At 39.3% G+C, this 71,798-nt stretch overlaps 6 protein-coding genes across 9 annotated transcripts in view; 5 read left to right on the forward strand and 1 right to left on the reverse strand.

Annotated features, from left to right (window-relative positions):
• The first annotated feature begins 23,884 nt into the window (after nt 1-23,884).
• On the forward strand, nt 23,885-25,139 carry LOC117417926 (gamma-crystallin S-1-like). The gene is made up of 3 exons (XM_034030340.3): nt 23,885-24,041; nt 24,462-24,704; nt 24,793-25,139. Exons 1-3 carry the CDS (start codon nt 24,033-24,035, stop codon nt 25,069-25,071), a joined length of 531 nt encoding a protein of 176 aa, XP_033886231.3. The 5' UTR covers nt 23,885-24,032; the 3' UTR covers nt 25,072-25,139.
• A 3,133-nt stretch (nt 25,140-28,272) lies between these two features.
• Nucleotides 28,273-29,497, forward strand: LOC117418400 (gamma-crystallin S-1-like). Its single transcript, XM_034926080.2, has 3 exons — nt 28,273-28,413; nt 28,835-29,077; nt 29,166-29,497. Exons 1-3 carry the CDS (start codon nt 28,405-28,407, stop codon nt 29,442-29,444), a joined length of 531 nt encoding a protein of 176 aa, XP_034781971.2. The 5' UTR covers nt 28,273-28,404; the 3' UTR covers nt 29,445-29,497.
• A 3,334-nt stretch (nt 29,498-32,831) lies between these two features.
• Nucleotides 32,832-33,917, forward strand: LOC117418399 (gamma-crystallin S-1-like). The gene is made up of 3 exons (XM_058985350.1): nt 32,832-32,904; nt 33,240-33,482; nt 33,571-33,917. The coding sequence occupies exons 1-3, from the start codon at nt 32,896-32,898 to the stop codon at nt 33,847-33,849; spliced, it is 531 nt and encodes a 176-aa protein (XP_058841333.1). The 5' UTR covers nt 32,832-32,895; the 3' UTR covers nt 33,850-33,917.
• Nucleotides 33,918-37,568: 3,651 nt separating this feature from the next.
• Nucleotides 37,569-38,926, forward strand: LOC131696688 (gamma-crystallin S-1-like). Its single transcript, XM_058985351.1, has 3 exons — nt 37,569-37,680; nt 38,288-38,530; nt 38,619-38,926. Exons 1-3 carry the CDS (start codon nt 37,672-37,674, stop codon nt 38,889-38,891), a joined length of 525 nt encoding a protein of 174 aa, XP_058841334.1. The 5' UTR covers nt 37,569-37,671; the 3' UTR covers nt 38,892-38,926.
• Nucleotides 38,927-39,458: 532 nt separating this feature from the next.
• On the reverse strand, nt 39,459-50,529 carry LOC117418283 (delta-1-pyrroline-5-carboxylate synthase). Of its 4 annotated transcripts, none has more exons than XM_034031177.3 (18): nt 50,172-50,529; nt 48,545-48,684; nt 47,428-47,651; nt 46,739-46,888; nt 45,905-46,009; nt 45,638-45,796; nt 44,506-44,596; nt 44,234-44,358; nt 43,926-44,070; nt 43,474-43,547; nt 43,101-43,200; nt 42,600-42,820; nt 42,194-42,331; nt 41,858-42,053; nt 41,420-41,541; nt 40,939-41,125; nt 40,540-40,635; nt 39,459-40,101 (listed from the first exon to the last, which is right to left on the reverse strand). In XM_034031177.3, exons 2-18 carry the CDS (start codon nt 48,645-48,647, stop codon nt 39,920-39,922), a joined length of 2,418 nt encoding a protein of 805 aa, XP_033887068.2. In that variant the 5' UTR covers nt 48,648-48,684; nt 50,172-50,529; the 3' UTR covers nt 39,459-39,919. The 4 variants fall into 4 exon arrangements, with proteins under 4 accessions (XP_033887068.2, XP_058841332.1, XP_058841331.1 ...); XM_058985349.1 differs by lacking the exon at nt 50,172-50,529 and adding an exon at nt 48,878-48,900 and having other exon boundaries at nt 47,428-47,579; XM_058985348.1 differs by lacking the exon at nt 50,172-50,529 and adding an exon at nt 48,878-48,900 and having other exon boundaries at nt 45,644-45,796.
• A 9,540-nt stretch (nt 50,530-60,069) lies between these two features.
• The window catches only part of LOC117417929 (ectonucleoside triphosphate diphosphohydrolase 1), a 21,593-nt gene continuing 9,864 nt past the window's right edge, over nt 60,070-71,798 (forward strand). The window contains exon 1 of the mRNA XM_034030346.3: nt 60,070-60,235. Coding sequence (XP_033886237.2) covers nt 60,220-60,235 — 16 coding nt within the window. The 5' untranslated portion in view covers nt 60,070-60,219. The remainder of the gene's footprint in view (nt 60,236-71,798) is intronic.

Raw genomic sequence — 71,798 nt, forward strand, 5'->3', positions numbered from 1 at the left:
ACAGATTTGAAAGTCAATATGGGAGTCAATTTTGAAGGAACTGGATGAGCCTGGTATGTATGATTTATTGCCATATATGTCGAAATAACGTCAGAGAAGACACTCATAATTTCCACATCATGTTGACGAATATGATCATAGTTTTGTCAATAACAATTTTTAATAGTTGTATAGATCTGGCAGTTTTCAAACCTATCGTATCACCTCTGTATCGCTTCTGGTGTGTATAGTCATGTCACTGTGAAAGTATCGCCCAATGAAAAATCGCATTGCGTCTGGTGTGTGGTGGCCTTAACCATTAACCTGTCCCCCTGCAACACTCTGCCATTAGTGTGTATGCAAAAAAAAACACCAGTCGGAAGGACTGTGCAGTGCTGATGTGGTATTTCTTTTGTGGTACATCTCCAAGGGGAGGGGGCTGGATGCTGCAGACAGTTAGATTAAGGGTTACACTGATGGAGCAGCTGCATGCAGAGTGTATATCACCAGGCTGTGATGACTGAAACACAAAGAGATTGTAAACAAGAAGGATATTTGAGTTAATTGTGATATTCCATACCGTACCATGCTGCCTGACAATTCAATTGTATTTCCCACTGTGATCACTTATGGAACAGCCTAAACGGCTGCTAACTGTACAGTGTAAATACAGCCGTTTACTGCATTTCTAAAATGTATGGAATCTGGAGCTTCTTGTAATATAAAGGGCGTTCAACGTTTATAGAATCCATCTAAGATTTTTCAGATCTACATTTAAAGAACTGCATGCTTTTAAAAAAGAGAATAAACAGAGCATTGTAGTCTGGATACTGTAAGTGGAAGGGATGCCAGATCTAGTGTAACTCCTTTGAGAAAGGTTACTACGGATTTACTCATGATAAATATCCCAGTTTATAATATCCTCATTTATAATAGATTACTTTGTCAAAAGACATAGTCCCCTTCATAGCACCTCTATCCTCTTACAACAACTAATTAACACTTCATGATATATGGATTCTTTACATATTTGCTGAGGTTATTGAGTTAGGCGCTGACTTTAATCCTTATACAATTTAAGTTATTGCATGGTCATTATTAAGCTCTAAACTGCCAACTGCTTGTGATATGTTGCTTTGGATTTACAAGGCATGAATTCAACATTTTCAGTATATCTGCCAGGTTTAAATTATTTTATACAATGTGCCAGTGTTACGTGATCGCATTCCACTGGAGGACCTCATTTATTCTAAGGAAACATGTTACCAGTTTCTAAATAGGATTTGTACAGCATGTAAAGAAAAATTACTTTGATTGAAATTGTGGATGCAGATGCATTTTCTTTATTTTCTTTACACGAGCATCATTAGAGGTTTTCGAGTGTCTCTTTTTAATAAATTAGCTCATTGCTGACAAGAATATCTGCAATGTTTTGTGCATTTCATATTTAGTTCTAATCTAGGTTGGCACAAATTATTAGTGGCTGTAAAAGCATTGGAGCCAAAGGAAAAACATATTGCCAAAGTCTGCTCTGAGATAGGCAGACAGGAGCGCTTAGAATCTGCATGAAAGCAAAAAGGAAATGAAAGCGCTTCCTAGCTTTTCATTGCCAATGTTTGTCTCAAGAAGCACTTTGCATTTATTATACATATTCCCTGAAAGGTCCAGTTGGTAACTCAGTTTCATTGTTTAGAACAATTCTTTATTAGTCTCGACAGGTGTTGCCCCCCTCCCACCCCCTCCTTTCCCTTATATTGTGTTCCATCCCAGATTCAAAACGTTTTTCCCATTAAAAGAAATACGTCTCTTTGCTGGTTTCTTTATAGTTGCCAGAAAGTGAATAACAAGATTGTTCTGAATAACACTAACTAACTAACTAACTAAAGAAATAAATAAATAAATCAGAATAATGCATTTACCATCTTGACTATCATGCACGTGATGAATTGATTGTGTCAAGACATTGCTGAGGTTTTGAGGAGCTACACCCGTACCAGAGTTATTCAAATACACAATGGGATTGTACTGCAGGGCCCACTTCTTCTTTTTTTGTGCCTGAGGCATTCGCACACCTGCAGGCGTCCTGATGCCTTGCCAAGTGGAATTGCTTCCTGGAAGGCTAATTATGAATACAGGAGGAACAAGACAAAAAAGCACACTTCTCATACAACAGCCAGTCACGTCTGGCACAGGCATAACCGTTTGGTAAAAAAAAAAAAAAAAAGCCTTGAGCTATCACCAGCATTCTCTTGGCATGCCCTATGGGCATGGCAGTGCTCATTATGATATGATTATTATGATAATACATTTTTTTAGTAAAGACAGACTCAAAGGACAATAAAGCTTTCGGAATTCTATTTTTAATACTGTACCGATAGAGGTAAAAACACCTTAAAGTAATGCCCTGTACAGTTTTTTACATGAAGACATTGCTTTTTAGAAGAAGAAGAAGAAGAAGAAGAAGAAGAATGAACAGGATGTGTTTTCTTCTGTTTTAACCTCTTGCTCTGTTGGTTTAAGGGGTTGTTTTGAAGTGTTGTCATACTGAAATTACTTACATTTTGGTGTTGATGTTTCATAAACGTCTGGCTTTCAGAAATCATCCGATGCTTTTCTTAAAGAGATGCCCTGAAGTCTAGCACTGTCTAGTACTGAAGTACTTTTCAGATCAAGTGCAGGTCTTGATGGATGAATTCTATTATTCAATACTTAGGGGCTTAACTTGCATCGAGCAGACTGGGCCTGGGCTGGGACTTGGTTTGTGTGCAAAACAATCTGCTAGAACAACTCCACTGTTCTGTGTTCCAGTTTCAATATATATATACTTTTTTTGCTCTAATAAATTAAATGTAAAAAATACATGCATAACATGATTTGAAAAAACAACATTCTTTGATATTCTGTATATTTATATTGGAACTTGAACTTAAATAGTTTTTTTTACATGCCTGGGTTTGCTTACATCAGATTAGCTTACAAAGAGTTAGAGTTAGAGATAGGGTAAGAGATAGACTTAGTTAGAGATAGAGTTAGGGTTAGTCAGAGATAGAGATAGGGTTAGGGTTAGAGTTGGAGATAGAGATAGGGTTCGGGTTAGGGTTAGAGATTTATAGGGTTAGTGGTAGGGCTGTGTCCAAAGGTTCCAAGGTTCGTTCGCTAGCCAGGGATTCGAAGATTGTTTTAAACCTTCGAAGGTTCATCAGACGGGTTTACGCACTGTATGAATTTTTTTTTTTTCTTCCTGTTAACAGAAACTGTTTGACAGTGTGTGAATACTATAAATCACACATTAAATGTCACTCACGTGTAAAATTCGATCTTTTGATTTGTATAATGCATATTACGTAAACAAAAGTTGTTATTAAAATCCACTATCAAATCGTTATACGTAGCAACTCTATATGGTGCCGCTGCCATGTATGGAGCAGGGTATATTATCCAAAACAATGGGCAGGTACCTCTAGTGGCTGTATTGCTTCAGCAAAATATGTGCTTAGTACCTAGCGTATAAGACAGTGTAAGAGCAGTGCTATGGTAGAACATGTTTGAAACATACAAAATATACGCTAATAATTTGAATTTTGAAAACTGAGCACCGTCCGCCCCCCCCCCTCCCCCCCAGCTTGTGTTATCCAGAGGCTAACTTTTATTATTATTATTATTATTATTATTATTATTATTATTATTTATTGAATAGGGGTATCCTTGGGTAATTGTTGCTTGGTAACTGGTTGTAAAATACTACCAAGCATTTTAGAGGATCTACCTGCAACTCCTTAGTAATAATGCAACAATAACACATAATAAGCAAGTGCAATGTAAACACAGGTATCAAGAATATTCTCTGACTTTATCTGCTTAATTGATGCCTTTGGGGACTTAGACCTTGTAAATGGAGACATTAGGCAGAACCATCCTTTTCAAAACCAGTGGCAGTTCTAATGCATTTTATAATACAGCTATGAACAGCTTCCAGGGATTGAACGTGGTAGCAGCTACTGTAGAGAGAAAGGGGACACAGAAGTGTACCTTGAACTCCGTACAGTATCTTGATTTGTGCACATCTATCATTACACAAATAAATACTGCAGGCAAGTGATTAATACTAATTCTCCAGGGACCTTACAAAACACTGTCCATTACATTCCTCTCAAATATACTCACGTAATTATTCTTGTCAGTGTTTAAATAAGGTCCAGGCTGCCTCTTGTTTATGTAAAAGAGTTCTCCTGCAGTTCTTATTTACCCATGCACTGGGGGAGATATGATCTTGGTATTTGCCCAGAGGCTGGCTGAGCAGTATCCATGATACCTCGAGAGGGGGTTTATCTGGCAGACAGATAATGTTTTCCAAGCCAGTCACTTATTATTAATAAAATGTATAGGAGTACCCCGGCAGCCAGGAGATATGATACTAAAACACATGATTTGCTTTTACACCCCCTGCAAATTATTTTGAAATGACAACTGTTTATGTTATATTTCTTTGGATAAAATCCGTACTTTGTTATTTAATACTGTTATATGATCACCAGTATAGTATTATTGTTATTTCAAATTTAGTAGAATTCGACATTATATCGCCTCCAAATATAGATATTTAATTACCACACATGCACATGTCTATCCGAGCTATCGATGTAGATCTTTTTTTTTTATTATATCACACCACTTGATTGTAATATACTTCCAAATGAGTAAGAGCATATAAAACAATTAGTTAATGCATGGGTTTGATACAGCATATGCATATGTAATAACATACATGGAACAGCTGTTTAGACTTTGATTATTTGAATCTGGATTAGTCTGATAGACATAAGGATGTGTTTTATGACAGTCGAAAACAAACATTAAATAAATAAATAAATAAATAAATGTTTACAATGTTACGCCGCTCCAGATTTTGTTACTTCTACAAATAAGAGTTATTTTTGAAACTTGAAGTCGGGATTAGATATGGAGAACGTAGGGTTAACTGTGGAAAGGTTAAGGTTAGAAATGGAAGGGTTGGGGTTCATTAAAGAAACAAACCACAAAGGAGGACTGGGGGTTGTGAATCCCTGCTCTGCCTCTATCTGCCCGCAGGGAAACAGTGAATTCCACATCTCAGCTGTTCTGGGAAAAGCCACCTCTCTGTGATTTAAAGATAGCAGACATGTTCATTTTCAAAGAGGCTTGTCTCTGGGCATGCTTGGGGATGAGGCGTTTCTATTGGGCCAACAAAGGCAACTGTCTTTTTACCCATTCAAATCCTTGATAAGCACCAAAGCATCTTCTCTTCAAAATAAGCTCTCTCATGGAACAGCGACTAACAGAGCACTGCTTGGGTCTTGGTAGATGGTGCTTTTTCGCCCAAAGCAGAATACGACCTTTTGACCTTGTGCATGCTGTGTCTAAGAACAGTGGGCTTGGTCGCTGGAATCGTATGAACGGTGGGGTCGGTCGCTGCTCTGTGATGGAATCGTATGAACGGTGGGGTCGGTCGCTGCTCTGTGATGGAGTCGTATGAACGGTGGGGTCGGTCGCTGTTCTGTGATGGAATCGTATGAACGGTGGGGTCGGTCGCTGTTCTGTGATGGAATCGTATGAACGGTGGGGTCGGTCGCTGCTCTGTGATGGAATCGTATGAACGGTGGGGTCGGTCGCTGTTCTGTGATGGAATCGTATGAACGGTGGGGTCGGTCGCTGCTCTGTGATGGAATCGTATGAACGGTGGGGTCGGTCGCTGCTCTGTGATGGAATCGTATGAACGGTGGGGTCGGTCGCTGCTCTGTGATGGAATCGTATGAACGATGGGGTCGGTCACTGTTCTGTGATGGAATCGTATGAACGGTGGGGTCGGTCGCTGCTCTGTGATGGAATCGTATGAACGGTGGGGTCGGTCGCTGCTCTGTGATGGAATCGTATGAACGGTGGGGTCGGTCGCTGCTCTGTGATGGAATCGTATGAACGGTGGGGTCGGTCGCTGCTCTGTGATGGAATCGTATGAACGGTGGGGTCGGTCGCTGCTCTGTGATGGAATCGTATGAACGGTGGGGTCGGTCGCTGCTCTGTGATGGAATCGTATGAACGGTGGTGTCGGTCGCTGTTCTGTGATGGAGTCGTATGAACGGTGGGGTCGGTCGCTGCTCTGTGATGGAATCGTATGAACGGTGGGGTCGGTCGCTGTTCTGTGATGGAATCGTATGAACGGTGGGGTCGGTCGCTGCTCTGTGATGGAATCGTATGAACGGTGGGGTCGGTCGCTGCTCTGTGATGGAATCGTTTGAACGGTGGGGTCGGTCACTGTTCTGTGATGGAATCGTATGAACGGTGGGGTCGGTCGCTGCTCTGTGATGGAATCGTATGAACGGTGGGGTCGGTCGCTGCTCTGTGATGGAATCGTATGAACGGTGGGGTCGGTCGCTGTTCTGTGATGGAATCGTATGAACGGTGGGGTCGGTCGCTGCTCTGTGATGGAATCGTATGAACGGTGGGGTCGGTCACTGTTCTGTGATGGAATCGTATGAACGGTGGGGTCGGTCGCTGCTCTGTGATGGAATCGTATGAACGGTGGGGTCGGTCGCTGCTCTGTGATGGAATCGTATGAACGGTGGGGTCGGTCGCTGCTCTGTGATGGAATCGTATGAACGGTGGGGTCGGTCGCTGCTCTGTGATGGAATCGTATGAACGGTGGGGTCGGTCGCTGCTCTGTGATGGAATCGTATGAACGGTGGGGTCGGTCGCTGCTCTGTGATGGAATCGTATGAACGGTGGGGTCGGTCGCTGCTCTGTGATGGAATCGTATGAACGGTGGGGTCGGTCGCTGCTCTGTGATGGAATCGTATGAACGGTGGGGTCGGTCGCTGTTCTGTGATGGAATCGTATGAACGGTGGGGTCGGTCGCTGCTCTGTGATGGAATCGTATGAACGGTGGGGTCGGTCGCTGCTCTGTGATGGTATTGAAATACTGTTCTAATTATCATACGGTAAGCTGATTTAAAAACTGCCAGTAAAAAAAAATCATTGAATCATCAGTCACTAAAATCTCGGTCAAATAAATAAATATTTACAAAGATGTACATGAAAAAAATAAGAAACACAGTCCTAATGTATCTTGTATCCATACAAGTTGCTGGTTTACAGATTTAAAAAAAAAAACATATTTGACGAGTCGCATATGAATAGTTTTGCAGCTCATACAGTGGAAAACACTATTCAGTTAATATTAGATTGTTTTCAATCCCCCCTACTCTAGGTCATAGCTACACCTATGGCCAACGACAGACATCTTAAATATGCAGTAACTGAATTAGTATTTATTCAATATAGATTACAACATTTCAGAAACCCACAACAGGGTTTTTTCTGCTTTTAAAAGCATCCAATTACAATGTTCTGTGGTATGAAGTTTTCATTTTTATTACATTATATATATCACAGCTGTTACTGGCTTGCAGCCAGCCTACTTAATTCTATATGTGTTCTGTGATGGAATCGTATGAACGGTGGGGTCGGTCGCTGCTCTGTGATGGAATCGTATGAACGGTGGGGTCGGTCACTGTTCTGTGATGGAATCGTATGAACGGTGGGGTCGGTCGCTGTTCTGTGATGGAATCGTATGAACGGTGGGGTCGGTCGCTGCTCTGTGATGGAATCGTATGAACGGTGGGGTCGGTCGCTGCTCTGTGATGGAATCGTATGAACGGTGGGGTCGGTCGCTGCTCTGTGATGGAATCGTATGAACGGTGGGGTCGGTCGCTGTTCTGTGATGGAATCGTATGAACGGTGGGGTCGGTCGCTGCTCTGTGATGGAATCGTATGAACGGTGGGGTCGGTCGCTGCTCTGTGATGGAGTCGTATGAACGGTGGGGTCGGTCGCTGCTCTGTGATGGAATCGTATGAACGGTGGGGTCGGTCGCTGCTCTGTGATGGAGTCGTATGAACGGTGGGGTCGGTCGCTGCTCTGTGATGGAATCGTATGAACGGTGGGGTCGGTCGCTGCTCTGTGATGGAATCGTATGAACGGTGGGGTCGGTCGCTGCTCTGTGATGGAATCGTATGAACGGTGGGGTCGGTCGCTGCTCTGTGATGGAATCGTATGAACGGTGGGGTCGGTCGCTGCTCTGTGATGGAATCGTATGAACGGTGGGGTCGGTCGCTGTTCTGTGATGGAATCGTATGAACGGTGGGGTCGGTCGCTGTTCTGTGATGGAATCGTATGAACGGTGGGGTCGGTCGCTGCTCTGTGATGGAATCGTATGAACGGTGGGGTCGGTCGCTGTTCTGTGATGGAATCGTATGAACGGTGGGGTCGGTCGCTGTTCTGTGATGGAATCGTATGAACGGTGGGGTCGGTCGCTGCTCTGTGATGGAATCGTATGAACGGTGGGGTCGGTCGCTGTTCTGTGATGGAATCGTATGAACGGTGGGGTCGGTCACTGTTCTGTGATGGAATCGTATGAACGGTGGGGTCGGTCGCTGTTCTGTGATGGAATCGTATGAACGGTGGGGTCGGTCGCTGCTCTGTGATGGAATCGTATGAACGGTGGGGTCGGTCGCTGTTCTGTGATGGAATCGTATGAACGGTGGGGTCGGTCGCTGTTCTGTGATGGAATCGTATGAACGGTGGGGTCGGTCGCTGTTCTGTGATGGAATCGTATGAACGGTGGGGTCGGTCGCTGCTCTGTGATGGAATCGTATGAACGGTGGGGTCGGTCGCTGCTCTGTGATGGAATCGTATGAACGGTGGGGTCGGTCGCTGCTCTGTGATGGAATCGTATGAACGGTGGGGTCGGTCGCTGCTCTGTGATGGAATCGTATGAACGGTGGGGTCGGTCGCTGTTCTGTGATGGAATCGTATGAACTGTGGGGTCGGTCGCTGCTCTGTGATGGTATTGAAATACTGTTCTAATTATCATACGGTAAGCTGATTTAAAAAGTGCCAGTAAAAAAAAATCATTGAATCATCAGTCACTAAAATCTCGGTCAAATAAATAAATATTTACAAAGATGTACATGAAAAAAATAAGAAACACAGTCCTAATGTATCTTGTATCCATACAAGTTGCTGGTTTACAGATTTAAAAAAAAAAACATATTTGACGAGTCGCATATGAATAGTTTTGCAGCTCATACAGTGGAAAACACTATTCAGTTAATATTAGATTGTTTTCAATCCCCCCTACTCTAGGTCATAGCTACACCTATGGCCAACGACAGACATCTTAAATATGCAGTAACTGAATTAGTATTTATTCAATATAGATTACAACATTTCAGAAACCCACAACAGGGTTTTTTCTGCTTTTAAAAGCATCCAATTACAATGTTCTGTGGTATGAAGTTTTCATTTTTATTACATTATATATATCACAGCTGTTACTGGCTTGCAGCCAGCCTACTTAATTCTATATGTGTTCTGTGATGGAATCGTATGAACGGTGGGGTCGGTCGCTGCTCTGTGATGGAATCGTATGAACGGTGGGGTCGGTCGCTGCTCTGTGATGGAATCGTATGAACGGTGGGGTCGGTCGCTGCTCTGTGATGGAATCGTATGAACGGTGGGGTCGGTCGCTGCTCTGTGATGGAATCGTATGAACGGTGGGGTCGGTCGCTGTTCTGTGATGGAATCGTATGAACGGTGGGGTCGGTCGCTGTTCTGTGATGGAATCGTATGAACGGTGGGGTCGGTCGCTGTTCTGTGATGGAATCGTATGAACGGTGGGGTCGGTCGCTGTTCTGTGATGGAGTCGTATGAACGGTGGGGTCGGTCGCTGTTCTGTGATGGAATCGTATGAACGGTGGGGTCGGTCGCTGTTCTGTGATGGAATCGTATGAACGGTGGGGTCGGTCGCTGTTCTGTGATGGAATCGTATGAACGGTGGGGTCGGTCGCTGCTCTGTGATGGAATCGTATGAACGGTGGGGTCGGTCGCTGCTCTGTGATGGAATCGTATGAACGGTGGGGTCGGTCGCTGTTCTGTGATGGAATCGTATGAACTGTGGGGTCGGTCGCTGCTCTGTGATGGTATTGAAATACTGTTCTAATTATCATACGGTAAGCTGATTTAAAAAGTGCCAGTAAAAAAAAATCATTGAATCATCAGTCACTAAAATCTCGGTCAAATAAATAAATATTTACAAAGATGTACATGAAAAAAATAAGAAACACAGTCCTAATGTATCTTGTATCCATACAAGTTGCTGGTTTACAGATTTAAAAAAAAAACATATTTGACGAGTCGCATATGAATAGTTTTGCAGCTCATACAGTGGAAAACACTATTCAGTTAATATTAGATTGTTTTCAATCCCCCCTACTCTAGGTCATAGCTACACCTATGGCCAACGACAGACATCTTAAATATGCAGTAACTGAATTAGTATTTATTCAATATAGATTACAACATTTCAGAAACCCACAACAGGGTTTTTTCTGCTTTTAAAAGCATCCAATTACAATGTTCTGTGGTATGAAGTTTTCATTTTTATTACATTATATATATCACAGCTGTTACTGGCTTGCAGCCAGCCTACTTAATTCTATTAAATACTTTAAAACAGCTAAGTGATAATCTACACCAGGTTTAAGGAACCAGCACTAAATATTTGGCAGCCAGCCCAGTACAGGCTTGATAGAATAGCAATTGAATGTAGGCAGCAAAAGTCATAGATCACTGTCAAACTCTGGCCAGAAATAACTTTTACATACTTTTACATTGATTCCAGTGTGGGAAAGTATTCTTTCAATGTATCACTCTAACATCTGTAAGTTATTGAAGAAAACTGCTCGGAGGGAAAACGTTTACCTAACAGAATAGTAATTCTTCCAGGACTTCTTGTCAGCACTGTGTAAATAATGAAGAATGTGTCATACACATGTGGTAAGAGTTTGCATTAGTAATTTAAATGTTATCTGGTAGTTCGGCATGGCTTGGCTGGGCCTGATGACCTATCTCACCTGATTTCTAACCAAAGTAACAATCTAAACAGGAAAATGATAGCTGTTGCCATGATATTTTTACTAAATGTCTTGGGAAACAGGGTAGTCTTGTGGTTAGAGATGAGGATTAGAAGCCTTGATTTTCTCATGCCTCAGTCCCATCGAGAGACATGCCAAACCATCCAAACGTGTGTGGTTAAGCGATTAACACTGATTTTCTCAAAATAAACTGTGTGTTGTGTCCAGCAGGTGGGCTCGGTGTATTGTACCTCTATAAACTGTAATTAAATGTGTATATTCTAATGCCTGTACTCATGTGGTTTGTGCAATTTAACTATAATTAATAACATTTAAAGTATAGTGAAATGCACAAACATTTAGTCTCATGCCTTCATAAATGCCATGCCAGGTTATTACATGGCAGACATGCTTCTGTTCACTTCAGTGGGCGTTGTGAATTCATTTACAACAGCTCTAAGGATTCAGGTGAGCATCTCTTCCACAGATTAACTGTGGTCGCTGTATTACAGTATGCACCACTATTACTCAGCTCTTCAGCTGATAGGTATTTATTACCAGTACATTCACAGAACAAAAACAAAATTGTAATTACTTTCTTTGTTTGTGTCTTTTGTTATTTTCTTCAGTAACACTTTACATTAAGAGTCTCTAATTACTGTGTATTTACATATACTTAGTAAATACATGTGTTCTTATGCATAATTACAATGTTATTATGCATAGTTACAATGCACTTAATGTGTAAATCTTTTTGCATGATATAACCCTAACCCTAACACTAGCCCTAACCATAACCCCCCTAACCCTAACCCTTTTCTGATATAATTGTGTATGTGCATATCATGCAAAAAGATTGAGTTTCCAGTTACATACTGTATATGTACTGTAAGTAAGTTCTGAAATTGAATGATTGATGGCAGCACCAGAGAACAAAAGCAAGTTCAAACACCCACTTGTCAAAGCAATCTGTATAAAATATGCAAATACCTGTACACTTTTGCATATTAAAGCAATCCCTCTTCCCCAACCCCAAAACAATTATAAATGTTAACTGTACCCATAAATAAATATAAAACTGTTTGAATATCTACAAAACATACTGTATACAGACATTTCTTATAGCAGAAATACATTTTTTTTTATTTAATGAGCAACATTATATGCATAGAATAAATAACTGCATTTCATTGGTGATGAAGGTGTGCAATTATTTCACAACAGAGCACCTTGCATATTGATTAGTTGATCATAAGTATAATATCATTGCTTTGTGCACATAGTAAAGTAGTAAAGGGGGAGAGCATGGTGTTAAAGCTGGTAATTAAAGGTAGATTTCCAAAAGTATGGGCCAGATCAACTGCTATTGACAGTGCAGAAGAGCATGGATGTGGGAGGAGTCACAAACCCAACCCAGTGGATGTGGGAGGAGTTAGGAACCAAACACAATGGTTGTGGGAGGAGTCAGGAACCAAACCAGATGAACCAAACAAAGTGGGTGTACTGCTATCAGCTTTATTATTCCAAACCATTGGTTGGTAAAATGTTTAATATTATAAAATTTGAATGGTCACGTCTGTCAGATGCTGTTCACAGCTCAGCTTTTCATTAGCCCTTCCTTGAATATATTTCATAACACATGTAGTAAATTAGTCCTTGCCTAATCCTAGGTTAATGCAGATCGATACTGTTTGCAATCATGAAAGCAAGCAATTGGTGTTTGAACTGAAGAAAATATAGCCTTGGTTATCAGTAGCTGAAGCACACCCGGTAGGTGGTGTGTCGATAACCATCTAATCAATATTCATAGGCTGAGGAGGATTTCAACTTGAAGGGAGCAGCAGAATTGCGTATGTTCTTTTGTATTGACAGTAGCATACTTCACATACAAAGTGAGATTAAACCATTAACTTGTGTTTTAATTTAACGTGGACTATGAACAGATTTCACCGACACAATCCTTCCCACAAGGCTTTGCTGAAGTAGATGCATTAGTTATTGTTTGTAAAGGATCCTAAAGTGAAAGTGTTACTTATTCAGCCCCTTTTGAAAAGCATGCTGCTCAGAAGTAAAGTGCAGAAGGTGAATCCCTTAGTATTCCTACCAGACTGATCTGTCTAGTTTTGCCGCTGCAATGTTCATCTATGGGACATGCATTGTGACTACAATGACAAATTTAAAAAAATGTTTAAAAATCATCATAAAGTAGTTTTGAAATGAAGTGCTCGTCTTTCAGACAATCTAGAGTCGCCAAAATGCACAGGAATTGAAACACAGACAAACTGTACATAATAGAAACTGTAGCGTAAATACTTAAATTATGAAAAAAATAAAAATAAACACAAAAAAATTATCTGTAATGACACCAGGCTACAGTCACTTTAGGAAGAGTTTCAAAGTGAAATGCAAAATTGGATGGTTGTTAAGTTGCTGCTAATTGGTACTAACTTAATGAATGTGCTTCTAGGAACAAATGCTCCATGGAATGTGGCAGATTTGTGTGGCTGTACAATTCCATCATTCTTGAACACATCAAGAAAACAGGAACATGTGGCAGGTCAAAAAATATGCAAAAGGGGAACCCCTCATTTAAAAAAAAAAAAAAAAACACAAACACAAGCACGAGAAAAAGAAAAAAATTAAACTCACAAAAGAGGCTTTTTTCTCTCTTTTGTTTTGACTTTCTTGCATCGCCAGCTCTAGTCTCCACTCTGCTACAGCTTGCAATTAACAAGCAGGCCTCTGGGACCTAATTAACCAATTCAATTAATTAAAAAAAAGCCCATACAAGTCACCCTGACATTTGTCAGCCGTTAGGAGGGATGTCAGGCTGGCAGTTTCTGTTGGCACATTAACAATGATTAGCTCATTTGCAGTTCACTTTTACCCCAGGTGTCCACAGAGAGACTGGGACAAAGGCTTGGTAAAGAGCATCTAGAGACATGATTATTTACAGCATAACTCCTGACCCTCTGAAGGGAGGGAGTGGAGGGAGTGGAGGGGGTGACCTTTCATCGAGCAGCAGATCAATAAGTGAAGTCTCAGCTGAGGGAGCGGCTGTCCCTTTAAGCCAGCTCCTAGAGCCTCTAACCTTCACAGGGACCTGAAGAAAGTGAGCCTAGGGAGTGATAGTGCTTCAGGGGGTAGGCCACACTGTTTTAACTCCTTGAGTGGTGGTGGTGATGTCTTCTTTTTTTTTTTGTCAGGTCCTGGCTTTCTTTTCAGTTTCTTCAGCCGTTTCGCAAACACGTCTCCCTTGGAGCAAATACATTCTTTGTTCTTTCGTGAGATTAAGTGATAAACTAAAGTCTCTTTGTTATTCATGAAGAAATGTGTTTTTTTTTTTTGTGTTACTATTTTTTGAATATTAAAATGATTCCACAAATGAAGTGTCTAATTATCCCTTTGCTAGAATGTAATTCCCACCTGGGTTAAGAGCACAAGACAACAGTCAATCATTGTTTGAAATGCTTTGAATAAATACAGAGCTGGAGGAAGTGGGTTAGCTCTCTTGCATTCGATGACAGCTTGTTTTTTTTTTTTCCAGAGTGTGTTATTTTTTGTTTTTAAAAAAAAACACAAAAAAACTGTAACCCCACAAAAGTAAAAATTAAAAAGTAGCTTACATTGTGAAAGGAATGCCTCTAATGTCCAAGTCCAGTCTAATTATAACCCGGAGTTTGTAAATTACTGTCTAAATAATAATAATAATAATAATAATATTAATAATAATAATAATAATAATAATAATAATAATAATAATAATAATAATAATACGTTTCGTGGTAAGATTTGTTTATCACATACCTTTTGGCCAGTGACAGTATTTTACTGCCAATTGCCTCCATACACTTCAAGACAATCTCTAAGTGGCACTGCAGCGCTACATGATATAGTATGGGGAATGGAACGCTGTCTGTGTTGATTACATACTTTACTTGATTTATTTATGTGTTTATTTTACTTGCCAGCAGTTATAGTTAACGCATCCTGAAAAGGCTTATAGATCAAATATAACTTTTTATTATCATTGTCACTCTAAAGCTTTGTGTCACTAAAATGCAGATATGCTTTTAAATACACAATGCTTAAATAATGCAGCTACTGTAACACACCGATTCCTGTGATGAAATGTTTGATACTGTCCGTTTCACATCAGGGAGAGGATACAACTATAAATACTGTATAATCTACACACACACACACACACATATATATTCATACATACATATACAGTAGGGCTCTACCATCTACCCATCCTACCGTAGTGGTGCTCTGCAGGTTTCAACCCAGCCCGTGAGATGGTATTGACTCTATAGAAATCAGTATAAAATAAAGCAAATCATTACAGACGAGCTTTGAATTAGCTCTGTAAACGTGCCGTCTGTGTGTGTTTCTTCAATGTGAGTTATAGGGGACACCCATTAGCAGTTCTTCGGGGTGTTTTCCTTTACAAAACTGCCGATAGAAAGGCTTGTCTGCTCTTCTTAAGCCCGTGCTTTAAGCATCAGTTCAATGTGGGGGTGTGACTGTGTCAAGACAAAAAGCACCCCAACCAAGCACCCTGGGCTTCTAAAACAAAAGAGCATCAGCAGCCAATAAAAACATGAAGGCTATATTACTATTCTTTATCATTATTACAAAAGGACCAAGGACTCTGTATTTTGATAGCTGGGCCAAGAAACCGATGCTAAAACATACTGATGAATGTAAATCAACACCAACAAATATTGTTAATGTGAAAAATAACAATAACAAAACTGCCACCACAACAGCATCATTTAGAAAACTTGCAAACTAGATTTTGTTAACAGTAATATTTAGAATATAACACCCCCCAGTGTATAACACGCACCTTGTCTAAAATAGGCATGATTTCTTATAGAACACAGAATTGTATACTAGCCTATAAAGAACAATACCATTAGAATATAAAGAACACATTCAATACCATTAGAATACCTCTGATATAGTGTACCATTTGTGTATAACACACAGAAATAGATCAACAAGTTGAAAAACGTGCATTATATTAAAAACATTAGGGTATATTAAAAAGCAAATTGCAGCTAATGCTTGAGTGGTTATTTTTCCCTCTAATTCCAGGTCTTGTGTATAAATAACACTAATACATGACATTCTAATGTCAAGGGTGGATACTGTTACAGAAGGGAGCCCAGTCATATATAACTCATGAGATATAATAATAGTCTTCACTTGAATTACCTGAAGAACTGTGTGTCTGTGGCCTCTCATCAAACCTGCAGTCAAACCTACCGCTGATGGACGCCCGCCAATGACCCCTCACAACGACCCCGAGCGGCGATTCATCACAAGCTGTCCAGAAGAGTGATCATTCATTTGGATAAAGCAAGAAAAAAAAATCCTTTCAGTGCTAAAACCCCTCACTGATACTGCACTTGGTCGGCAAGGCCAAGGCTGGCTTTGATAGGCATCAACAATATTTTTTGTTTCAGTTGTACTGTATTTTACTCATCATGAAACAGCAGCCTATTGGTCTGAATGAACTGTCAAATGTTAAACCTTTATCAAACAGAGCTGTGTGTTCTGTGAGAAGCTACTGGCAATAGCAAACTAACCTCTCACATTGAATTGAAACGGAGAGTTAAAGTTAAAGCAGGCTGCACTCAGTTCTATGCATTTTTGTTACCTTTAGTGACACATGCTGCCGGGTGGGTCGGTCACAAAGCGGATCCTTGCAACGACTGTGCTGCTTTTGTTACTCTGTACAGGTGCCTATGTTTATCAGGCCCAACATCGTGTATACCTTTACACAATCCCTTCATTTCTATGTGACCCTCTTATCAACCTAAAGGAAGATTTGAACCTGAACTGATCACTTCACAGCCACTTGGTAGCTTAATAATTTGTAGATAAAGTCGGTCAGGCTGTCACTATGGGACGTCCTTAGTTACACCCAGAACTAAATATACATACACCGGTGCCACCTGCTGGATAATAAATCAATTACAACACAGTGAAATCAATGAAAATTGCCCTGGCAGAGTGGTGTCTGATCCAAATTATTGGTAACAGGTGTATACCGTTACTCAAACAATAAGGATTTATTTCATTATCATCTAGTCATTTTCTAAATGTTCAGCAGCATATTAAACACACTCATTATCTTTGGCTAATTCACTTTCTGTTATATCTGGCACTGGGATTCAACAATTCTCAGGTATCACAGGTTGCTTCTATTGTAAATGTGCAGCTGCTGCTAATCATATTCCTGTTAAGAAAAAAAGAAATGTCATCATTGATGCTATCTGTTAACAATTTAAACAATAGAGTGGTAGGTTTATCTTAAAGCTTGGGCCACAAGCATAAACGCCCCTAATTTCACTGAACGTCTGATAGAGTTGAGTAATGTACAGTAGATTGAAGAGTTTAATGAGCCAGGGCAGTCTAACTATCTCACATTTCATCACACAGCTCTGTTTCTACCCACATTGGTAACTAGAGTGGCACTGAGGCACTAGTCTGGTCATCTGAAACACATCAAGATAATGGTCAAGCTGGAATTGTGGATTGCTAGATATGCCTCACGGTGCAAAACACTTCTATATTCTTTCATTTTATTTCTCTGATAACCTTAACCAAATCCAGACTACAGTGTATTATTGAGAAACAGACGCTATTCAGATCACTGCCTTATTAGTAACAGTCGTTTCTCTTTTTATTGTCCTTTTAAATGTAAGTGTGACCCAAATTTCCATCAAAATGCTAATATGTAAATGTGAACTTCGACCACTAGAGTAATGATTCTTTTAAAGTAACAATACAGAATGTAATTATTGAATTGAGGAAGTGGTTAGTTTTAATGTGTTGACGGCCATTAGGGTTCAGTGAGAGTATTGCATGTTTAGAAAATAAATAAATAAATAAATACATTCTCATGCTTGGAAATAAACTCTACAGCTTAAAACATGAAAGCACCAGCATAGCTCGTTGTGCTCATGCCTATAAGCATACCCTGTAGCCTCACAGCATCATGCCGTGTTCCCATCTTACACTCACCTGGGCGAATGCATTGGCTGCTGAGGCAGATAGCAGTCTAGAGCCAGTGAATAACACATCTTCAAGCGCCCTCTAGTGTTGAACAAAACTACTGACTATTGTATTTTGTATTTTGTATTTTGTATTTTATTTGTGCAGGAACTGAAAGAACTTTATTGCATACAGTAGTTTGCATCAGATTTATTTAGTCTAACACAGCTATTCTTTTTTTACTGTCTTATCTACAGTATGCGTACATGAAACAATATCTTGCTGCACGTGGAATCCACCAAAGAAAATAAATATTTGCTCCTCACAAATATTGTAATGTTTAAGATCCGGAGGGAGGTTTCTAGGTCGGGTTATTTATGTATTTATTTATTTTGAGTATTATATACTCAGATCGATAACTCAAGACAATTAAAGTGTAAATTATTAGTTGTGGAATAAGGCAATCAAATACCATTAAATGAAGCAGGGGTTTCCATTCAGTTGATCTGAACTGGTGTAAAAGACCTCTAAGGAACACTAAGTATTGACCTGCAGTTAGCATTCCTGAAGAAGGTCAGCAAGGCACTATGAGAGCTTGTACCAAGCCTGTCAGCTCACAAGGTCTGCAGATGCAATATCTTGGGTTGAGAATGAAGTAATGAATGAACCACAGCAATCGTGGGTTCAAGGATACCTCTGGTTAGAGCATCTTCATGTGAATGCATTGAGGGGAACAGATATCCTCTGATTAATATGGAAGCCTTTGAAGACTGTATTTCTGAACTGCTGTCTCCTTTCCCCCCACTAAAGTGTTAAATACTACTGTCATTTAAAGACACACACACACACACTTAGGATAACACACACACACACACTCAGATAATCTGCCTATTAAAAGACATTTTCCTTTGTCAGGTAATCCAAATACTACCCTGACATTTTTTAGATAGGTAAAGAGTCAGAGAAACGTCCACAATCCATCAGAAATTCCTAATTCTCCATAAAGACAAGCAATAACGTAAATGATGTGTTTTATTAAAAACAATATTACTGACAAAGTAAGTGAAGAAAGAAAAGAAAATGAAAAAAGTAACAAAGTTTAACAAGAGCTACATGGTGTATCATTTTCATTAACGGAACACAGCACCAAAATAAAGCAGCCTTTTACATCAGAGAAACAGCATTAAGCAAATAAAAAGAAATACAAATAACACAAATTTTTTTTTTAAATGCTTCCAAAATAGGTAAGAATATTGGCTGTCGATGGCGAAGGATTGGGTGGTGAGAAGTTGTATTAGTAGGTCAACTCAAATCAGATAGCCTAGCCTCACTGATCTAATTGGAGCATTCTGCAGTATTATAGTTTCTGACTTTCATACAGAAGCATTTTTAATAATGGAAAGCAATATATAAGACATGTTATATAAGGCAAGAAGGGGAGATATTGTTCTCTGCAGAGAGTATATTAACACTACTGCATCCAGTAAGATAAATATACTGTACTGTAAAATATCAATTAGCTCAACATAATGCATATTGGCCTGTGGTATTCCAAAAGGCTGCTGTAATGTTTTGATAGGTCAACACAAGCTGTATTGCATGTGTGCACAGCACAACTAAACAGATATTAAGCATGGGATGATAATGTCACAAACCAGCTCTTGAGTGGTTAACGTTTTAATGAATTTAATAACAAAAAACAAAACAAGTCTTATTTGGTATGTCCCTAGTCACCAGAAAAAATCAAACAAGCCTCAAAGCGATGATTATCCAGAGTGTCCCGGTCCAATGTTGTTACCTGCTGGGATATGAACACAGTCTCTAAATAAATTGCAAGTGGCCTTGGGCAAATAGAAGAGCCCGTCTTTGATCTTTTTACTGGGAATGAAGTGAAATGTTCAGTCAATCAATCAAACTCATAACTCCTCACAACAATGGGGCCAACCTTAGTCTATTATTTAGTTTTAAAATCATGTATTTCATTATCCCAGGCACCTGGTCTCTGGTTGGGGAATGCAATCAATTATTGATACAGCCTGCATATATAAGTGTGAGTTCTTCGACATGCTTGTCACTAACTGTTGTCTGAACGCATTTACTTTGATGACAGATTTGAAAATGTTGTATCAGATGTGATTATATATTTAAACATGGTAGGGGGATGCGTGAACAGCTTTTTTCCTGCTGAATTCCCAGCTTGCTTGACAGATGTATCTGATATTCTGTCTGCTCCTCGCACTGGCCTTGTTTTTAAACACTGAAGTAAAGGTGTCTTCGCTGGTAAAAGATTAAATACACCCGTGTGCAAGAACTTGTCATTGACGTGACTCTGAGATTAGAACAAAGCAGTGGCCCATTTCTATAGGGAGAGCAGCGAATGATTACATTTGCTTGAGGTGTTGTAGGGATTTGAGGAAACAGTCCTCTATTGCAATGAAGTCCAGAGAGCTACATGTTTGATCAAAATCATTTCTTATCGTTTCTTTGGTTTGTCGAATGGCCAGGGCAACTTTTAAATATATACTGAACACAGCAGCAACTTTTATATATATAGTGTACACACAGCAACTTTTAAATATATAGTGTACACAGCAACAACTTTTCATTTTAAACAACACATTTTTTTTTCAAGCATGCATGTCTGTGTATCTTTGCTTTTAATTATCTCTGAGCATGAGATTTAGTAGATCAGAAGCATGTATGTTCCAGCGAATACAACCCCTTCCTCTGGCAGTAATTCAGTGCTTTCGCTGGGGCCGTCTGGCAGCCCTGATAGAACAGCAGAGCTGGCAGGGACTGAGGAAGCAGCAGGCTTAGGGAAGAATAGGAGGAGGATCTTTAAATATATGGGTCTCTTCCCAACGTGGTAGTCTTGGCAGACCAAACCGTTTGCAGTGTGTTTCAATGGAAGATTAAAACATTCAGCAGCCCAGTGTCCAAATTCCCTATTGTGCTTAAGGCAGCTATAGTATTGTAGATTCATTTTGTCATCCTCAGCCTAAACATTATAAAGACAATTCTACTTTGCCTCCAACTTAGATAACTGTAAAACCCTGAAAGCTTTATAATATGTTGACTCAACTTTCTCTCCTGCTTAGGTATTCATTTATTTTGTTTGTAACCGTTGGGTGTTGTACAGGGGGCAGGTGCAGGGGCTTCTCCCTAGTTAACCAGTCTATCAATTAACCTCCCTATGGGCTGAACACTCATTCTCTGTCTGTTTTTCATTTTCCACCTTCTTCCCCTCCTCCTCCAAAGCACATGGCTACCTCTGCAACGGTCTCCCTCCGGGGCAAGTGACGTTCATTTCCAACTTTAGGCCCAGCCGAGCTGGCCTTGAACCCCGAGAGGAAGGTTCTTCGAGAGCCAGAGGGGACCCCCAGCCAAATCTATCTTATCAATCTCTATTATTCCAGGTTCCCCTGGGGGCAGCATACATGCCCCCCTGCCTTGGAGTTCGGTCTCATCTCCGACAGGGCAGTATCTCCCTGAGCCAGGGGGCAACCCTGCATTTTTCTCAAATCTTCATTTCCTATCACTTGTTCCCCCTGGGGCCAGCATACATGCTCTCCCTAAGCCAGAGGGAAACCCTGTATTCCTTACTAGCACCTTGCTTTCACCTATGCCAGTGTTCCTCTCTGGCCCCTTTTTCATTTAATTTTCTAATTTCACAATTCCTGTCGGACCGCTTCTCGGCAGTCGGCCGTGCCGATCTCCTGAAGCGTAGGCATGCTTTGTTAGTTTGAGCAACTTCTAGTCTTCTCAAATGTATCCTCTATCCTTGCTTCCCAGCCTTGGAGGCGGATTGGTTCAGTCTCACCTCCGTGAGGGCGGCTCTCCACGAGCCAAAAAGAAAGCATGTCACCTCCGTAAAGTCATAACCAAATAATTCCTATTTTCAAGTCCTAGGGCTTATTCCTCGCAGCCCTTGTTCCTGTTCCGTGATTTTTTTTTATAAAAATACATTTAATTTGTTTTCACTAAGAAGAGAGACTTTAGGAATATACAAAAATAATCCATGTTCCATTTCTATGTTTGCTTTGTTTATTGTGTGAATTTACATTTTCCCACAATTCTTTTTCCCCCAGCTAAGCGGTAATTGAATTGGGCCCTAATCAGGCATGAAAATGGAAATGAGTCCATGCTGTGCAGCCATCTATAGGCTTGGCGTGCTGCCTCAGATATACATTATTATACTGCTGCCAGTATTGTTGGAAGATTGACAGCACATTAGGAAACATATATAAACATATTGTTCGCATTACAGGTCTCATGAGGCTTTCATGATGCATCAAGTCATTCTCAAGGGGCAACGACTTGGCTTGCATGCACTGAGACTCTCCTCACTCATAACAAGTTTTATAAAATGACGGTTGAAAATATCAAATATACAGGGACGACTGCTATTTTGTAATAAATCTTTATTACCAAGATTAGTTTTAATCAGGCTGATTCTATAATAGTTTAAAATATGTCTATTTATCTATCTATTTATCTAGACCATTGTTACAGAAAAGCATCCATATGTGTACTTTTCTAATCCTGTTATTCAACTGCACCCTTCATGGTGTACCTTGTAAGACTGTGTATTACCACTAGAGGGAGCATGTGTTCAATTGCATGCCATATTTTGTTAAAGCTTTCCAACACAAATGAAAGTCCCAGAGGCTGGGAGAACACTGTCTAGTTTGTGGACCGAAAATAAATATGTCTTTACCTTTGTGCAAAAACACCTAGATCTCAATGTCATTACAAAAGGTGTAGTACAGAACTCATATACATATATAGCATATCATTTCAAATTCATGGCATACTTCTTTCGATAAAACGTTGTGTGCATTTATGGATTAGCCACAGCAGCAATTTGTTTTCAGCATGATGAGCGCTGAGACATTAAATTGCTTCCTACTGTGGGCCAATGAGAAAACTGTTTGCTCTTGAAATTTGGAGGTCAGAGAAAGGCCAAAATCTGAACAACTAAACACATTATCATTGTTTTGATTTACTGATAAGACTGACGCTGCTTTGACTTTGTGCTACCTCCAGACCCTCATCTCTCCCTACACCCCCACTCGACCTCTCCGCTCTGCCTGCACTAGAAGACTAGCTCTACCTCCACTACGCTCCCCTGCCTCCAGAGCCCACTCCTTCTCCACCCTTGCTCCGCAGTGGTGGAATGACCTTCCTACAGATGTCAGGACTGCCCAGTCCCTGACCAAAATTCCGGCGCCTCCTTAAGACTCACCTCTTCAAACAGCACCTGTAGAACTCCTCTGTTTGTATCTTGGGACACTATCACCCTTCATGTAAATGTGCTTTATTTTGCTCTTATCTGCCCCCTATTTTACTGCATTTAATCTTGTACTTCAGAATACTGTAATCTGCCAAGTGTTTAACCTGTAGTACTTTGTATTTAATCATATCCTGATGTAACTATCACTATTTAATCATATCCTGATGTAACTATCACTATTATCTGCTGTATTATTGAATTGTGGTTTGTCACACTTGTACTTTGCTTGAACAAAAGTTATTGTATTTCTTGCTCTTATTGTATTACTTGTATTGTAACACTTGAAATGTATTTGCTTACGATTGTAAGTCGCCCTGGATAAGGGCGTCTGCTAAGAAATAAATAATAATAATAATATTTGACGTGTTATACAGCTCATGCCACACATGTAACGTTCACGGCTCTATTCTGAAACAAGTGCAAAGGCAAAAAGGAATAGAACAAATTTTACTGGACCTTTAACCTGTGAGTGACCTGCAGCCATTCGATCTGAAACGTGTATGTTCTGCAGAGGCAGCATTTTCCAGCTGGTTGACAGTGCTAGATCAGCAGTGATATGAACTGGCACACAAAGTCTATTGTCCCGTGTTTTAAAAGAGTCCCACAAACTGCATGCGTGTAAGTTCTACATTGCATAAAGATGCATTTCAGTGACACAAAGATATAGGTGAAGCTGATAAAAAAAAACTGCGCTGGGACATAATGAAGCTAATGGCATTCAAGCTGTGGTATAAAAAGGGAAGCCACTGACGGGTGGAAGTTGCAGATAATTGTGGACTTTCAGTGCACCTCTTCAACCTTAAACATGGGAAAGGTAAGCCCTGATAGTATACTCTGGATCTATGCAAATCTGTTTAAAGAATAATACAGTGTAAACTGTAATAACAATAGTTTAGATTCTGACAAGCTGAAACAAATAGGGTTTAGCAGGTTCAAACTTTGTGCGCCCCAGAGTCTGCTATTGGAAAAAAATGTTCAGATTATTACCTCTGCGGTCTTTAGCCATCAGCGGCTTGAATTGTGTAACTGCCACACAAACATTCTGAATACAACCTGTTTGTTTAAGTAGGAGATGAAGGCATTCTACTAAGATTACATTTTTCAGTAAGGATTGTTTAACTTATGTACCTTTTAAGCCTAGCACCTTTTAAAATACTCCATAGTTATATATATGATGAACGCTACAGACAATTTATGCACACTTATGGAATTCATTTTGTTTTCAACTTTTCAGATCATCTTCTACGAAGACAGGAACTTCCAGGGCCGCCACTATGAGTGCAGCAGCGACTGTGCTGACCTGCACTCCTACTTCAGCCGCTGCAACTCCATCCGAGTGGACAGCGGATACTGGGTGCTCTATGAAAAGCCAAACTACATGGGCTACCAGTACACCCTGAACAGGGGGGAATATCCTGACTACCAGCGCTGGATGGGGTACAACGACTGCATTAGGTCTTGTCGTATGTTTCCACACGTAAGTTACAGTCTGATATCTGAGGTTATATATTAAAAATAGTATTGAAGCAAAACCTCGAATTATATATATTTTCTTTAAAATTTAGTACACAGGAAACTACAGAATGAGAATCTACGAGAGACCCGACTTTGGAGGCCAGATGATGGAATTCATTGACGACTGCCCTAATGTCTACGACCGCTTCCGATACCGTGACATCAACTCCTGCAACGTGATGGAAGGCTACTGGACCTTCTATGAACAGCCTAACTACAGGGGCAGACAGTACTTCATGAGGCCTGGAGACTACAGGAGATTCAGCGACTGGGGCGGCATGAACTCCACGATTGGCTCTTTCAGACGCATGAGGGAAAGTTATATGTAACTCTAAATTGTTCAAATTAAATTATGTATCACTGAAAGTTTAAAATAAAAATTTTAAAATTCACACAACTGCTTGAGCTTTTTTATTTTTTATCCTAACATTACACAGTTGCCATAGTAATTGGTTAATATTATATGTAACCTGCGCTCAGCCCATTAAAAAGGCTCCTAATTCAATGTTATCATAAGAACTGTGAAGCACTGGTTGATAGCAGTAGAATGCACAGCAAGCACCTCCTTCACAAGCCACGTTTGAACAGCTGTTGCATGACTTTTAGCCGACTGGGGCGGCATGAACTCCACGATTGGCTCTTTCAGACTTATGAGGGAAAGCTATTATTAGTATTGTATCATATGGAACAGTATAAAACGTTTAAAATAAAAATCAGAAAATTCTGAAATGATTCTTTGTCTTTGCTTTAAAAAATATTACACAATTTGCTTCTTGAAGAATTAAAGTTTTTAGCTGCGCTGATCACAGATAGTTATTATGATAAAACTTTAGGAAACGTTTCTATCTTCCATGATTTCTTGTAATTTTAAACTACTGTATTTTAACCCCATTGAATTGTGACCAAGAAAAGAGTTTGTAGTAGAGCATTGCTCGTATATTCTAGAACTTGTGTCCAGAAGTTAGGTGACTGACAAAACTCAGTATTATTTGCTGACAACACATACACATAGATTATTTAATTAATTTGCTGAAAATAGACTTGTGCTCTATATTAGCAACTCCATTTGAAATTATCAGAAGTACTGACAGACAAACATTTTGTTTTGTCAGTTTCACTTGGAACTGCATAAAAAATGATTGGGCTATATTTTTAAAATGTTTAGTCCAGGTTCTAATTAACTGCAAATACTGGGTGCTCTATAAAAATGCCAAACTACCAGTGTGTCTGCTGGATGGGGTACAACAACAGCGTTAGGTCTTGCCATATGTTTTCTAACTAATTTGTAGCCTAACACTTCCTAAAATATATTATATGTTTATTTGGAAATAGCTAATTAATATTATTTATTAAAACACATGTTTATAGAATGAGAAGCTATGAGAGACCTGACTTTGGAGGCCAAATGATGGAATTCATGGACCCACATCACAATTAATTGAAATCCTTAAATAACTAATAATAATATGAAATCTTGCACAATACGAATTTAAATCTTTGTTTAAGCATTAAAGCATTTTCTGGTCGCTTTATGAGTGAAAGTTAGTTCCAGAAATGCGTTTCCGTTTTAGCCCCGCCCACCTCCAGTGACAACTTCCTCGTACGATCTGAGGACAAATATGAAAAAAAGTACTGGCCCTGCTGCTTTTGATTGCTGTCATTCCAATACTCTCGTGAAAACAAGAGAATTGCAATGTGAAAACAAAACCTTAAATCAATACATACACAATCCGCTTGAAGTGCAGTGCAGACTGGAAACTGAGCATTGTGTATTCAGCAGAGCTACACTGTGCCCTCCCTGTTCATCCAAAGCATACTGTACATTCACTAGCACGGTATTAAATATGAACACAAGAGGATACAGTTACAGTGTGCTGTTCTAAAGGACAGGTACACTCATCAGCCAGTCCATAGGAAAGCTGCAAGCCTACAGTGTGGCCCAGTATTAGATCGATTTTTAATCATATATGTACTGTAGAATGCCTGACTTCCTAGCAGCCACAGCAGCACATGTGTTAAGTACAAGGCAGAGGCAGACAAAGTCTAGATATGCACAGAAGAGTTTGAAACTTTAAATAAATCACCATCAGAAAAAGGGTCACTTTGGTGTTTGTTTCCTCTCATTTTCAATCCTACCTACGCACACTCTTATCACATCCCTTGTGAAATGCTATTGTTCAAATATTTTCTGAGTGAAAAACTCATCATACGCTTTGCCATCTCCTTTGGGAAATGAAAAAAATAATTTCCACATTAGCATTGAAGCTGTTTAATAAAAGTACAGTACAATTAGCATTGAAGCTGTTTAATAAAAGTACAGTACAATTTAGATAAATAGTGTTTACGTGGTCTTACTGGAGCTAACTGATTGTGTCTGGTTTACGCACAGTTAACAGAAAACCAGTTTTTGTAACCCTAATTTAAACAAATAAAATCCAGTCCCTGCTGGTCGATCATGTAGTTCTATGGCACGTTTTTTCCATGTCATTATAACTTATGTTGATCGCAATGTGGACCAAAACATTTCTGATAGTCTTAATAGGAGAACCGCCCCAGGTATATTTATTTGAACCCTTGGCTTTAACTTCGATATTAAAGTTGGTGCTTGGGCTGCTGATGGTGATCTGTCTATTCCTGGTGTGTCAATTGCAGCAGGACATCAGTCACCCTGTTTTAAATATTTTCACATACCGTACCACCAGCATTCCTAAAAGTGTTACAGCTTTCATTTTTAGGGGTGTGTTTCTTTATTATTAGGGAATTCGCATGTTCATTGTTGACTGCATTGAGCCTGACACTGCTGGTATAATTGATGTCTGATTGAAGTATATTTCTTGCACAGTGTGTGTCTGGTTTTCATGAAGCTATGGCACTGGTGAAGGTTGAAGCTCATGGTAACTTCCTTTTTAATGGTGACGATGCTTGTAATAATGTGCTGAGATTTTTTTTATCTTTTCCCCTGCAATTAAAGTGACTATGGGTTTTAAGGATAGGCCTTAAATATACAAGTATTGCAATTTATCTAATTGGCATGAGAGTTTATACATTGAGCCGTATTTTATTGAAAGTGTATTTAAATACAATACTTTAAACCATGTAAGTTAACAATGACAGCTTTGTTCCCACGTGGAAACGACTGCCTAAAGAAAAACACAATTCTCCCTATTCAACTCTGCACTAGTGGTACCGTCGTACTATATTTTTGCCAGAAATGTCAAATGCACTACACCACAATAAGGTAATTTTTAAACAGACGCAATGTTTCTCATGAAACACTCATTGCTGACCCTGCTGAACCATCTTCTTTATACATGTGTCTTCTGTCTGGCGTTTGAAAAGCAGCCCCACAAACTGCTGCACTGCAGTTCTGCACTGTATAAAGAACCTCTTTAGGGTAACAAAGGTATGGTAAGAGCTGGAAAAATAGGGCTGATGTGTAATTTATGAAGAATTACAGTACTGACAATCTAGTCTTTTGTCTGGAAAAGCAGCTCTACAAACTGCATGCGTCGAGCTTTGCATTGTTTAAAGGAACACTTTAGTGGGTTGTAACAAAGGGACTGTACTGATTAACATAACAAAGCATGCGGCTTTCAGCCAAACATATAAAAGGGAAGTGACACACACCAGTTGTATTTCAGAGCAACACCTGAACCACCATCATGGGAAAGGTAAACTTGAGCTAATTACCGTGGATCCAAGAAGTGTTAAAAGAGGGATGTGAATCTGTAAAAAAATAAAAATAAAAATAAATAATAATTCAAAGTAGTCAGTTGCTAACCAGTAAGTTACTGTACATCTCTGGGTCTCAGGGTCTCATGGCCTGGTCTATACCATCCTTGGATGCTGTAATGGAAAACTGGTATCAATTTTCATGTTTCATCCCTGTTTACTGAAAAAGCCACCTTTCTAAATGCTTTACCCAAACAGGATGACATTTATTAAAGTTAGACAGAATTATAAGAGGTAATAGAACACATCTTTAAAGAAATGTACATTGATTGTGTTATCTGAAAGTGCAATGTACAATTACAACACATTTAATCAAATGAGGCAATTCTATCCTTATGTATTTTCTTTTCAACTTTTCAGATCATCTTCTACGAAGACAGGAACTTCCAGGGGCGCCACTATGAGTGCAGCAGCGACTGTGCTGACATGCACTCCTACTTCAGCCGCTGCAACTCCATCCGAGTGGACAGCGGATACTGGGTGCTCTATGAAAAGCCAAACTACATGGGCTACCAGTACACCCTGAACAGGGGGGAATATCCTGACTACCAGCGCTGGATGGGGTACAACGACTGCATTAGGTCTTGCCGTATGTTTCCACACGTAAGTTACAGTCTGACATCTGAAGTTATATATTAAAAATAGTATTGAAGCAAAACCTCTAATTATATATATTTTCTTTAAAATTTAGTACACAGGAAACTACAGAATGAGAATCTACGAGAGACCCGACTTTGGAGGCCAGATGATGGAATTCATGGACGACTGCCCTAATGTCTACGACCGCTTCCGATACCGTGACATCAACTCCTGCAACGTGATGGAGGGCTACTGGACCTTCTATGAACAGCCTAACTACAGGGGCAGACAGTACTTCATGAGGCCTGGAGAATACAGGAGATTCAGCGACTGGGGCGGCATGAACTCCACGATTGGCTCTTTCAGGCGCATGAGGGATAGCTATTATTAGTATGCATCCCATAAAACAGTATAAAATGTTTTAAATAAAAATGTTAAAATTCAGACATGATTCTTTGTCTTTACTTAGAAAATATTACACAATTTTCTGCTTGAAGAATGTTCTCAGCTGCACACATCAAAGAGTTTATACTGTATATCATCTATCTTCCTTGAGGAAGGCAGCAAAGCCGAAGCCAGGATGTTTTCACTCAACAATGGAGAGCATTTCTAGTATATTAAAGTAGTGTATTTACTTTAAACCCATCTAAGTATATACATAATCTGTGACCAAGAAATGAGTTAAGCATTAATGACAGACATGGAGGTCCTTACTTGGCAGATAATGACCTAAGAGGTCTTACTATAAAGCAGGGATGGGGACAATGTCAGCCTCCGAGTGCTTCTGACTGCTATCATTTTTGTCAAGATAACAGCAACTCATACAGAAATATTGACACTTTTATAAAAGCAGACCTATTTTACAATAGGAACACATTGTAAGTTTAGGTTGTAAGTTACTTTAAAATCAGATTTTAGCCTAGTGTTTTCAGTAAGAACATAAGAAAAGTTTTGTAACGATAGAAGGCCATTTGGCCCATCGAGGCTTGTCCCTTGTTAGCAACACCATTCTGGACTACTGGGGGGGGGGAGCTAATTTAAAATCAAATAATCTAGTCTTTTTAAAAATGTGCCCAGTGTTTTAAATCATACTAATTCATCTGGTAGGATATTCCATGCATTTGTCTCTGTGTAAAAAAATGTACTTTCCATTTATGCCCTCTTGTTCCTCTCTCTGTGCTAAATGTGAAGTAATATCTTGGGTTAACGATCTATACCATTTATGATTTTAAAGACTTCAATCAAGTCCCCTCTTTCCAATACATTTTAAATAAGGAGGCTGTGTGATCAGGTGGTTAAATAAAGGGGGCTTGTAACCTGGAGGTTCCCGGTTCAAATCCCAGCTTACTTACTGCGTGACCTTGAGCAAGTCACTTAACCTGCTTGCACTCTGTCTTTTCCGTGAGACGTTGTTGTACGTGATTCTTCAGCTGATGCATAGTTCACACACCCAAGTCTCTGTAAGTTGCTTTGAATAAAAGTGTCTGCTAAAATAATAATAATACAGATGCATGTATCATATTTATTATTATTAAAAGGAAGATGAAATTAATGAATTAAACTATGTTAACATTTGTTTCTTTTGGAAACACATGTATACTGAGCATCAAAAGAAACATATCAGTTATATTTAAGCATCAAAAGAAACTTATCACTTATATTTAGATAAAATTCACTAGATGTGATCGAAAAATGACAAACTCTGTTTTAGAGCAGGTGCAGTGACTTTTTATTGTGCTGATTAACAATTGACGTCACGAAGATGCTGCAAAATGATCTGTCGATCTTGGGCAGGTGTTGTGACTCTTGGTCTCCCAGTTGTCATTGACAACTGGTCTCCCAGGCCTGTCATTGACAGAGGGTGTCTGGTTATACCGTCTCACCAGGTTTGAAATTGCTGGCTGTGAGCACCCATGACGGCGAGCCACAGTACGCTGCCCTAGTCCAGCCTCCAACATGCCGATTGCACGAAGGCGCTGCTCTCTTGACAGATGTGGCATATTGTTTTTTTTCCGTGATTTTCTTTATTGCTTTTATTCAAGCTTGCAATTCAACAGCTGAAATCACTCCATATCCAGCGTCCAATCAACTGTCTCACTAATTAGGTGATTTTTCGAAAATAAATGCATTATAATAGTGATAAGTTTCTTTTGATGCTTGGTAAATATATTTGTATTGTTTTATGTAATTTAATTGCTGTACAAGGTGTATCATTGTGATAAATAACTCCTGGACTTTGCTAATAACTGATAAATTCCCTTTGGGAAATTACTCAAGAAACACATATTTGTGTAATCCCTGTAGAACTATACATATTCAATTCACTGCTCTGGATTTGGAATCGAGCTACTGTACTGCACTAGGAGTGGAGCTCTATTGACCAGGACATTGAAAGGGTTAGAATAATATATAGTGTGACATTGTCAAGTTCAAAAGAGCTTGTTGTACCTGTTAATACAGTATCCAGGGGTTCCTGTTCACAGAAACGAGCACACAGTTGGGTTCACAGAAACAAGCACACAGTTGGGTTCACAGAAACAAGCACATGGTTGGGTTCACAAAAACAAGCACACGGTTGCGTTCACGAACAAAAAAAAATCTTGTTTTATTCAGAAAAACCTAACAAACAAAAGTCTGACTCAAAGGCCTTAAAGCGTTCCGAATAAAAGTGACAGAAAGTCTATCACGTTGGGGAAAACCACTCCACAAACACTTCACACAGGCTTTCACTCCTCACCCCTCACTCCCATCCTCCCCACTCTCCGGTCCTCGATCCCCACTCCTCACTCTTCACTCTTGACTCTACACTCCTCACATCCCCTCCTCCACTCCTCCCTCCTCCCTCCTAGCTCCCCGCTCCTCTACTACACACATGCTCTCAAACACTCATTGTTCTGCCTTTCATTCCATGTGGCCAGGAGTTGATTGACAATTCATTATTCAATCAATCACCTCCTGACCACATTACACACTTTTCTCTCAATCATTTACCCAATGAAACAATTAAACAATCAGTCAATCACTCCCACATTTACACAATCAAGCAATGCTACGACCATGTGCTGTGCAAACAGTGGCCATCTTGGTTCCAGGCTGTCCCTTCTCAACTCCTAACCCCCTGACAGCCCCATGTGTTTGTGACGGAAGTTCACTTAGAGATTTAATGGAGTTTGCTATCATGTGACTATAAAATAAAAATCCTTTTGTTCTCACTTAATTTCAAAAAAGTATTTTAAACAGGTTTTTCAACAGTTTTTTTTTTTCTCCAAAAACTGCGCCTGTAATCATGAGTTTAACATTTTATCATGATTTTTACAAAAATGACAAGAACAAAATATCAGAGGTTGAATCTGTAGTTGAGTAATTGCAACATCAAACTGATTAATATGTTTAGATTAACAAGGCTGGACTGTATAAAATATCCAGTATTCTCCTATAGTCCCGCCTCATTGTAAAAGATGCACAGCAACAAGCAAAACTATGCAACGTTATTCTCAGCAGTCAGCCAATTTCAACAAGACACATTTTTTTAAATTAAACATTTCAAATTGTTGTTAATTGTTTTCTCTAAAAACCTGATGCACCATTTTCTTTAAAAAGTAGGACCAATTTCCTTTGTGTGATGTTTGCAGAGCGGCCCCACAAACTGCATTCATTGAGCTCTGCAGTGTGTAATGGAAAACTTCAATGCGTTGTAACAAAGGTACAGTAAAAGCTGAAACAATTGTGCTGACATGGAGACATAAGTCATTAACATAACAAAGCAATGGCTTTCACCCAGATGTATAAAAGGGTAGTTACAGACCCCAGTTGCACTGAAGAACAGCACTTGAACCATCATCATGGGAAAGGTAAACTTGAGTAGAATACTGTGTTCAGATTTGCTTAAACATGGATGTTTACAGTATGTGATGGGGCAGTCAGTTAGTTATGAAATGACCTGGCTAACACACTTTTTAAATGTAGTAAATGGATAACTGGTATACAAAGACTGATGTTTGAGGTGATTGACAGAGGCAATGGAAACACAACTTTAAGGGATTTTGTATGGTTTGGCACATTGCAATGCCTACAGATACTGTTCTAAATGTATACCTCATTTACATTTATAACATTTTTCATTCAGTAACACGATAAAAGGCCATGGAGCACACTAATAACATTGCTTTTCGTTTCAACTTTTCAGATCATCTTCTACGAAGACAGGAACTTCCAGGGGCGCCACTATGAGTGCAGCAGCGACTGTGCTGACATGCACTCCTACTTCAGCCGCTGCAACTCCATCCGAGTGGACAGCGGATACTGGGTGCTCTATGAAAAGCCAAACTACATGGGCTACCAGTACACCCTGAACAGGGGGGAATATCCTGACTACCAGCGCTGGATGGGGTACAACGACTGCATTAGGTCTTGCCGTATGTTTCCACACGTAAGTTACAGTCTGATATCTGAGGTTATATATTAAAAATAGTATTGAAGCAAAACCTCGAATTATATATATTTTCTTTAAAATTTAGTACACAGGAAACTACAGAATGAGAATCTACGAGAGACCCGACTTTGGAGGCCAGATGATGGAATTCATGGACGACTGCCCTAATGTCTACGACCGCTTCCGATACCGTGACATCAACTCCTGCAACGTGATGGAGGGCTACTGGACCTTCTATGAACAGCCTAACTACAGGGGCAGACAGTACTTCATGAGGCCTGGAGAATACAGGAGATTCAGCGACTGGGGCGGCATGAACTCCACGATTGGCTCTTTCAGGCGCATGAGGGAAAGTTATATGTAACTCTAAATTGTTCAAATTAAATTATGTATCACTGAAAGTTTAAAATAAAAATCTTAAAATTCACACAACTGCTTGAGCTTTTTTATTTTTTTATCCTAACATTACACAGTTGCCATAGTAATTGGTTAATATTATATGTAACCTGTGCTCAGCCCATTAAAAAGGCTCCTAATTCAATGTTATCATAAGAACTGTGAAGCTCTGGTTGATAGTAGTAGAATGCACAGCAAGCACCTCCTTCACATGCCACGTTTGAACAGCTGTTGCATGACTTTTAGCCATTTTTACCTTGTACTGTAAAAACTGTGCATTTACTTGCTCATTTCATATTGGGATTCACCCCACATGTTTTAATGCAAAATCACATTTCAGCCGCAGTTTGTATTGAATGTGTTAAACGCAGCCTGCTTGGTCAAAACCTCTCCACTGACACAAACCTGTACTGACACCAGCAATGGTGCTCTTACTTGATTCAAATATGAACATGAATTTGGATTCGGGGTTGACCCCGATGCTCACCATTCACCACTATAATGAATTACATAGTATAGGATAGCAGAGTAACTACACTGGGTGCAATTTGTGGTCACTTAGCCGAATCCAAGTAATTATAGCCACTACTCTTCTAAATGTTAGAGAACTTTAACAGTGCTGGAATTAAGTCATTTGAGCCCTCTATTACCCCCCAACAGAACAAGAAGAGCCCTGCTGTATGGCCTTGCCAATTCTCTATTCAGATAAAGGACATCAGTGTCTATTTTGACACATCGCAGTCCCGGTACACACTTGCCCTGTTGGCATTGTCCCTAGGAGAAGGGTTTCTCAAAAGCATGAATGGTCACGGCAGTTTACTATACTTTTAACAGCATTCCCTTAAAATCTGCTTTAACTGTTCAAAGTATATTATGGCTGTGGTTATTTCACAATCTATACTACAGTTTTACAGGCTGGTTCCATAGTGTTGATAGAAACATGGCAAATAGCAAAGTAACCCATATGCAATACACTGTACTTCTATTGCCCACTCTAACAAAGGTTTTCCATCTCACCTTCTCGACTGTTCAGTTTCCTCTATAATGGATACTGTGATGGGGTGAAAAACCCTCATTTGTAAACAGTGTTTGTTTTTGTGATTCATTTTGTGTTAATACTGTAACTTATGCTGTACCGGTACTTGTTTCATTCATTCCCATATTCTGCAGTACAAATGTGAAGAATTCCACCAGCTACATCCACAACCATACTGTCTCTATTGTCATATCGTTTTTGCTTTTGGTATAAATGTTTAACATTGTTTCAGTTAAATGTGTGTGTGGAACCCGGCAAAGGGTGAGGTTTGGACTTTGATTTAAAATCCTTACATTTCCATGTGAGAATGTGAACAGAATGCAGAAAACACTCTGCCATAATTGGAGACCCAATTAATGAATTCTTCAATTGGTTTTACCTGATGCAGGTGTGTAATAGGCAGCACCTGGCCTGCTTGCACAGTCCTGTAGAGGCTGGGGTTTAAGAAGCAGCTCCAATGGGTTGTTATTTGTTTAAAAATGATTGTTCTCACTTTATTTTTGTTAAATAAAAGTGCTTAAGGGTCTCCCGAGTGGCGCATCCGGTAAAGGCTCTCCGCGTGTAGTGCAGGATGCGCCCTATAGCCTGGAGGTCGCCGGTTCGAGTCCAGGCTATTCCACTGCCGACCGTGGACAGGAGCTCCCAGGGGGCTACACAATATGCTGCCCAGAACTGTGTTGTCCTCCGATGCTGTAGCTCTGGCTGCATGGTGGGCCTGCAGAGTGAAAAGAAGTGGTCGGCTGGCAGCACACGCTTCAGTGGACAGCGTGTGTTAGTCTTCTCCGCTCCTGAGTCAGCGCAGGGGAGGTAGCGGTGAGCTGAGCCTAAAAATACAATTGGGTATTTCAAATTGAGAGAAAAACAGGGTAAAATCAATTGCCGATTATTAAAATAAATAAATAAAAGTGCTTAGTAGCATTAACTATTTCAACAGCTGTCTGATTTCCTGTTTTTTTTGCCTAATCGCCATGGCTGGACCCTCACAGATACCCTGCCTAGTTTACACGAAGACCATCTGAAGAAAATGGAATAATACAAACATATAGAATAATATTTAAGTGTGCACCTTCACAGTCATATTTAAGTAATGTGAACTTAAAGCACTCATCGCTAATTTAAATACCAAACTAAGTCAAGAAGACCAAGCTTTTGTGGAGAAGTCTTTATAAATGTCTTCACACATGACTTGTATTTAGATATCTAAACACAAATTCACCAGAGATAAGTCATTCACTTAACAGTTGTTAAAAATGTGGCTCTCTAATTCATGTGTTCCTGGCAGCCAAGGAAAATGCTGACAACAGAAAGATCTTGTGATAAAATACAAAGAAAGTGTTGCAAATCTCAGAAATTCACCCAATTCAAATTGAAAATCAATGATTAAACTCTAGCTTCAAAAGCAGCAAGCGATGTTTTCTAAAGAACTATGAAGCTCGTTATATATAAAAAAAAATAATAATAATTGTCAGGTATCTACCCAAACATACATTCATCAAGGCACATGTTTTTTTGTGTTTTTTTTAGAAAACAGTAGTTATTTTCAGCAAAATAAATATGACCGCAAACAGTACTAAATAAGCACAGATGAAATGGGCAGCATTATTTTTTAACAAGTTTTAAATGATAACAGACTCTGGAACCATTAAGAACTTGTCTTCGAACCCTTGTTAACATTCCTAATAACAATAGAGTGGAAAACTGAAAAACCTGAATACTTTGCAGACATATCACATGGAAATATCACACCGCACAAAGCTATAGCATTAACTACAAGTGCATCAAATAGTTTCAATCTATTTATTTTACACCAAGGGGGTAGTGAAATAGAATACTCCCTATAACATTACGTTAGCAATAATACTGGTACCCTGGATACATTCAGTTTAAGTTCAAACTGTAGTATATATTGCTTTGCATTCTCATTTACACAGTTATATTATTATCATAATGTAAAAGAACATTACAAGCTTTTGCCAGAATTGTGACCAGTGCAGTGCAGTACAAACATTCCATTCAGAGATAGCTTGTTGTATTATAAGTATTGTTTTGTGAAGGCTTCCAGTAATGTGGAAGTCTGTGTCACTTCAGCTCACTTGTTTCATCAGTTTACTTTAGTTGTCAATCTGTCATGACTTCAGACACTCAACAAAGTAAACTGTACAACTCGTGGGAACTACATACAAGCATTAAACACACTAGCAGATTAAATATAAAGTCAAAATAGCCATGCTTTACTCAGGAAGATTTTGGTAGAAAACTAAAATAAAGAACACCAGACAAATCCATGTTTTACACAAATTTCACATTCAAATAGAGCATTTCAGATTAGTTACAAAAAAAAAATGGTCTGAATAATAATATCAGTGTTTCAAAAATTATGTTAAAACTAAAACAAAACAAAAAAAAAAACTCCACCAGGGCAATACGTAACTGGAACAATCCCAGTAAATACTGTGCCCCCACAAATCAACAAATGCATTACCTGTAGTACAGACATAGACAATACTGAGATCCACCTGACACACCAGTCTCTTTATGTACGGCACACTGTCTTTTGTCCTCTGTTTGAAAAGCTGGCACACAAACTGCATGCTTTGGCTTCTGCAATAAAGGTAAAAGCTGAAAAAAAAAAAAAAAAAACTGTGCTGACTCAGGCACCCTAAACAATTACAGAACGCATGGCATTCAGCCAAACATATAAAAGGCCCATTTGAAGCACTAGTTGAATTACAGAGAAACACTTGAACCTTCAACATGGGAAAGGTAGGCCTGGTCAGTTTACTGTGGATTTAAGGGATAATAACACACACTGACAAGCTCAGCTATTGATCCACACACAGAGATACAGGAATACGTGGCAACATGCTAAACATTTTGGAATTTGCTTTGGACCTAATTGAAAAAGCCTCAAATAGGTGTTTGTAGGTTAATGGACCACAAGGGTCATTGAATGCTTCCCCAAGAGCCTGTACAGCCATGGGCACTGGAGTGGTTTATCAAGAGCCTGTATAGCCATGGACACTGGAGTGATTTATCAAGTCTGTACAGCCATGGGCACTGGAGTGGTTTATCAAGAGTCTGTACAGCCATGGGCACTGGAGTGGTTTATCAAGAGCCTGCACAGCCATGGGCACTGGAGTGGTTTATCAAGCTGAGGACTGACACTGTAGAAGTGTTTCAAAGTGTTATAAAATAAGGCTTACAATAACATCACTTCCACAATACATATCCATTACTGGTTTGAATTCTCCCAATCATATCCGTGTTGCACAATTCTATATCAGGATCTTGGATAAATACAGTTATATTACTGTCAGTTTTATTTACTCAGATGGGTTTCATTTCCATAACCTTCTTTTCAACTTTTCAGATCATCTTCTACGAAGACAGGAACTTCCAGGGGCGCCACTATGAGTGCAGCAGCGACTGTGCTGACATGCACTCCTACTTCAGCCGCTGCAACTCCATCCGAGTGGACAGCGGATACTGGGTGCTCTATGAAAAGCCAAACTACATGGGCTACCAGTACACCCTGAACAGGGGGGAATATCCTGACTACCAGCGCTGGATGGGGTACAACGACTGCATTAGGTCTTGCCGTATGTTTCCACACGTAAGTTACAGTCTGATATCTGAGGTTATATATTAAAAATAGTATTGAAGCAAAACCTCTAATTATATATATTTCCTTTAAAATTTAGTACACAGGAAACTACAGAATGAGAATCTACGAGAGACCCGACTTTGGAGGCCAGATGATGGAATTCATGGACGACTGCCCTAATGTCTACGACCGCTTCCGATACCGTGACATCAACTCCTGCAACGTGATGGAGGGCTACTGGACCTTCTATGAACAGCCTAACTACAGGGGCAGACAGTACTTCATGAGGCCTGGAGAATACAGGAGATTCAGTGACTGGGGCGGCATGAACTCCACGATTGGCTCTTTCAGACGCATGAGAGATTTTTAAATAACTAACTTAATAAATGCTTTAAAAAAAAAAAAGTCCATTATTCTTTGTTTTTTTTAGACTCTAGTCTTACAATAATTTATACTTAGGGCTTATAGATATATGAATGAAATACCAATACATTTTCTTATTAAATATAATCAGTATTTCATTAAGTAATGCTTGACAAACCATTGGCAATGAACTTGGGAGTAAATTAATAAAACAGGGAAGGGTGTGCTGGCAGTTAAGCAACAAAGCGACACAGAGGAAGGACTGGAGTAAGCAGGGAGTTGCACTGCTGCTCAAAAAACAATAGGGCAGCATTTCAACAATAAAGATTGAGGTGGTTTGTCAATTATCTTGTCATTCTGATGGAATTAATAATACAAAAATCTAAATAACTCCAACTAAAACTAAATATTAACACAGTGTTCCCGTTATTTAGAACCACATATTTCATGTGGTCTTCCTTTAACATAACGATGGTGTTGCAGTAGAATTTCTGGCACTTGGGGCGATCTGTTTATGTCAGAGAACGTGGTCATTTCACTTTAGCTGTTAATATCCAGAAGAAAATTCACCTAATTCACCAAAGTTCAGCAAAACTTTATTCTGAAACAATCTCCTACAAAAACAATATTTCTTTCTCAGGATGTTTTACATACAAAATGACAAAGTTGGCATGTTACAATACCCTTTTTAAAAGCATATGTACTAACAAAGAATTGCTCTAACTTGCAAAATCTTTTCTTTTTTTTCCCCCACAATTCAAAAATAGAACAATACTTATTAAATGTACTTTTATTACATTAAATAAAGAATGAGGATACATATAACTTTGGCTTTTTGATTGTATTTTGTGTAGGCGCTACAAGGGCAACACATATGTAACTGAATGCCTTAATAATCCAAGCAATACCTACGTAAGAACTTGTTCTTTTCGATTTCCATCAAGACTCATGGCCAGTATGTAAGACTGCACATCAACACTGTAAACACCAACTCTGCTGTACTTTTCTGTATTCCTTTTCAGTTCTTTGAAATATTTAAGAGGATGTTCTGTGTGTCACAGCGATGTTCTCGTGAAGGTATTTCATGCTTCCTTGTTCTGAAAAATCAGCAACGATGTGTCCATCCCCACGCAGAACCCACTTCGTGGTTAGAAGCCCCTCGAGTCCCACTGGTCCACGTGCATGGATCCGAGCTGTACTGATGCCCACCTCCGCTCCTGAAGCAAGGGAAGCAGAACCATTCATTGTAACGCTGAGCAACATTTCAGGTCGGAAACTCTAAATACACCTTAAACCATCGCCCACGTCTAGCAGATATTGGACTAAGTTCCACATTGATGTCAACCTTCAAGCAGTGACAGCTATCAGTAGTATTCAAGCCATGTATGTTTTGCAGTATGTGCCATGCTTTCGAGTTTACCGCCTCCTCTCCAACCTCCACCTCATTTCCAGTTTCAGAAGGATATGTCCACCGCCATCCCCCCCCCCCCCCCCAAATATTTAATTTACACAGCAACTAAAACATGCCTTGTTGAGCGCTAGGAGAGAGAAAAGGAAGATCTCTTTGTACGCCTGATTCTGATGCCAAACAGAACTTTAAAAACAAACAATGAAAGTTTGAAATTTTTTGGCCTTTTTATTTTTTTGTGACAAACCTAAGCCAAAACGATATCCGTCCGAGAAACGTGAGCTTGAGTTCCAGAAAACACAGGCGCTGTCCAGATGCTGGAGAAAATACTCGGCTGTCTCCTCTGGGGGGAAAAAAAAAACCCCAACAACAATAAAACAAAACAATCAGATTTACCAAATAAAAAGGCTACAACACGCAGCTGCTCATAGACTAAGTGCATTATTATATCAGCAACATGTATACAATATGGAGACCAGCTAACAAGCAAGTACACAGTCAATACACAAAGCTTGTATGTTTTTTGTAAAAGTCGTCCATTAAAAAAGTAGCCTGAAATGTATTTTATACTGTTAACTTACACAGCTTACTACACAGTGCCATTATTTATTTGTCAAGTTCACATGTTTGGATTCCAGTTACTCACCATTCTCTGTAACAATGACGTCTGTGTGCGAGCTGCCGTACTTGTGAATGTGATCGATAGCGTCCTGCATGCTGTCCACTACTTCAATGCAACACTCCAGGTCACCGTACTCCGTGCGCAAGGACTTCACTTCAGAGGGACTAAATGTCAAGTACGAAGCAAACTTGGGTCCAGCGTGGATTTTCACCTTGGGAAAAAAAATATAAAGTAAGATAACTATAACTGGTGAAAAACACAGCTAGATTGCGTTTAATTCTTATTAACCCTCTGTTATTATTATATACTTTCAGAATTAACTTATTGAGTATACATGAGAATAGGACAAATTGTTTTTATTATTTTTACATGTACTTATACAGTACCTCAGACTGGGACCTAGGAGTACCGTGAGGTTCCAAGAGCTAAAATAAGGGATCTTGAGGTTAAAAAAAAGGGCAATGAATACACTAAACCCTCCAACCCCCTCTCTCCTGAAACTCACCTGTTCCACTCTGAGCATGTCAATTATCTGGTCAAAAAGAGGGCTTCTCAGCAGATCTCTGTGCACCAGCAGTGTTTCCATAGCATTGCAGGCAGCTGGGTACTCGCACTTGGAATCCCTTACTGTAAAATACAAATTTACTCAGTTTGAAATGATTTCTTTGAACATTCTGGAATAGAACTATAAGGCGGCTACTTTTGTCACATTTTAAGTAGATGGGATTTTTTTTTTTTTTTTTTAAACCTTGGAATAAAAACTATAAGAAACTAAGGTTGTATAAATTGAAGCATAAAAGCCATAGCAACAACTAGAAGAAGCACAACTCCTGAGAAATCTACACAATATGAATCGAACCCGATTTACTATACTACACCCAAACAAATCCTGCATCCGAATACATGGCGTGCCAGTACAACCTGGACTTGGCTGCATACTCACTGATCTTGATCACTTTTTCAATGCTGGCTTCTTGGTCGATGTACACGTGGCAGACTCCCTCACTGTGCCCCAGGACCGGGATTCCCTTTGCTGCTCTCTGGATGTCTCTCACAAGATGGGAGGAACCCCTTGGGATTATTAAATCAATCAGCTGATTCAAGCGGCAAAGATCTTCCACCTCTTCACGGGTGCTCACCTGTGATTTATTAACAGATCAATACAAGTAGCGTGAGCGAGTTCTCAGAACAAGCGCAAGGCAGCTCACGGACTTTACAGGATATGCAGGTAACAAACAGAGATAGGGCTGTATGTTGGTTGTTTGTAACATTCCCTTACTAGCTGTACAGCATCCTTGACTCCATGGATAGAAAGGGCTTCCTGTGTCAGTCGGTGCAAAATCTGGTTGGTGTTTGATGCTTCTTTTCCTCCTTTGAGCAGTAAGGCATTTCCACTGGCAATAGCCAATGCTGAGACCTACAAATTCAAACTTTATTTTAGTGCTATCCACAGCATCTATAGTTCCATCTCCCCACCCACCAAGCAAAAGAAGTGGAACCTCTAAACGTGTTCATTTTCTACACTGTATTATAACTTCATCCTTTAAGTCAGTGCTAAAACTGTAAAGAAAAATGCATTCTAAATACCAAATCAGTTTACCAGTACAGTGTGTTAACCCACTACACACCATCCACACTACAACCACCCATACAGACTAATGATCAATCTGTTCATTTGTGATTACCTGAGGGAGGCAGTCTGGACGGGACTCGAAGATCACCAGCAGAACCCCGATGGGGACCGTGATCTGTTCCAGCTCCAGATTATTAGCAATATGTGTGCGGCGTATCACTCTCCCCACGCTATCCTGAGAGGACACTGCAATCTGACGCAGCCCAATGGACAAGCTGTTTAACTTTGAAGGAGAGAGACTTAATCGTTTCAGCAAGGGTTGAGACAACCGACCTGAAATTTAGAAAGTATGAACAAATTAATACAATTCAGCATTTTAAAATGAAAGCAAACAAATAACAAATATTCTACTATAACATGTTTAGACACAGAAACCCTTAATACTAACCGCACAGTACTGTGATATAGAGAGGTTATAATATGTGTTTATTAGTAGGGTTCCCGTTTCACGGTTTCTCTCTGCCTCTTCTGTATTTATACTATAGATATTTTCTTGGTTCTTTTCAGTTTTGCTGTACTCGATTAGAAGGTCTAAGGAAAGGTAAATGATTACCTCCACTGATAGCAACCTCCAGGTCTTTCTTGTTAGCTGCAAGAATATCCTCCTTCTGTTCAGTCAAAAGATCAGCCAGGCGACAGATAATCTCAGCTCTCTACAGAGAAACAAAAACATTGTTTTTTTAACCCCCAGTTTTGCTAATGAAAGCTGAACAAAAACAAAAAAATGAATACTCTTGTATTTACTTTTTTTTTTTTTTTAATATATTAAAATAATATCCAGAACCTGACATTACAGTATAAAAATCATATAACACTTCATTAGGACCTATACTCCATGTTCTACAACCGAGCACAAATCAGTGGCACTAATTGTGTGTCAGTGCCCTGTGCATTGTTTTTAAAAAAAGGAAAAGCCATAAAATGACCTGCTGTGGCAGCAAAGAAGACAGAGTCCTTCCTCCGCTGCGAGCCATTTCAGCTTGCTGCTCCACAGTGGGTCCTGTAAAGCAACAGCAGCACCTTGTTATAAATATACAGAGTGATCTCATATCTATATCCACCGTGTAGGAGGTGCTTATATCCAAACATGCCATAAACAAAGTATATCAATACGAGCATCCCAACAACGGCATAAAGAACACTGATTATTTGCGAAGTGAACTCATGCTCTAGCTAAAAGACCGATCAGATTTATTACAAAACCACTCGGGCTGAGCCCAGAATGCAAAAACAATAATCTTTACACCCCAATTCCTTTCCCAGACCTGTGGTGGTTGTTGAGGTCCTATCGATCATGAACATTTCATGGTAAAATTCATCAGAAAGTACCCCAGCATGAGGTGTATCTCAGGAGTCTTCAGTAATCATATGAACTTACCGGCAGGTTTGACCTCTGAGAAGAAGGTTCCCACTTTCTTTCCCTCCACAATGTCGGTGATGACATGTCCAGTTACTTTAGGATCGGTTCCATTGGCAATAACGACAGAAGTGCCTCCCTGCAGAGCCCACAATGCAGACTTCACCTTTGGAAAGTCAGCAATGCTTTATTAGAAGGATCTCATTACATTTGTACAGCAGTGTCTCGTATTGACGACCCACCTTTATTATGGTACTCCTCTCTATTTTTTGTCTGTGGAAGTACTTCTACATAAACTTGTATTTCATTTGAGATATCTATTTTCCTACCTTAGCTTCCATTCCTCCAATCCCAACTCTGGACTTTGTCCCAAAAGTTATTGACTGCTGGTCACCCGGGTAAAAAATATCGATAAGTTTAGCGTCGTCTGATCCCGGTGGGAGGTCATAGAGACCTGAAGATGAAAAAGCAAAATTTAAATTAATAAAATCAATTCATGTTTTATTTTTCCTCAACTGAAATGAAAGACTAGTTTCCCTGAAAGACAGGGAGAACAGTATGACCACGTTTAATAAAATACAAAAAGAGACAAATTACACACCTTCAACATCCGATAACGCAATGAGAAGGTCTGCTTTCATCTCCACAGCTAAACGTGCAGCCAAACTGTCATTATCCTTAATGCTGATCACCTAAAAAAAATAACCAAGTTAAAAAGAAACCCACAGAACGCTGTAACTGGGCTCCCTAAACAAGAAAGTGTAATTTAGTGAGCTCTGTTGTAATTAGTGGACGGGCAGAAAACGTATTTGCTTTGCATGTTAGGATGCCGATGCTTACTGCATTGCACTGATGTAATGAGAGGCTAACTAACTCTAGAATAATGTAATATTTGACCAGCTGACCAGGCCATGCATCACCTTGTGGGAGAAAAATATTGCACTGAAAACAAAGACGGCTGTACTGTCACCAAGGTTGTTCAGATCTAAGCCTTCCCACAAACTGTTTTTTTACTGTAGTCTCTAATCTCCAGATGTCACACTCATGTACTGTGTATTGAATGCAGAGACAAGAATTACCGTATTCCTTAGAATTTAAGATGCACTTTAACCATTTTTTGCTTCTCAAAAATATCCTGCGTCTTAAAGAGCGCAGTATAGTGATGCGTGTATTAAAAATCACCAACAAAAGACGTGACTACCCGAGTACACAAGCAGCAACGTGACTGACTGCTTAGAAAAGACGAATAAAGACGTCACTTCCCGAATACACAAGCAGCAACGTGACTTTCTGCAGAGAAGATTAACTAAAACTAGCGTCAGCACGTGTGTTTTTTAAATCTGCGCGCCTGTGTGGCGTGTCAACACCCAATGCTCTGTGTCTACCTCAGTCTTGTTCAGTGATGGCCCACGTGTGTAACAAACCCCCCTTGTTACAAGCACATAACTGTAATGCTCTGTGTGATAGCAGGTGGCTGCAAACTGCCTCCATAGCATAATTGAGGTTGTATGTTTGTAAATGCATATTTATTGGAGGTTTTATTTTTTCCTCAAATTGAGGGTAGGAAATTTGGGCTGCATCTTAAATTCAAGGACGTCTTAAATGCGAAGGAATGTGGTAGTATTGCAGAAAGTTGTGTTGAAAAGCAGCACTATATGCAAGCTAACCTTCAAGCAGCAGCATGCATCTTGTCTGAAGCAAAACACCCGCCCACACCCTTATACTTCACCCACATTTACCCCCTGGAGATCACTATTAGGTTCTGGTGGGGGAACAACTGCATCGTTTGTGTTAACGATTGGGACAATGTTCATTCGCAGGAGCTCATGGAGAGTACTATTCAAGTTCCTCCGCTTCTGATCATCGTGGAAATCCAGGTTTGTAACAAGAATCTGAATAAATAAAAAATAAGAATAATTTCAGCCTTGCTCTTTTGGTAGATATAGTGTCAAATAGAAATAAAGTTTTTTTTATTTTTTTTGTTTTAAAGGACTGCTTACCTGTGCTGCACATATACTGTACTGTGTGAACATTGCTTCATAGAGGGCCATCAGTCCACTCTGTCCTGCTGCAGCACAGGCACGGGCCTCTAGCACAGGGACCGACTGCAAAAAATTAATACACACTTCATAAATTAGGAGATTTTTTTTTGTTAATATTTAGATTTTAATCGCTAAAGTTCAAGAAAGATTTGAGAAATATATTGCATTCAAGATACTTTACATTGGGAGTTAAAACAAGCATAAAAAAAACAAAATGATGTGATTTTGACTTCAAATAAATTCAATTATTGGGGTCCCTCTAGTGGCTCACCAGCCGCATGGTGTGCAGGGTGAGTCATACAGTCGGAGGAGCACAGGTTCGCGTCCTGGCTGTGCGAAGTCGCCGGTCTTTGTTGAGGATTTCCGGTGGAAGCATCGCATTGGCTCCCGTGGGTTAGAGAAGCAAAACTGGCAGGGACAGTTTCTCTTCATCGCGCTACAGCGGACCCTACCGGCCAGGCGCCTAGTGAGTTCAGGTGGACACCTACAGGGCTGGCCTTTCTCCAGAGGCTGGTAGCTTGCTGACATCTGCTCCTGCTTTCCTGGGTGTAAAAGAGAAAGTTGGCTTGGTCGTGGGATCAGAGGACACCCACTAAACCTTCAGTTCTCCTGAGCTGTGTGGGGATTTGCTGTGGTGAGGGAACATAATTGGCCATTCTAAATTGGGGAGAAAATCATGGTGTAAAATAATTGGGCACTCGAAATTAAAAAATAAAAAATAAAAAATTTAATTATTTCTGATATTTAAAAGTTCTGCTTATAGCAGACAATCATAAACACTTTTTCACTCACCATTTCTTTAAGCTGGTTTTGCCCAGAATGTAGGGCCTGTCTCACACTTTGTGAAAGCAGGATTTCATGTCTCAAACGCTGTTTACCAAAAGCAACAGCACCACTTGTGACTATCATCATCTCTCTTCCCTGGTTCTGTAGAACAGACACCTATAGAAAGGATTTGTTTCAAGTCATTTTTTAGTAACCATTTGGGAAATGCAAGAGCCTGGGTTACAAATACAATAAAAAGCTGGTCATAACATGGCAGATCGAATCCGCAGATGTATTGTATGCAATAGAAATACTGGATAGGCATATTCACAAGACACTATGCACACTGCTTTCACATAAACAGCTACAAATGCAATTACAATGTGTTGCTTTTCCCACCCACTTTCTATTTGAGCTTGCTAGAACTTAAAATCTTAGATTGGATTCCAGAAATGTCATATGAGACTGCATTTTTAATTATGGTACTGTTTCTGATTCTGCAGAAACAAAGGGAAAGCAACACAGATTAGTCAAAGCAACAGAGAGCCATTAATTACACATAAACATCATGAAAGCGTAGGGGAAACAGGTGGAAAAGTTACATTTGGAGATATTTATTCTTTTACATCCGGTTCATGTTTTTTTTTCAATTACTTAATCCAGATTAAGCAATATCTGAATCCATAATAAATACTAATCATAGTCCTTCTAATTACCTGCTCAACAATGGATGCCAGCCGTCCAAGTGCAAGCCCACACTCATCTCCGCGGGTCACCACAGCACTACCAAGCTTCACCACAATCCTCTTGGCATGTTTTAACTCACTGCGGTGAACAAACGACTTACCATGGGTCCGACTGAGGGGGACTGTAATAAAAGGAATGTTACTCCAGTGTCGTACAGCAGTGCTTTTGAATGATGAACAGATCACAGGTAAATCTAAAACAAGAGAAATGCAAAGAGCAGTGAACAGGAAAGAGCAAGATATGATCAGCTGAAGTGAGTTATGAAGAGGTTTGCAGTTAGATAACAGTGGTCATGCACAGCCAGTTTGAAATAGATATGTTGCATAGTTTGTATGCAGAAGTTGTTGTTAACCAGAGGAGCAAAGCTACTTAAAACATCCTGATTGGAAATAGTTTCTATCATGCAAACATGTGAGTTTATGACATTCATGCATGGGCATGGGGCACACTTTAACAGCACAGCTGCCTTTACTCTAGATCTGACAAACGAGATAAGCAAGCAAGAGAAAACAAGGGTAGGTTTGCTTGTGGTCCTAAAATTGCCATTTGCCTGCCCACAAAAATGGCTATCATTGTTGTCTAGTAGTTGTGCTTCACAGCAAAGCTCTTTTCAGGACAGCATGAAGCAATTCTAGCAATGTTTTATGTTGTAGTGCCACATCAGCAGACCCACACATTCTCAACAACAAAATGTGCATTCTAACCTACATAGAATAGAGGAGGGTTCAGCAAGGGCAAGAGATCGGTTTTGTGTGTTTTTTTAGTAAGTTTATTTTATTAAATACAATGTTCAGTAATGTCCAGGTGCCTCCCGCCACTCCTAGAATCCCGAAGTGGAAGAGTATCCGCACCAAAATAACGGTAACTTATTTGTGCAACATCAAGATTAAAAAGTGAACACAAGTCAAATCAACGTTTCGGTGCTGTGCACCTTTATCAGGACTTACAAGACAGAAGTCATGTGAGTGCGGATACCCTTGGCTGCATCATTCATTTATATATTATAATATATATATATATATATATATATATATATATATATATATATATATATATATATATATATATTCTAGCTACTGTACTTACATTTAGTTTGCGATGCAGCTCTGGTGAAACGTGGACAGAATCTTGACTGCAAGCTCCCCACGGCTGCCTTCAACTTGCAACTCAGAGCAAAACTGTATAACATGATCTTACTGAAAGAAGGACCCTGGGAGTCAGGGGAGCTGAAACATAAAACATATAGACCACTAAGAACTGGGCACTAGATTCAGTACGAAAACACAAATGCTTTGAAAACAAGTTCATGCACAGCCAAAAAAAAAAAGATGAACTGTAATAACATAAACAATTGCATGTTGAACCATTTTCATCACTTTGAAAATGTTTTAAAAGATAAAGCTTCAATACTGTACCCACAGTGCTAAGATGGTTTCCCTGCTCATTCCAAGTAAACTCCATTCATTATAAATTCCTAGCAAGCAAGATCACCCAGTCAGAGACTGGCATGGGCGGTCGCTTCTACAGGTTTTATTACCCTGTCTGAAGATGATGAAACCCGGATTTGCTGTTGCAGCAGGAATACAATACAGCCACCACTAAATGGAAAGTGGTCGGTTTGCACTCTCCCTGCCTTTAGGCATGGATGAAAACAGCATGCAGAAAGTCTGAACTTACACTTCTTTCAGAATAACTCGAACACAAAATCCACAGCAAGATCGCACTAGTATAATTACTGTAGAACGCGGTATCAGTTCAGTGAATGATTAATAGATGTAGGACAATTCACACAAGCTAAGCAAAAACAAGTATTTAGCACACATACTTCATTTAAATATTTCTATACTCTCAAATCAAGTGCACTACTGTAGCACATTTCATAACGGAAGCTCTGTTTTCCATGTTAAGTTACAGTAACGATCAGTTTGATCTTCAAAGAGAAACGTAAACAAATTGTATTTTAGCTTAGCTTAAGTGCAAGCTGGCAAAGGAGGTTTACGTTATCAATATTATGATTTTATAATGGTGACCGATCTTTTGAAGCTTGCTATGTTAAATAAAGGGTCCGAGAAATGCTCTACACCACACTGCAGTTTTTCTTGGTGACAAAATGATTTTCCTTTCACACAAATTCTCCTTAAATTAAAACCGGGTTTGTGATGTCAACATAGCTATATTTTAATAAAGGCTATTTATAAAACCATTGCTATAATTTAGATTTAATACAGGCTTCTATTTTCTTATAATTATTAACACACATGAGAGAGACAGATATAGATATATAATTAGTCGAAACATTTGATTAAGTCAAACCTTGTGCAATTCGCTTTCCTGTGAAATTGCTGATTTGTACAAAAACGTGGTGTCTGATTAAGCATAAGGGCTTGATAACATTCTTATTGTTTTTATTAGCTTCTGGAAGTATGTCCACTGACTGATTAGATCGATAGATAGATAGATCAAAACATTACACTGCTATCATGTGACTAATTCACTTTGCTGAGTAAGCTAACCGCATCAAAAACACGTGTTGCTGTTTCAGTTTTATTAATCATCATAACTTCGGCTTAGTGTGTCAACAATCACAAACTTCCAGAAAACAAACAAACAAACAAACAAACACCCCAAATGCATTAGCACAATACCGACGAGTGACATGAACTTTGCCCCTTCCTCCCTCGTAAGCATATTGATTTGTGATGTCCAAACATACCTGTAAACAGTGCTTCAATGTAACACAGACGATTCCGATACAGTAAGTTACCGTGTCTCTCCTCTTCTCTGTATCACTTCACCCGGCCTTCCAATCCACGTCTCAGCTCAACGCTTTATTCCACAACATTAGTTACGTAAGGCATCAGACCCACGTCTCACGTTAACAAACTCTCTTTAAGCTTCCTACGTATCTTCCCTTGCGTTGCGTTTTCCGTAACGCTTTTGACTTACATCTCAAAACGCAGCATTTTGCATTATACGTAAATAGCGCAAAATTGTGTATGTGCAGTTGATTAAATGTAGAAAAAAGTCGTTGCAGAATTGCTCAAGAGCCACCCTCAGCGTAGCGTACACAGGGTAGTTCTGCGTGCGCAACTCATAATTGTAGCGCTTCATTGACCCTCAACACCCTGACCACGTGACCATAATACCCCACTCACCTTAGGTTTTGGGTTAGGTTATTGTTATTTTCTTAGCAGACGCCATTATCCAGGGCGACTTACAATTGTTACAAGATATCAAGACAATTGTTACAAGATATCACATTATTTTTTTTACGTACAACGACATATTTTTTACACATTATTTTTACATACAATTACCCATTTATATAGTTGGGTTTTTTACTGGAGCAATCTAGGTAAAGTACCTTGCTCAAGGGGACAGCAGCAGTGTCCCCCACCTGGGATTGAACCCACGACCCTCCGGTCAAGAGTCCAGAGCCCTAACCACTATTCCACACTGCTGTGTCGTTTAGTACCTACATTTATCACCCTTATCATGTGATCGGCCTGTAGCCTATGCAGCACAGGAATATCCACTACGAAGTGTGCTGAGGGGATCAGATGATTTTTAATGGTTTTTAATGGTTTCACTCGCACTTGAATTACCATTATGAACAGTTCCATAGATTACCTTATTGTGTTCATGTTTTACTCACATAGATTTTTATGGCAAATTTCAAATAAAACAGAAATTATGGCCAGTTAAATTAAAATAATATAGATATATAAGAAATAAAATGAGATCATGTACAATATAGAAGAATAAAGGAAAATAAATGGATAGATAGACTCAGTAGCATGAGGCACAATAGTATATAATTACATCATTAACTATGCAGTAAATGACATCAGACTACCATTAAGATTAATAGATTTAAACAGAAATAACTGCATGTAGAAGACTGTAAGTTATTATTATTATTATTTATTTCTTAGCAGACACCCTTATCCAGGGCGACTTACAATTGTTACAAGATATCACATTATACAGTTATCATATTATTTTACATACAATTACCCATTTATAAAGTTGGGTTTTTACTGGAGCAATCTAGGTAAAGTACCTTGCTCAAGGGTACAGCAGCAGTGTCCCCCACTGGGGATTGAACCCACAACCCTCTGGTCAAGAGTCCAGAGCCCTAACCACTACCCCACACTGCTGCCCTAAGTATCTCCACTGTTTGTTTTCAAACTCACTTTCCCTTGACAAAGGTCTGTTACACAAACGCAATGTTGGGAAGTTAGCTCTTTTGAGTAAAAACGTCTTTTTTTTCAGACCAGGTATTCTAGCTTATAGGAACTGATTGAGAAAGATGAGATGCTAATGATGAGTATTTTGGAAGCAGAAGAAAGATGCTCCCTGCTGTATCTGGAGGCTCAGAAAGAAACACTGGAATCTGGGGTACAGGAGATGGACTCGCTTCTGAAGAGCAGCAGGTGACTCATGCATGAGCAAAGCCCTTGACATTCCTACAGGTACACACTGCAATCCCAGCTATCGTTTATTATTTATTGTACATTTTACTGATGTGCCACATGTTCCTCATTAGAATTTACTGCTTTATTTATTTCATTTATATAATTATAATGGAGGTGACTTTGGACTTGGGTCTGGGAGGCTGACGGCATCTGCTTTTACTATGAAGCTCTGCTTTCCAGAAATGCGTTTTCAGCCACTGGCCATGAGAGGGCACCAGCATTGTATCTGTAAGCTATACAGTCAGATTCTCTATTGAATTAACACAACATTTTTGGTACAGTACATTTAAACTCTCCCAGTGTAATCTACATTGTTAACAATACCCCTAATGGTAACTTTAACCAGCGTTTTATTTGGCTGCCAAAACATGGCCTGATAAGTGAACCTAATTAGTCATTGCATAGGCCCAAGTTTAATTTTTAATGAGCTAAAATGTCTCTGATTTACAGTTAATGTGTATGGTCTGTACTGTATATATGTAACAGTTATTAATGTCTGACATGTTTTTTTTTGTGTTGTTTTTCTGGAAGTGTGCTATTGTTCACATCGTTGTACTATTTTATTGCCATATAGCTTAAGTTTAACAAGAATGCACTTGGTAATACTGAACTAATAAAGTTGAAATAGTGCTTATTATATTACTTTATATTAAACACAAGATCATTGCGTCCATAATATAAACACAAACCAAACAAACAGGCATTTATCCTTTTGTGGCTCCTTTGTTAAAACATCTCCACTCCATGAAAATACACTGGAACAAGCTATTCAAATACATGTGCAGAGCAGATGTATCCTCATTTATATATATATATATATAAACCTTCTTCCTGCAGGTCACAAAAAATGGGAAATCCTTGTCTTCAACTCTGCAAGGCATTTCTACCAGGGAGCATTTATTAGAATGTTGCTAATAACACATACTGTACACCAGATGTGCACGCAGCATTGCAATTCCCATTTACAATGTTCCCTGATTTCGTTTCTTCATTTCACAGATATGCACACAATCTCTTTAAACCCTGACACAGCTCACCCAAAGCTAGAGGTATCTGATGACAAGCTGGAGGGCCGCTGAAGCAAACATGCTTCCGCACATTCGGAAAACCCAGAGCTCTTTCATTCCTAATACAGTGTCCTGGGGGATGAAAAACTGTCCTGTGGGCAGCATTACTGGGAGGTAATAGTCCGGGACAAACCCTACTGGCTGATTGGAGATGCATATGGCTCGATCCCAAGAAAGGAGGGAAGGGTCTTAATTGTCCGGATTTAGGAATGAACAAAGTTTCCTGGTGCCTGTATCACAGCAATGGAACACACTCAGCTTGCCACGATTCCCAGGAAACAGCTCTAATTGGCCAGAAGAAGGTCTTGAAACTGGGGGTGTTTGTTGACTTTAGAGGACAGAGCCTCTTGTTTTACGATGCAGACTCACTGACGTTTCTCCATTCCTTTTCCGTTCAGTATTTAGAAGGAGTTTATCCAGCTATCAACCCCTGCATAAACATCGACGACTAAAATCACCAGCCTCTCGTTCTGTTTCACATCAGAAACACAGAACAGCGTGTCGTGAAGTGGGAATTGACGGCTTGCAATGTGAGCTGCGTTTAGGGGATTTCGCTGGGGTCCCACTTCTTGTTGATTCACGCCTTCTGTCTAAAAGATAAATAACCAGGGGGTTCAGGGTTCAAATCCCATCTCAGCCACTCCAGTACAATTTAGAAGGTTTGAACTCATAAATCTACAGTATGTCGGTGATTATTAATGTAAAAGCTGAACCTTTAAGTTATTAAGTACAGTTTTTCGACTGGTGGCTGTAGGGTATGGTGGGTTTGATTCTGCCACTCTGTAGCAATATGAGGAACTTACCAGCAAGGTCTGCTTCCTTACAAAGGAAGTGTAATGCAACTTTAATATGAAACAGGTGAAGTTAAAGGGTCACAATATACTGTGAAACACATGGGAATCACACAGGCCTGCAAGCAAAACGGCAGCCAGTTAGATTTGTTTTCTGTTTTAGAGTAACATAACCATTTAGAATGTCTGACATCCTGAAAAGGGGAAGGGGAGGGAAACACATACTTATTTTGGGATTTGTAGCTATATGTACTTTTTTTTTTTTCAAATACACCCTACTCCACATTTTAATATGGAGCAAAATATTTATCTTCATTTTGTTGTCTTGCTAGGATAGCAACAGTGTTTGCTTTAGGAACAGAAACTTGCAAACACAACCTGAAACATTTCCCTAATTTATTTTTCGCATTGTGTCTGGCCAACACAGTGTATGCTTTCAGTATTATTGCAGTGTGTTTGTACAGTAACTTGGTAACACTTAGCAGAAAACATTCAGTAATCTTAGAGAACATGCATTAATATTACGTTGTTTATAGGGTTAACCAAAACACCTGGCATAAACAGCCAAGCATTTTCCAAAGCATGTTTCCAGAGGCTCATGTGGTTAACATTACAGTGTTATCATTGCATGTGTCACTAAATCACACTCTTGACATGAGGGTAATTCAAACCTAAACAGATTAAACGTCAATTATTTTGACTATTACTGTACTTCGACCTTGGTCAGTCTGTTCCCTGATTATTTCTTACATTTCCGCAATCCCTTTAAGGAATGTACTGGATGCTTCACAAATGAATACTAGGTGGACTTTGGGTTGTGTTGTAACAGCTCTAACTGAGGAGATGGGATGGTTTTGTATTACAAGGTAGAAAAAAAAAACATGACTAATAATGAAAGAAGCACTGAATAAACGGAAGAGTGTGGTTGGAGCTCATTTAATGTCTGTGCGAGTGGGGGCTGCGTGAATGTGAGAGGTGCAAATAGAAATGTTAAAGGTTTTGGTGGGCTACTGAGCTCACACACGAAACAGTGACTGGAATCTGGTTTGACTTTACCGTTACTGAGGTTCAATGACCATGCCATGTCACCTTCACATGAAACTTTCAATAAAATGCTGTTTGTACCTTGGAAACATATCTGCAAAATATTTTAACAATAGCTCCAGAAAGATGATGGTACTAACTCCATTCCTAACACAACAGTGTTTTTACACCATATAGATAAACTCTGCGCACACTTGGTTGGGATCCATGGGACAGCTGCATTTGTACTCTTTTGCTTGTGATATAAATACAGGCTTGGTTCTCCTCATTCTGCACCACAGTGACTCAGATGGAGACCAGTCAAGCTGAACTGTTGCCAGCAAGGTTCAGAAGCTTCACAACATCCACTGCTTAGATCCATAGCATATATGCTTATCACAAACTGAGGTCTCACAACGATCTTTAGGACGTGGGTTGGTAAGGTGGCGTACAAATTGGGCTATTCAGACTGGGGAGAAAACAATTCAAATTCACCCTGTGATGCCCATTTCTGTATCACATCTGATACCATGCTTAGACACCCCACTGTTATTATTGTTTTTTAAAATCTAGCCTCACAAGCCATCATTTTAATATGCAGTATGTGTTGCCAGGACAGGAAAATAAAAAAATAATAATAATTTGTACAAGAAACGGAATACAGTCACATAAATAAATTAGCTTTTATCATTTCAAAAATGCTTGGGCATTACAGTGTTGAAGGGTCCTCTAAATTGAAACCGCTTTATATATATTATGAACTAGGCTTTCATTGCCCAATTCCCTTTGTACCCATGGAGAGCGATCCTGAGATACAGTAATAACATTTCTTGGTTTCGTACATTAAGTGTGTGAATCATTTGTTTGACTCAGATTAATTAAACCACATGTGGTACAAACCTTCCTGGCACTTTTAAGCTGCCACGATGAATTCAAAGTGCCTGTGATTTCCTTCAGGTGTAGTAACAATAGTAAACATCTGGCCCAGGTGCCACTCAGTCAGTCTCTCCAAGGCAAGTGATTCGATGCAAATGTATGTTCCTACTGCTTGTTGCAGGGCCCAGATGTTGGACTCCTCTCTCCTTGCTTACCCAGCAGTAATAATAATATGTTGCTGATGCAACACTTCATCACATGTTTTATCTTCCTCATGACAAAGGATATTCTGTCTCTTCTTATGACCTGCCTTCCTGGTTTCACATTAGTCATTCTAATTGTGGCTTATAAGAACAAACATGACAGCTAAAGCAATTCCTTATTTGGTAAAATGACATTGTGAAAGGAATACCCCGACTTTGCTAGCTGTGATATAACATAGTGATCTGAAGAACTCTAGTTAGAGGAAAATGGGTCAGGTAAAATCACGGCGTCTGTTCTTCTTCTCACAGCAGAGGACTGTAACCTGGATAGCAGATTTATAAAAACCTTTTCTACAGGACAGTTTTTGTTGTGTGTTTCTGCAAGACACTTGTTCCCCAAATAATGAACAGAATCCTTTGTTTGTTTTTATTTCCATGTTACCTTCTGCTGTTCAGGTTTCAGCTCTGTCATCTGCAAAGCCTCGTGAATGTTGCCCATAATAAAAGCATATCAACGTGTAATAAAGCACACTGTACTGTACCTGCATTTAGGCTCTGTTTCACCATGTGAAAAGGAGCAAAGTTAAGCTGTGTTCTACTTATACTGTCTGAAAACCTAGAAGTACATAACTGTTCAAACCTTTATTGAGTTGTTGCCTTGTTTTCTGAATGAACCACTTCATGCTTACGAGCACTGCAATTCAACAATAAAGGATATCTGTTGCTATGACAACATATGTTTGAGTGTTAAATAAAAGGATGTTTTGCACAATACAGACGTGAAAAGGAAGTCACTGTGTCAACCAGGACCCGGGTTGCTGAGTAGTTTTGGGAAGAGGATGCAAAGGCCTTTTCATTTACATTTATTACGGCCCATGTATTTACAGCCTTCAATGCGTTTATTGTAATAGATAGGCAAGATTTTTTAGTCTTCGTGGAAAAAGTGTATCCTTCAAATACACTTGAGGGAGCTTGAAAAATCAAACAATAGCCTATTGTCTGAAGCATGGTAGATGTCTTATCCCTTTTCTAAATTGCCTTGGTCTACATTTATAACTCAATATAGATTAAAGCTTTAAAAAGCAGCTACTTCACAAGGCAAATTAGTTTTACATCCCATTATTAACTGGATAAGTTTTCCATTATTATGGCAGTTTTTTAAAGCATACCTTAATCTGCAAAGCAGATGGTATTCCAGACCCAGGGTGCCCTGCAATGGTTTCTGACATCAAAGCAGATGGGATTCCGGACCCAGGGTGCCCTGCAATGGTTTCTGACATCAAAGCAGATGGGATTCCGGACGCAGGGTGCCCTGCAATGGTTTCTGACATCAAAGCAGATGGGATTCCGGACCCAGGGTGCCCTGCAATGGTTTCTGACATCAAAGCAGATGGGATTCCGGACCCAGGGTGCCCTGCAATGGTTTCTGACATCAAAGCAGATGGTATTCCGGACGCAGGGTGCCCTGCAATGGTTTCTGACATCAAAGCAGATGGGATTCCGGACGCAGGGTGCCCTGCAATGGCTTCTGACATCAAAGCAGACGGGATTCCGGACGCAGGGTGCCCTGCAATGGTTTCTGACATCAAAGCAGATGGGATTCCGGACCCAGGGTGCCCTGCAATGGTTTCTGACATCAAAGCAGATGGGATTCTGGACGCAGGGTGCCCTGCAATGGTTTCTGACATCAAAGCAGATGGGATTCCGGACGCAGGGTGCCCTGCAATGGTTTCTGACATCAAAGCAGATGGGATTCCGGACCCAGGGTGCCCTGCAATGGTTTTTGACATCAAAGCAGATGGGATTCCGGACCCAGGGTGCCCTGCAATGGTTTCTGACATCAAAGCAGATGGTATTCCGGACCCAGGGTGCCCTGCAATGGTTTCTGACATCAAAGCAGATGAGATTTGGCCTATCTTGCTTGTTTGGTTGTTAGTAGCTTATTCATCCCAGAATCTCATCAAGCAGCTTCTTGAAGGATCCCAGGGTGTCGACTTTAACAACATTACTGGGGAGTTGGTTCCAGACCCTCACAATTCTCTGTGTAAAAAAGTGCCTCCTATTTTCTGTTCTGAATGCCCCTTTGTCTAATCTCCATTTGTGACCCCTGGTCCTTGTTTCTTTTTTCAGGTCGAAAAAGTCCCCTGGGTCGACATTGTCAATACCTTTTAATACCTTTTATTGTATTTATATATATAGATAGATATATAAATTGGCTATATATAGCCGATAACAATTTATAAGTGTCATTTAGGGATTCCTATTAAATCCATACAGTCAAGTGACTACCCATTTCACAGTTATTCATATCTATTGTTTTTCTGTTCTAGTTAACAATCCTTACAATCAGAGCCAGTGATTTGTTGTATCAACATTTGCCCTTGTTTTTACTAGACAGGAAAGAGAGCAACAGCTACAGGAAATGTCTGTGTCTGACATTTTAGAAATATGAATTGAGGAAATGAGAAAAAAGGTACATGCTAAGATGGTCTGCTGTCATAGAGGCTGTGGGTGAGCCAGTGGTGGAGGAAGAGGCAGCTGGGCCTCACTGCGGGACCTTATTGTGGGCCCCCCTCCCCAAATGTTAATTTAACCATTATTTATAAAGATCAAACATACCAAATCAAGTGTTCAATATTGAACTATATTTAATTGTCAGAATGTTAGTATGTATGAAACAGTGCGCAATAAGAACATTTTCTACTCACCTACTTCATTTTATTCTGTGTACCTCTTTACATCCAACACTACACTATTTTTTAATCATAAACGAACAGGTTTAATCACTAACCCTACCAGGATTCCCCAACTCTGCGATCACAGAAATGATTACAGAATTCACAATTCTGCACATTTGCAGAAATTGTCTCACATAGGAAACCGTTTTTTTATTATTATTATTTTTAAATCAGAAATGCAGGCATGTTGATTTGCTGTAGTTTATTTTGGTGCCCGCAGCAGCACCCAACAGCTTCCGTCTAAACTACAGGATGAATCGTGCACGCAGAATATAACTGCAAATGCCTGTGCTTAACCCCAAAACCTTCCATGAAGACGTGCCTCGTACCAGCCTCCGTGGGAAAAAAGTTAGGATAATTAAGACAATAGCGATACCTGTTGAAATGAGGGAGGATGCAATCTGAATTACTGGCACTGCACACCGGCAGCTACAGTTCTACAAATGTGTAACATCTGCAAATATAAATGAGAAGGATGTTATCATTATTAATAAATAAATAAAAACTTTCGAACCCCTCCGGGGCCTTCGGAGTGCATGGACCCATGTGCAGTTGCAACTGCTGCACCTGCTATTGCTCCGCCACTGGGGTGAGCATGCATTCTGCTGTCATAGAGGCTGTGGGTGAGCATGCATTCTGCTGTCATAGAGGCTGTGGGTGAGCATGCCTAGGGCAGCAGTGTGGAGTAGTGGTTAGGGCTCTGGACTCTTGACCAGAGGGTCGTGGGTTCAATCCCTGGTGGGGACATTGCTGCTGTATCCTTGAGCAAGGTACTTTACCTAGATTGCTCCAGTAAAAGCCCAACTGTATAAATGGGTAATTGTATGTACAAATAATTTGGTATCTTGTAACTATTGTAAGTCGCCCTGGATAAGGGCGTCAGCTAAGATAATAATAATGCATTCTGCTTTTGTTTACACATCCAGACTGATTTTCAAATGATTTTCAAACTGTAGGACACATCTTAGATGTCTTTAAGAGGTAAATGAACCTAAACAAAAATAACAAAACCACGTTAGGCAAGGCAACACTAGAACGTGCAAAAATGAATGACCTATTACAAATATGGTATCAGTGTATTACAAGGCACCCATAGATGTTCCAAGAAAACATGTGTGTTTTACATTGATAAGCGATTGCAGACTGCACACGTGAGTGACACTCTGGTTGTGTGTCTAGATTTCCCTTTATTTTGTTGTCGCTGTGAGCAATGTAAAAAAAAAAAAAAAAAAAAAAAAAAAAATGCAAAACAGTATTTTAACCATAACCATTTTGCATGAAACATTTTAGTTAAAAGTCGACTAAAAAAAAAAAAGAATCCCACTAAGCTGCAAGAAATAACTGAAAGGAGAGGGCTGGACGAGGAGGAGCTGCAGAAAGATATGCCCCTCCCACTGCTGTTATAAAGGGGCTGTGGGGATGGATAAGTCCTGTTGAGAAACGCCATAAAGCTTGTTAACAGTCAGAGAGAGAGGGAGAGAGAGAGAGCGAGCGAGAGAGACAGAGAGTGAGCGAGAGAGAGAGAGAGAGAGAGAGAGAGAGAGAGAGAGAGAGAGAGAGAGAGAGAATCTGACTGTGGGAAGTGATGGACACCAAGAGAGGTAGGAATAAAACAGTCTGTCTCATACTCAAACACCAGAGTTTAGAGTAACAAAGGAATTAGAAATTATGTACAAACTGATGCTTTTTTTTTCTTCTCAGCAGCAGTTAACTACTTTTATTTTAAGGTTAGAGATGAAATGGAGATTTTACTCTGGAGGAAACAAAGTAAAAGCCTTTCAATTTAAAGGTTAACATTGTGTTACGTTTGATAGCCATTTAAGTTGACTGATTGTTCAAACAAAAGTGGGAGTGCTGTGTGTTGCATGAAAACTTTACAATTCAGCAGCATTCATAGCTGCCTTATACTGCAGAGAGCTTGTCCAGTTGCAGTTGTGTTTTTCATTCACTTTTGGGAATAGCTGCACAGGTTCACTTTTTCTTCTTTCTCCTTCCTTATCCTGATAAATGCAAGTTTCTTTTATACGAGTAACATCCATATGTGTGTCAGGCCTGCTCGAATGTTAAACTGTGAAAACAGTCAATTAGGAGCACATGCTTGCTCCTGAGCCTGCTCTCCGATACAGCCTCCTGTTTTTTTCACAGTCAGTGCTATCTGCTCCTCGCACTGTGCTGTTACAGTGTGTGCCTCCAGGGAATGTTACCTACAGATCAGTGGCATTGCTATTGACATCCCCAACTGTTCACCCGCTAACTCGTAGCAACACCCAGCAACACAGTGGTTCTCTTTCAATTTACAACTGTGACAAAACTGACTCTGAATCAGCCAGTCTGCTTTGTAAACACATGCACGGCAAACGGGTAGAAGGGTTTTTTTTTCTTTTAGTTAAGGTTACAGTTAACGGTATCTATCAAACTGTTTGAGGCTTTTGTGTTCTGTTTCTATTGATTAGTATTGACTCAAAGGATTTATATTACCAGTTTTTGCAGTTTAATTCCTACTTATCAGTGCATTTCAAAGAGGTTAACAGGCAGATTGCCTCATGTAATTTTTCTTTGAATTAACATTGTTGGGGAATTGGGGGTTTAAACGTTTACCCTCAATGGGAAAGGATAGTGATGGAGTGTATTGGGAGAGTGGAGGGAGATTGTGTGAGTGCAATATATGACCAGACAGAAAGAATTGTAACATAAGAGCATTCAACCTCCACCTACCAAGCTCAAAAAAGAAGTTGAAAGATTAATGACATCGAGAGTTCTTATCAGAATGTAAGAAACAATTGCCTTTGTATGTGGAGTGGTTTCAGTTAGGCTGCATTGTATTGCAGCAATTCAATCATGTTGAGTATTTTTTCAAGGTAGAGAACAATGCTGGGAAGTGGATAAAGCCACGGAGAAAAGACCTTCAGTCCAAGCTGTGGTAATAACTGGAGCTGTATAGGAGAATACAGTCCGTAATCTGAGCTCTGAGGTCAAACTGAAAGACACTAAGTCAAACAAATACAAAAAAAACAAAACCACGACTAGCAAAAATAGTTTGAAAGAGGAACCGTGTGATGTTCTGAGTCATTGCCACGGCAACCACAATCCTTGCCATGTAATAAAGATTCTAAGCTGTATTAGAATTGATGAATTGAACACAGTGTTTGTTATCTGAAATGTTTATTAAGCTTATATTGGTGTTAGTCTTTTACATTGTCATTAGTATTTTTTGCAATACCAAGGAAACAGAACTTCCTGCATAACTCTTACATATAGTTGTTGCCAGTGCAGTTTGTAGCATCAGGAGGAAACAGCTCCTGTTTTAGTGGTTTCCAAGTGAGTGGAGGTGAATGAGGAATATGTGATTTTTCACCTAAACCTAAAATCTAATGTGACAGTAACATGAGGTTCTACCTAAAATCTATTGTGAGAGTAACATGAGGTTCTACCTGAAATCTAATGTGACAGTAACATGAGGTTCTTAATGTAAAAAGCAAAGGCTCTCACCCAACCTGTTAGTAGCACAACAAGAAAGAAGAACCACTCTTATTTGTAATGAATTATTTACACCAGAAGGTTTTCTGGGTAGCACTTTATATGAAGTGTCTCTAATTACTGTGTATTTACATTGTAGTTACTTAGTAAATATATACTTACTTACACATAATGTGTAAATCTTTTTATGATCCAACCCTAACCCCTTTCTTATATAATTGTGTGCTTACATATAGCATGCAAAAAGATTTACAGATGAAGTACATTGTAACTATGTATAATAACATTGTAATTATGTGTAAGTACACATGTATTAAGTAATGAACTACTATGTAAATACACAGTCATTGGAGACACTGCGTGTAAAGTGTAACCGTTTTCTGTAATACTTACTGTACAATTGTTGGTTCTCAAAGGGAATCCAGTCTTCTGACAGGCTGCATACTCTCGAAATGCAAACATTCCAGCAGTTCTAGAGTGCTGAGGTTACTGGTGGCCCTGGAATGTCTGCAGCTGTGCTGGGCAATCCCATCTAGAGACCCTGTGGACTGTGCTTGCATTGAACAGTGTGTGGGTTGATGTGAGACACAGAAGGAAATGAATTAATATATGAAGATGCATTTCAGAGATAAAATACTGTTGTATTTACAATCTGACCAATTTAAAAATAAACAAACAAAGAACAAAACAAATAAAGTACTAGTTGTGGAAAAATAACATCCCATTTGGACATTGTCTTTATTTTTTAATGAGAGAGAAATTTGTGTTTGTTTTTCTCTTAGTACAGCTTTGGCCAAACATTTTCCATCTCCTAGAATTTTAGGATTGGATCATAATTAAAAAATTAAACTATATGAACATATTTGAGATCTTTTATTTAACATTGTGTAATCAAAGAAACTATAAAATGATATTGCAAAAGCCTACCGGAAGTCATAATAGTAGTACAGTATTTTATGTTAGATTTCAAAATGTCACATTTTTCCAGTTTTTTTGTTAAGTATATGAAAAACTACAAAGTGGTATGTAATTCAATATATTAACGTACCATTATTTAAAAAGCTTCATTCGACTATGAAGCAAAATAAGTTAATTCTATAGGGTGATGCAATACTTTTGGCCATAGCTGCATTGAGACATTATGTTATAGTCTAAGTTGATTGTACCTTGAATTTGTCTAACATCAGTATATTTGGAAACATTGCCTCCCTTTTTGTGTTTTTTTATTTTTTATTTTTGACTGAATATTTGTATTTATTTATTCTTTTCAGACAGTGAATGTCTTTCATGCAAAGTAAATAGTACAAGATCCAATCTGTCAGCTAGCTCATTAATAACCTCCCTTAGGTTTGCTGCACTTCTGTAGATAATCTGTGGCACAGCTCACACCTTGCAGTCCATCACTGTACCCTGTTAAGAGACACACCAGCTCACGTCCTTCTCACATGACAGAACAGATTGTGGACATTGCTTCAGCACACACTCTTCATAACATTGCAACACAAACACTGTAAATGCACCTGCAAGCATACATTCATGTAAGACATCACACAGGAAAGGCTACAGCTGCAATCTCCAGGTGCCTCCACAATGTTGGAAAGCAGGTCATAAACAACTCTGAACAGCTTTAACATGTGTGTTCAACTGTATCATTCATTCAAGGAACTTAGCCAAATAAATTGAGTTTTATCTTAGACACTGTAACTTGAAATAGTGAATGAAAATATGCATACTGGTGCCTACAGGCTTGTTTCTAACATCAGGAAATTCCAAACTAATGAAATTCACTCTTATTCATCACGCCAGGTGGTGTCAAACTTATAGTTTGACAGGAAGACTTATTAGACAATGTTACACATCTGTGAGACACCATTCATGTGTACATTATAATAACTGTGGGCAGTGTATTTGGTGTTGATCACTTATAAAAGTTTACCAAAGCAGGAGCACAGCAGTGTAATAAAGCATAGGAAAAGCATGGTTAAGCATAGGTAAGCGTAAAAAACAGCCAGGGATAGTATAGCATTTTAATATAACGTGGCAAACCAGGGTAAACTATGGTACATGCATAGTACAACCATAGACACAAACATGGAGTAAAGCTGCAAAAACAGCATGTAGAACTACTGTGGTAGACTTTTATAAGGGATAGCCCCAGAGGACAGGTCAGAGCAGGGTTATATAGTTAGGCAAATCATTGACAATACTACCCATACAGATACAGATGGTGTGTCACTGCAGCAAGCAGTCCCAGCGCTAATCTGTCTCACAGCATGCACGTACTGTTTCATTCCTGTAGCTACGGTGATAGCAGTGTAGCACAAGAAGCACATGGGTTACAACTGAGCATGAGGCTTGAAAGTGTCTCTTATTAAAAACATTAGCGATGCTTCCACAGCAGTTCCAGGTTTCTCTGTCTGTGGACAGGGCCTTTTTTGTTCTCAAACACACGTTTTCATTTAATCTTTTCACTATATGGAAGCAATGAAGCAGTCATGTCATTAGATCTCTTTACAGTTACTGTCCCTAAAAATGTTCTTGCTATGAAGAAACATGAATTACCAAAAAGGTTTCTTTATGTTGCTTCAAATCATGAAAAGTTATTTTTAATCAAAGCCCCTGGAGGGCTGAGTCAGTGTACCATTTCTAAATAACAAAAACAGATGGCTTGCCAAACGTGTTTCCGTACTGTACGTTTTCATCGCCATTATTGTCATGAAACAAAGCATGGCAAAAAACCCTCCCACACAGACACATATTAAAGTTATCTTTTGCCACGGAAGGCTGGAACTCTAAGATAAATCTCTACAGTACATTTTAAGACAGACATGTCCTGCTGTGTTGTATAAATATATTTCTGCATATTGTTATTGGGGTGTTTGTAAAGACCCTGTAACTGCTGTTTAATAACAGTGTTCTTAATTGCTCTATAAACTGACCCCCCCCCCACCCCTAGACTTTTACCTCAGAATTTCTATTTGACACATCTTTATGTGTGATCATCAAGTCAGGTAAACGCACATTAGGGTTGACACTTATGGTGTCAACACTGATGAAGGCGTTCAACATCCCTAGAATTACACTTTAGTTTAAAGTCACTGCAACTGTATCCTAACTGCGTTCGTTGCTTTATGCTGCAGTTCGCATGCTTTACAGGAAGCTGCAGCTCTTATGAAAAAGTCTTTAATACATACTCAGAAATCCCATATGAAAAGGTATTGCAGCAATAGTCTAGCCCCATGTTAAGAATACTGTCAGGCTCTAAAATACCAGGACAGAGAGACAGCTGTTTCATTCAATGAATTCATCATTTGAATACAGGTCTCATTGTATGTAGTGGAAGTACTGTGCACACAGGGTACCTCTTGTCAGTGCTTATCACTGATCTTATGTATTGTCTTAGTGCTGTATGAGGTGATAGTCTGCATAGTTTACATTACACTGCCTTTCAGATTCCTTATGCAGTTTGGCAAATAACTTTAATTCATACCACAGTCATTGAGGTACTTGAATCTGTTGTGTTAGTTGTGTTTAAGCTTTAGGTGGGGCTACATTATCCTCCCCATTACTGTATCTGTCCCTTTGTACTTCCAAACTACATTTTATACAACACATCCGTGTCCTTTTATTTTGTTATGCAATGATACACGTGGTACTTTCTGTGTCACATGACTGTCTGTCCTTTATGATTGTTTCATCGGGGGTGCGTTCAAGCAGAGCGTTCTCCGTGGCGCCCCGTAACAAATTGTAATGGTGGGTCAGTTTGGACTGCTTGGGACTGGACGCTGGGCGGGGAGCGGGAGTGTTAGTGTTAGGTATTGGTGTGCGTGTGTGTTTGTGTTGTCCTGCGTGAGTGTTCGAGTTGAAACGTGCTAACATGCTGCCAAGGGTGTCACATGGACAGTGCTGTGTTGGTCTGTGTCTGTGTTGGGCTGCACTGTGATTTGTGTTCGGTTCCGCCAGTCAGCAACTTGCGCGGGACCGAGGATCTGAGCGATTGGTCAGTGTGTATGCAAAGGTTACCTTGTGTGAGAGAGCCAATAGGGCTGGGGGGGATCTCTATTTTTGAGCTACCTGCGCGCAGCTCAGGGTTGTGTCGTGGTTTGTGGCTTTGACTACTGAGCTGCTTATCCGTTTGCTAAAAAGAGCGTCCTTTTGCTTGCTGTTCCACATACAATAAATATAACCTTTTTAACAGCTGCGGGTCAGATACGCCTCCATTACAGCATGTTAGCAGTTATTGAACGGTGTGTTAGGAGCGAGCAGTTTCACAATAAGCGAGTTTTGCAATTTGTGTGTATGTGTGTCTATATATATATATATATATATATATATATATATATATATATATATATATATATATATATATATATACTGTGTATATATATACATATATATATATATATATATATATATATATATATATATATATATATATATATATATATATATATAAAATGTAATTACTGCTACTGTGTTTTTGTTATAAAGCTTCTGAAACTTGTTTTGGTTTAACATCTTGAGGCAGGAGTCAGAATTGTCAAGTTATAAATAGTCCATGTTTACTTTTGTAATAGAATCCTCGCTTTAAAAAAATACTATGATCAGTTTTAAAAAAAAAAGTTACTTGTCACACATTTGTTGGTCATACAAATCTATATGTGAAAAAATCAATTTGCAGCCACCGCACTCATGATGCAGGTTGGCCATTTTGGACCTGCAGCAAGGCAGCTCTGAGACTCAGTACTGTATCGCTCTCGGCATGCAGGTCGTTCAAATAGAAAGCGCCACTTAGCGCTCTGGAGCTCTCTGCTTATTGAATACACCGCAGTCTCCACCCGTAATCTGTGTCACGTCTTATCACAAGGCTGCATTCTCAGACTGCTTACTTCTCTAAATATCCTTCAGCTGTTCTTGTCTAATGGCGAGTTCTGTGAAGAAGAAAGAGTACATTCCAGGTTTGTGGTGTTTTTTCAATCAGTCGGCCAGAAGCCAGAATGGGAGAACACAAAACTGTGACTGCATTCATACAGGAGCATCTAGAGTAGTCCATGAGGATGCTTGTCTGCTTTATAATACAGCTGTAAAATTACACTTGAGGTGTTTTTTTATTGTTGTAACTTTACAGCATATAAGTCCGTGTGAAGCAGTGTTCTCCTAACTGGTCGTTTATCAAGGCATACTAAATTCAAACAGGGTTTTTTGAACAATCCCTCACGATATAGAAATTATCCAAATTGACTTACAACACATTTATAAAAGTCTGATATAGCTTGGCAGTGTTAGTTAAAGTTTGACACTGTCATAGATAACATTTTTTTTCCAAGGTTTTTCAAAAAGTACCTTTGGTTTGGTTGAAGTCACCTGAAACCTCTTTGCTGATTTTGTTATGCAATAGATAGAGCATACTAGCCACAGTTCTGCTGTAATTAAAGAGTGCGAGTTTGTTTAGTGCGTGCATGGGAAGACAAATAGTATATTTCCAGACAGTAATACTTATCTTTTACCCTTCCAAGTGCAAACACAGCATGACTTGACATCATGATATAGTACAGGCTTATACATGCATGAAACAGGTAGCCAGAGGCAGTTGGTTGGTTGGTTTATTTTGCAACATGTATTAAATGAAAACACGAAACAATTGTAGGAGTGCTGCAGTTAACCCTGAAACTGCAAAATGTTCAGTTGTGAAACAGAATTGTGTGTCACCAAGGGAAGCTACGCAAAAACGTGATTTCCGCTTGGTTGTGTCGAACAACAAAGACCTGCATTCATTGATAACAGCTTTCGTCTTTGTGCATTATGCTGGTGGTCAAGGGAAAGACATGGGAAGGCTATTAGCTGGACAGACAGGGTCAGTATTCAGTGTTTCAGCAACCCGCTCTCAGACACACGGCTGGACATTCAACTGTCTATTGTGTGTGTTCTATTTATAATTTGAAACATTTCTAGTATTCACAGTACCAGTTTTAAAGTTGGTTAGTTCTACATTTCTGGCATTGAAAGTGATACAAAGTCACACGGCTGTACAGTGAACAGTCTGTGTTTTGTATATATATATATATATTTGAAATGTCTGTTTTGTCCTCAGATTTAGTTAGATTCATTGCAGTCTTTGACTGAAGAAAATTGAATGTTTTTAGGACTTTTTATGCCTGTGGGATTAGGGGTATTGTTTTAGTAATTTCAGTGTTGTTGTTTATTGACGTTACAACAGTGGTTTGGTTAATACAGGTCTTGATATAGTGGTATAGCACAGATACCAGTTGTAATTGTAAAGCAATGATCTCGTAGCACTTCTCAGTCCATAGATGTAAATGGACTGTAACCAAAATCCCACAACGATGCAACTGCTAATAGTAATTAAAAATGTTAAGGCTGTGAAAAATATATATATTTACCTGAGAATGGTTGAGTGTAACAAAACATTTGGCTGCCTTAGACCAATGATATAATAATAATAATAATAATAATAATAATAATAATAATAATAATAATAATAATAATTAATGCTTGTCTGCTTTATAAGACAGCTTAGACAAATAGATCAAATCGTTTCAAGATAGAGGTTCTTAATGTTAAAGTCTTTAAAGGGCAATACTTTGTTTTGAGTGTCATAAACAAGTATTTAATAAATATGCAATTAACAGTTTGCTGAAGTTTGCTTACCTGTTAATAAACAGTCAATAGATATGCCATACACTTGTGTGTGTATCCTTAGACTGCTATATGAGCTGATATTTACACAGTGTGTATGTGTTTTGAAACTTGGTCCTTGTATAGTTTTATACTATTTACTAATTTGAAAGGAACACAGCATTTTATTTAGGGAGCTACCTTATTCATTGTGTTTTATTTGTAACACATTGTAAAACCATCAAATAAGAAATGTACATTTGTTAATAAAACTTGAAATAAGTCATCATTTCGCTTTTTAAAATAGGATATGATGCTAAAGAATTGTTAAAAGTGACTATGGATGCTTTTAAACAAGAAGTATGATTTTCAAACAGCTACCAGTCCTCTCTTTGCTGTCCATTGTTGGTTCATCCTATTTCCAAAACAGTTATGAGACAATAAAAAGGAAACCAAATGGGCCATGCAGGCTAAACAAATCCATGCACAGAATGTATTATAACACACTGCAGCTCCTCTGATCCTGAATTTAAGCGGTTCAGGCATCAGTGTATCCCACAGATCCCATGAGATGAACTAGAAACAGACAACAGGTAAACATTATATATAGGTAGGTTTGAAAGGATTTTAAAAACAAAATAATATATTTTTTTTTTTTTGGGGGGGGGGGGGGGTACAAAAAGGTTTAAATTAAAAAATATTTTATTTCAGGATGTTTCGGACAAAAGCCCTTTTCGGCTGTGGAGAAAGAAAAGCAAACACATGCAATAAACTTGTCAATTTTTGTATTCAGAATTCTTGAAAAATAACAAGTTTACTGCACTGTTTACTTATATCTCTGTATACAGTATATTAATGATTCATTCAGAATATTATCAGGTTAAGACATGTTGAGTATTGCTCAAACAGTACAGATGCATAACCACTGGGAGATGATTTGGACTAGAATTATCACAGCTTAAATTATTATTATTATAATTACTATTATTATTATGCGTATGATAGACCACTCCATCTTCTTCTGGGAGGTGACAGACAGAATGTTAATACCTGCACTTGCTCTTGTGTGGCTCTGCTACTGCTGCTGTTTTATACTGTTCTGAAACACAAGTGCTGCTTTGTTTTTTGCAATGTGTTTTCAGCATGTTTTGTATGATATACAGTATTCTAGTGAAGCTGATTCTGGTAAAGAAGTAATTTCTCCAATGATGCTTGAACCAGGAGTGAGAAGGAATTCTGTAAATAAACAATATTGAGGCTGCAGAAATGAGCAACACAAATCAATAGCACTGTCACTGACTCTGAGAACAATGTCAGCTCTGTATCACTGACACATGGCAAGTGATGAGAGCAGAGAGAACAATAGAAATGGATACAAATGCAATGCAATGCCTTGCATATTCAAGATGCTGCTGATTTCCTTTTGGGATGCCTAGACCCAATCGGGTACACGGAGGACCACCTGAAGTTTCATCTTTGATATTATTCATGTCTTTTAACATAACAGACAGTGGCTGTATTCTGCACAGTTCACTTCCTTTTCCCTGTGGTTATTCAAGAATCCCAATCTGAGTTTGTAAAGGTGTAGCACTGCAGAATACTCTTGCAGTATTAGGACCGGTGCTGTCTGCGTTGTGCTCCAGGGAAGGATAGAAAGGTGCTGCATTTGGCTGAATATCAATTGCCCTAAACAGAGAGCTGCCTGGCTGCCTGGGACCAGCCCAAACATGCACACATTCCGGGGAATCCTACCTTCCTTCCAGCCTGAGTCTCTCCCACAGAGGACAAACAGCAGCTCAGTGAGGATGGGGTGCAGGATGAGCAAAACAATTACAGCACTAGACGGAACTAGAATGTCTGGCTCTTTTGTACAGGCTCAGTGCTCCCTTATATTTCCCACTCAGATCATTCCCCATTTTGGTTAAGTTATGGCTCCTTCCTAAGGCGTGAATGAGGCTGGAGTTCATTAGAAACTTCAATGCTGTGTTGATTCAAGGGGCATAAAGAAAGTAATAACATACTGGAAGTTGCAGGAGAGCTGCAACCATCCATTAACTGATTAAGGCTGCTTTTACGTTTTTATAGTTTTGACCTGTGTTGATTTTTCCTTTATTTTTTTCTTCACTGTTGTACATAATTTGCACAAGGCTTTTGAATGCATAGTTACACATTTTTTTCTGGGAACAACAACTTTCTCAGTCCCAAAGTCCTATCTGCAACCATGCATATACCACAATCTAATAAGGGGACAGTCTTTATGAAAACAATTCCATTTATCTGACTATATATCTGAGCATTGAATGGCTAAAACAATATGAGGATGGTATGAGGTATGTACAAGTGAAAGGACTGAAGTATAAACTTACTGGGTAGCTTGACATTGCTGGTAAATAAACACCCCTAACTTTTAGGATATCTGTATCTTCATGAGGAAAAAACGGAATCTCTAAAAAGTGCTTGAAAAAGTATGAATATGTTCTAGGCAGAAGCAGCAAGTCTGGAAGTGTGGCCTGCAAAACATATTTGATTATAGAATGAGAGTGTTTACACTTAGGCATGTAGAATGTGTTCTGTCTGGTTAACCTTGAGCTCCAGCATCTGTTCTTGTCGGTGCCTGAGAGATCGTCAGGATCACAGGGAACTCTTTTCTCTGACATCATAAAGCCGGGAGTGGAATTCTCCTTCCAGTGCCAGAATAAACAAGAACAAAGGGAGTTCCGCAAAGGAAACGACCAAGCGAGCAGTTACTTCAACATGTTCTCAAAACAGAAACAAGTAACAAAGAAAGAAATACAAAAATGCCTTTTGTTTCTTCAAAGCTAATAAATTACAAAAGCATTCATCTTTACAGTCTGTGACTCTCACGATTGGAGTTCACCATTAAATAGTTTCCACTGCTCAATTCTCTGTTTCCATGCCAACGCTAATAAGCTACTTGGCAATGGATTGAGAACACAAGCCAAGAAAAATACCTCCGAACGCTGTTCTGTTTCACCCTATGAAGGATTCTCTCGTGTAGCCTTTGTTGGCTGTTCAGGCCTTTCTGGCTAA

The sequence above is a fragment of the Acipenser ruthenus genome, chromosome 13, assembly GCF_902713425.1.
Source record: "Acipenser ruthenus chromosome 13, fAciRut3.2 maternal haplotype, whole genome shotgun sequence".
NCBI classification, from domain to species: domain Eukaryota; kingdom Metazoa; phylum Chordata; class Actinopteri; order Acipenseriformes; family Acipenseridae; genus Acipenser; species Acipenser ruthenus.

Excerpts from the sequence above, each read along its gene's own strand:
- LOC117417926 (XM_034030340.3), top strand. Across the intron at positions 24,705-24,792 it reads CTTGTCGTATGTTTCCACAC|TACACAGGAAACTACAGAAT; the intron begins GTAAGTTACAGT and ends TTTAAAATTTAG.
- LOC117418400 (XM_034926080.2), top strand. Across the intron at positions 29,078-29,165 it reads CTTGCCGTATGTTTCCACAC|TACACAGGAAACTACAGAAT; the intron begins GTAAGTTACAGT and ends TTTAAAATTTAG.
- LOC117418399 (XM_058985350.1), top strand. Across the intron at positions 33,483-33,570 it reads CTTGCCGTATGTTTCCACAC|TACACAGGAAACTACAGAAT; the intron begins GTAAGTTACAGT and ends TTTAAAATTTAG.
- LOC131696688 (XM_058985351.1), top strand. Across the intron at positions 38,531-38,618 it reads CTTGCCGTATGTTTCCACAC|TACACAGGAAACTACAGAAT; the intron begins GTAAGTTACAGT and ends TTTAAAATTTAG.
- LOC117418283 (XM_034031177.3), bottom strand. The coding sequence starts at position 48,647 with ATGTTATACAGTTTTGCTCTGAGTTGCAAGTTGAAGGCAGCCGTGGGG. Across the intron at positions 42,332-42,599 it reads GTCCAGACTGCCTCCCTCAG|GTCTCAGCATTGGCTATTGC; the intron begins GTAATCACAAAT and ends TTGAATTTGTAG. Across the intron at positions 40,636-40,938 it reads CGTCATTGTTACAGAGAATG|AGGAGACAGCCGAGTATTTT; the intron begins GTGAGTAACTGG and ends TTTTCCCCCCAG.